Source organism: Sorex fumeus, unplaced genomic scaffold, assembly GCF_029834395.1.
Source record: "Sorex fumeus unplaced genomic scaffold, SorFum_2.1 ptg000008l, whole genome shotgun sequence".
In the NCBI taxonomy this organism is placed as follows: domain Eukaryota; kingdom Metazoa; phylum Chordata; class Mammalia; order Eulipotyphla; family Soricidae; genus Sorex; species Sorex fumeus.
The window spans coordinates 65,772,959-65,845,047 of NW_026606065.1; positions in this window are offsets into that span (position 1 = coordinate 65,772,959).

A 72,089-nucleotide genomic window follows, 5' to 3' on the forward strand; every position below is an offset into this window, starting at 1 on the left:
TGTTTTCAACCTTAATCTTCTCTCCTACCTTTGTAATACTATTAGGAGAAAGTAGTGGTTAGATCACTTTAAGAACTCAAAACAGTCGAGTCCAAATAAAATTATCCATAATATGTAGTAATTGCTACATAAAATTCCCTTTGTTTCTCTTTCTGTTTTATTTATCAACTACCCATGGAGGCACCTGAAAAGGAACAGCTAGCCACTGCATAACAGGAGAGAGGATTTTTAACTGAGGAATGAGGTGTTAGTTTCTCATTCTTGTGTCCCTCTTGATAATATGCCCGAGGGTGACTAAAATTATAATTAGGAATCATCCAGTTACAACAAACTGTATTCTTATACTTACCCTTTAATACTTCTTTTAATTTTATGGAACTATGCTTATATAGAACTTGGAGGAGGAAGACCTGAGATTAATTTGGAAGGTGGCCATTTTATCATGACTATTTTCAATCATAAAAAGTGTGAATCTCTACATCAGAAATGTTTAAAGTGCACTAGTCTTTGATATTAGTAGCAACTTCTGAAGTCTCACTCTATTTCCCACAATGATATTTATTGAGGAATACTATTAAATCATCTATCTACATTATCCTTAATCTGAATACAAATAGTGAGCGAGATTCTGAGTTTGGAGTCTTACACATAGTGTGTTATTAATTAAAATCTATTAAAGCTTAAGAGTAGAAATTAGAATAAAAACAAATATAATAATAATGAATAAAGTTGCTGAATGAAGGATTCATTATTTCACAATATACCCAGAGTTTATCAGTAAGTAGCAAAGAGAAGAAACACTATAAACACTGGGTAGTGCACTTGGTTATATCAAATAAAGCAGAGCTCTACATCCATAAGAAAACCAACTGAGAGAGATATAGGAGAGATTGATAGGCTATGTTGAGCAATAAAAGGACAAAGACATTATTCAATGGAGAAGGAGAAACTGAAAAATGTTGGACCCTAGGGTAAGAAGTATTGGAATAAGTTCACTTTGAATGCAGAAATAAAGCATGCAATGTCTAGTTTGTTCTGTTATGTATTCCACATGAGAGTAAGAAAAGGCTAGTTCTCTACCCAGCTCTCTCTTTCAAAACATGTAGAGAATTAAGAACAACTTACATGTAGCAGTAAGCAAACTATTAAGAACAGCATATAGTACATAAATAGTTGAAAGTACATGGATGGCATGTACTACAAGAGGTTTAAGAGGATACTGATCATTGAGAACTGTAGTAATAAGTAGGATTTGGGGAGGTTTTAAATAGTTCCAGAAAGAATTATGCACACAGGCTTCCATGATTTAGAATTCAATGGGGCCATACTTTCTGATTTAAAGTGAGACAGAATGAAATGAGAAAATGTTTTCTTGAGACTTTAGATATGAAATCATATGTGTGCTTATGAACTCTGTTATATGACCATACATTCTACCATATGGTCAAATAAAAGTGGGAGCTAACATTATACCTTCTAGGTAGTTGAAACACTAAATTGAAGGTATAAGATAAGATGTTATATGCTTTAGTACTTATGTTTAAGGATAAGTTAATTTTTAATATTCTTTTTAAAGCCTATCATCCTCCACTGATACAGTTTTTGAAAAAATTTACTTTATCAACCTATCATTGATTTGCAATTTTATGGAATTTCAAGAGAATATACCTGTTGTTATTTGTGTAATTGTCACCTACACACACATTAGTAAGAGATATCTCCAATATGTGGAATAAAAGAGAAATATAGTATAGGAACAATAAATGGTGAAAGTTATCGAAAGTGATAGTTATCAAAGGTGAAGGTTTTTATCTATAGAACTGAAATTTCATGGGGTGGGGAGTTTGAAAGGTCCTTAGAAATCTGGCAGAAGGAAAAGAACTCCCTTTTGATGATGGAGTGTTGGAATGATGAATTCATGTAAAGTAAATTGTGAGTATCATTAATCCCATTAACTCAATGAAATTGCTAAAAATTAATAAATAAAACTTATCTTTCTCCAACACAAAGGTATTCACTGATATGTGCACAACAATGTACTTGCAGTGCTAATTATAAGAACCAAGATTTGTAAATAACCCAACTGCTGATCAGATTGGTTAAAGAAAATATGGTATAAATATAAAACAAAATATTACTCAAATATTAAATAATCCAATCTTACCACTTTTTACAACATAGATCAAACTGAAGAGGAGTCATGAAATCTAATATGTCAGAAAAACAAATATAAATACAGAATAGGATTAACATATAATATATAAAAAACAACAATAAAACAATGAAAACAAATTTTTGGAGACTGAACACAAAATTGAGGATCAAGGGGAAAGAAGAGAGTTGAAAGTTTCCAGTGGATAGTGCAACTAATGACAGTTGTGGAGGGACATTAGTATTTGGATGGTGATGATGTTATGGTATGTAAATTTGAAGATATGAGCAATTGTGTACCTAAAATGACCAGTCTTATAAATTTGTGCCTTTTCAAATAAATTTTTTAAACTGAAGAAATAAATGTAAACATGTACAATTTGTGAAACTGAAATAGGTATTAGATGTTAGAGATAAAGCAATGAGCAAACAACTGACATTTTATGGAAGGAAACTATATTTGTCTAAGATTATATGTGTAAATGAAAACTGTTATAAAGATAAAGCAAGCTAACAGAATAGAAAACGGTAAAAGTGGAGCTGGAGTGATAGGACAGCAGGTAGGGCATTTGCCTTGCAGGCAGCCTACCCAGATTCAATTCCCAGCATCCCATATGGTCCCCTGAGCACTGCCAAGAGTAATTCCTGAGTAAAAAGCCAGGAGTAACCCTGTGTTAATCAAAAAACAAAAAAAGTGTGACCCAAAAAGCAAAAAAAAAAAATAAAGTAAAAAAAAGAGAAAACAATAAAAGGAGAGGCCTTAGCTAATTTTAACGTGTACAATATGGTATTTTTAACTATATTTTGTTAACAGTAAATCTCTAGAATTATTTCTCATGTTATCTAACTAAAATTTTGCACACATTCATAAAGAAACATCTTAGACAGGGAAGACAATAATTTCTAAAGAAATCTTACTGTACCTTCACTAAATGTGCTTTATTCGATCAATATATTTGACTTTAGGATTTATTCCAGTGCTGGTTGAGGAATAATCTCTGCTCAGTGCTTAGGATGTCCCATAGTGCTGGGAATTCTGAGGCTCTGGAATGCAAAACGTGCTTCATCACTTTGAGCTATATTCCAGCTCATGTGCCTCTATATTGAATTTTACCTTTGTTTGGTGCCTTTGGGGATTTTATTCTGGAGTAATGCAACATAATAATACTGAAGGTGAATGAATGTCGCCTTTCATATTGTACACTATCAAAGTGATTGTGATGCTATATGGGTAAAGGTTATCTATTCACAGGAATACACCAGGTAGGTCAGTTTTTAAAAAGAAAGCGTACAGTTGTTGACAAATGTTGTATTGTCATATATATACATCTGGTACTGGGCTGGAGCAATAGCACAGTGGTAGGGTGTTTGCCTTGCAAACCACTGGCCCGGCCAAGCCGGGTTCAATTCCTCCACCCCTCTCAGAGAGTCCGGCAAGCTACTGAGAGTATTTTGCCTGCTACCCGTGACGTATTCGATATGTCAAACACAGTAACAAGTCTCACAATGGAGATGTTACTGGGCCTGCTCGAGCAAATCGATGATCAACTGGAGGACAGTATAGTGCTACATCTGGAACAATGTAGTTCTTAGAAAGAGTTTGGGTGTGTCCAGAAAGATACCTCATCAAAAAACAAATGTACAAACAAAAAATTCCTTTTGTTATTGATCAAATATTGGTCATAATAGAACTTTCAGTTTAAACTGTTATTTTGTTTGTTTGAGGGTCAGATTCAGAGGTGCGGAGGACTTGCTCCTGGCTCTGCACTCAGGGATTTCTACTGGTAGGTCTTGAAGAACCATAGGCAGTGCCAGGAATCAAACTTGGCTGCATGCAAGGAAAGTGTGCTACTGCTTTACTATCTCTTTGGTCCTATGCCCTTAACCATTTCTGAGCATACAGCTGGGCAGTAAAATGTACATCCATATCACTAAGTACATTCATAGCTAATATATACACATCACCACCATATAGGTCCCAAACTGTTTTTATGTCACCAAACTGAAATGCTTTACTTAAATAGAGCACTCCAGGAAGTCTCAGTTGTAGTATAGCAAGCGGGGCACTTGCCTTGCTCGCAGCAAACCCAGGGTTAATCTCCAGCACCCCATATAGTCCTCCAAGTTTACCAGGAGTGATCTCTTAGTGCAGAGTCAAGAGTCTGCTATAAGTACTACCAATCATGGCCCCCAAAGAAACAAAAACCCAGAAAGCAAAACTGTCCATTTCTCCATTTCTCCTTTGACTCTGTTTCTGTAACTATCACTATACTTTCTATTTCTGTGAATTTGACTATTCTAGATATCGCATATATGTAGAGGAATACAATATGTGTTGCTTGTGATTTGCATATTTCATTTTTGTAATGTCTTCAAGCTTATATGTGATCTAGTATATGTCATAATTTCCTTTGTTATTGCTTAGAACAGAAAGGCATTCATAGAGAAGTGTATATGTTACGCATGGAGTGATAGCACAGCGGTAGGGCGTTCGCCTTACAAGCGGCCAACATGGCCGACCCGAGTTCGATTCCTCCGCCCCTCTCGGAGAGCCCGGCAAGCTACCGAGAGTATTCGATATGCCAGACACAGTAACAACAAAGTCTCCAATGGAGACGTTACTGGGCCCGCTCGAGTAAATCGACGATCAACGGGAGGGCCTTTACCTTTACCTTTACCATAAATCACACTCTGATTAGTATTGTTGCTATGTCTATATCAATTTCTCATTATCATATTTTCTGTTAATTTTGTGCAGTTATTCAGTCTTTCAACAATTTCTGGTACTTTTAAGAAAGCAAATCTTCCCTTCCTTGCTTCGCATGACCCATTTTAAGGGTGTTGGCAAAGGTACTGGCTTCCATTCTGAATATTTTGAGACTGAGAACCTTCAGCAATACTAAAGGTAAAGTATGATCAGTCTTACAAGAGAGATAAAAAATTCTTTTATTTATTTTTTTATTTTTATTTATTTATTTATTTATTGAATCACTGTGGGAAAGGTTACAAAGCTTTCAGGTTTAGGTCTCAGTCATGCAAATATCAAACACATTTCCCTTTACCAATACTTATTTTTTACCAGAGACATAAAAATTTCTATAATAACACATGACACATAGTGTAGGATAATAATGGTTTGTCGTTCCTCCCTGGCTGCAAGTTTATTGGGTTACACCCATCACAGTGCTCCCGAGACACACCTACTCTGTGTTTATCTTTCACCTCTTCTATGTGCTCTGCTTCCCCAAACGGTCAATCACCTTTATTCCCAAATCAAACTATTGATTTGTATTTATAAGTGAAATACTGCTTTTCTCCTTCCCTTGTGTCCTTTTGCATAGTTTACTTCAGAGCAACGGCCTTTTTGTATAGGAAAAAAGTTAATGCTATGCTTTTGTAACTTGGGAGTTAATTGACTCCAAATAATATTCACTCCTGGCCATCTGTTTTCTAGACTTAAGCTTCAGTTGCTAGCACCCCCAAAGCAGGGTACGACGAGGGACTGGATGGACTTAGGCAAGCTATGAGCTACTATGGCATCGAATCAGGACAGGCCAAGCCCCATAATACTTAACTATAAAAGCACGGTGATCGACAAATTCTGTCATGATCCAAAGATTAACAACTGGACTAGGACCTTACCAGGGTTAGGAAAGACTAATCTGGCCTGAGTACTGTAATCTGGGATCTCTAGCAAGATGCCCCCAGGAGTGCCACCCTACAAGCTTAGTGTATCTCTTACTATATCCATACAAAATGACTAATATTGAGAAGTAGAATTAAGATGAATTTTTAAATGGTTATTGGACTAAGGAAATGAGAAGCATACCCTAGGTTGTATTTCACCCTTGAGCAGATCTCCTGGCTGCAGGAGATCAGGAAGGGCTTTTATATATTGTTTGTGCTAGCTGACCTAGGTGTGATTGCTATGTCCCATACTTGAAGGTTGGGCGTGAGATGAAGATGATGAGGTAGAGCACGGAGAGACTAGCATGGAATGGGGAATCTTAGTGAGACTGGAACAGGTACCTGGGGAGAATGGAATAAATGGCAACTGATCACCAACCAAACTGTCAGCCCTGTGCCCTCCAGCATATGCCTGTTGGAGGTGGTTGCAGGTTAGGGTGGGAAGCCACTCATGGCCACTGAACACACGTGGTGGGAGAGAGAGAATGCCACTGCACCAAATCATTTTTATTTTGTGATTACACAACATAGTCCTCACTTCTTTGAGGCAAAGTCTAATATTTACATTTCACTAAAACATATATACAAAGTGTGATTTGTGCCTTATTTATATTAGAATTTATATCATTGGGAGTCATATTCTTGCTATGGGCCTCTGGGATATTTCAAACAGGCCACTGGTGAAAATTGTGTAAACAAGGGGCGCATGGTCACAGCATAAGACTAGTAAAACAACTGGTTTGACAGGGAGAATCATAGGATAGACAGATATACAGTCAGAAGGGGACCATTGTCAGAAAATGTTTAAGGATGATTGCTATAAAATCACTCTCTTTGTATGCTACAAAAATCCCAATTTATGTAACAAAAATAAAAAATATTTTATTTGAAAATAAAATTAAACATATAATATATATGATGTATAAAAATAAAATATGACATATGAAAAAGATACTCTTCTGATTCAAATAGGGTACATTGACAATTAATTGGATAAAATATATCTTTAAATTTCAGTTCTGACCTGTTAATCCAATGGTTCTACTCTACCACCTTCTACTCTACCATCTAAGTTGAATCTATCACTTAATACACAGCAGGTGCTTTGTTCACCCAACAATACCAAAATATTCATTTATTTGAGAGTATTAAATAAAGTTCAAAATATGTTAAAATATCACTTATAAAAGAAGTTAAAAAAGAAAATATTTCCTCTCTGATTAATTTTTAGTCATTTTTCTTTCTGTGTGAAATCAGTGTAACTTCAAGATTCAGTGAGATACATTTACTCACTACTCGATATATGGCAATATATGACACGTTAATTATTTGTCATTTATTTTTTAAAAATTGTCTTATTTTTACACAGAACTTATAAAACAGATAATGGATCTGACCAGAGTTTTCAAGACTTCCTAATGAATATGTGATACTTGAAAAACACTTGGCTACTTAATCATATTGATAATTTTAATTTACAAGATATCAAATTCAGAAAAAATTACACCTTTCTACATTTATAACAAAAAAGAAGTAAATTTAAAAATACTACAGAAATAACATTCCCTTATCAGATTCATTAGAGGCATGATAAATATGAGAAATAACACATGTCCATATTTATAAATGCTCTCTACCATTTAATATAACATTGTATTTTAATTCTATTTTACGTTGTTTATTCAAGTCTGAATACCTCTGGGATCCAGCCACAGCTATTCTGAGACCACTCTCCAAACACTAGGATGAGCCTCACGCTTGAAGGAACCAGCAGAGGAACCCAGGTGTGCGGGATCTGGGGAGGTGATCTCCAAGCCTGTTCGGTTCGGGACTGGGCCTCCTCCACCCAGATCCCCACATCTTCCAGTAGCTAGACAGTTACACCCACCAACTGCCATGTAACCCCATCAATGGCCAAGATCCAATGACTATAAAACCAAGCTCCTGGAAGTGTGTGGCTGCAACCTCTTATTTTCTAATTCTCACTCTCAGAGAGTCAGCAGGCTACCGAGAGTAACCTGTCCACATTTATGCCTGACTGGGAACACCTGTAGAGGTGATTAGAGGTTGCCCCAAAGGCCTCCATCCCTCTCAGAGACCCTGGCAAGCTAACGAGAGTATCTCACTGGCACGACAGAGCCTGGCAAGTTACACATGACATACTCAATATGCCAAAAACAATAAAATGATGGTCCTCATTCCCTTGATCATAAAAGAGCTCCCAATATGTCATCGGGCTATACTAGCACGTGACAGGGATGAATAGAGATGTTACTGGTGCCCACTTGAGCAAATTGAAGAACAATGGAGCGATAGTGACAGTGATTCAAGTCTGAGTTTAAGCATATTCACATTCAGAATCTATTCTCTTGAGCAGTGTTGTCATTGTAATAAAGGTTCTCATTCCAGAGACTCATTGCTATGCATAACTCTTATTAGTCATGACTCAATCACTACCTTTAGAATCCATAAGAGCATTTGAAGCATTTTGAATAAGACTGCATTTTTATGTTAATTTTCTCTCTTCTTTAGGGAAAGGGCATACTCAATGATGCTCAGGGTCTCTGCACTCAACAATCACTCCTTCTGGAATTTGGGGGACCATATGTGGTGCTGGGGATTGAACTAGGGTTTACTGAATGCAAGGCAAGTGCTCTGAGTGCTATGCTATCTTTCTAACCCTTAATTTTCTCTTTGATTAAATTCATAGTGTACATTTTTTGTGCCTTTAAAATGAATTACATCTTGGTATTTAAACCATGTTTAAGAAAACTTAATCTTAAAGTGATACATATTTTGACTACTGAAAAAATCTATTAAATATATGAAAGAACCAATAGTGTATCATCAATAAAAATGTATATAGTTTTAAATGATTCTTTTTTAAATTATTCCTTAAATAAAAAAAACATTATATGTGTTGTCATAACAGTAAAAGATGTTACTATTTCACTGAAAAATATTTTAGGATCAAGTTACCCATGATGTATTCAATATGCCAAACACAGTAACAAAAATGTCTCACAATGGAGACGTTACTGGGCCCGCTCAAGCAAATTGATGAACAATGGGAGGACAGTGACAGTGACAGTGATTGTACTTTAAGGTCATCTTATATGTTAAGCTATTTATAAAGCTGTGGTTTTCCTGTAGAATCATTTCAAAACTTCTGGTTTGTTTATTATTTAATTTAAATCAAATTATTGAAGACATAATTTGCAGCACAGGAACAAGGCATATGTAAACCACAATTTAAGAAAGAAGAGAAAATTCTCATGTTTACTAGTAACTTCACTTTTCAAATTATAATGTATCTATCAGTCTTCATGTAGTGATTATCTACCCATACCTAAGAAATAATATAGAACTGTAGCACTGTAGCACTGTCCTACCATTGTTCATCGATTTGCTCGAGCAGGCTCACTAATGTTTCCATTGTGAGACTTGTTGTTACTATTTTTGATATACCAAACACGTCAAGGGTAGTTTGCCAGGCTTTGCCATGCAGGCGAGATATTCTTGGTAGCTTGCCGGGCTCTCCGAGAGGGGCAGAGGAATCAAACTCGGCTTGGCTGGGTTGACTGCATGCAAGGCAAATGCCCTACCACTGTTCTATCACTCCAGCCCATAATATATAACATCTTTTAAAAATTGAAAAAAAAAGGAAAAGTTGTTTTCGTAGTTTTCCCTTGTTATAATTATTAATTTTTTAATATTTAGATAATACAGCTCATTCTTTAAAACATCATTTTTGGATGCCAGAGGGAGGTATGTAATAGAGGATGCTCCAAGTCAGCCAAGCCTTGCCTGGCTTCAATCTAGGCATGCATGACTCCAAAGCTCCCAGATGTTGTTCTAAAGGTCACAGGTACTGCTCAGGTGACCTTGGAGTTTTCTCTGGAATCAGAGGATCTGAGCAACATCATACACTGGGATTTCAATATTGAATTATAGTTCCACTTGTTCAAATATAACTGGGAAACGGTCTCCAGACCCCTGAAAACCTTTTGGGAGGCCTCTCAAATAATAAATGAAAGACCGTATTTGCTGTATGAGAAGAATGAGTTGAAATTGAAAGAATGTAACAGTGCAGAAAAATTTAAATGTAAATTATTGTATTTCAGTTAGACAAGATGAGACCATGAAGACAATGTTCACAGATTTTTATGACAAACTTAAATTACTGGTAGTTTACTGGTGAGACCCATATTTAGTGGTGCTCATAAAGAATATGTTTGTTAAATAATATATAGAAAGACAATCTTTCCAAGGAAAGCATTCTACATTCAATAATAGATGCATGCTATTTTTAAACTATAAAAGACTTTATTACTGCAGAAATAGTCAATTGAGGCACTAATTGCTGTAAATCTACTTATTTATTTATTTACTTCATTTTTTCTTTCATTTTTGTTCAGATTTATTATAGCATTAGTTCTATGTATATGCCATTGCAACACCATGCTACCATCACAGTGCCAGCTGCCCTCCACCAGTGTCCTAAAGAATAAACACTCAGGGTAAGCTCAGTTCTATAGAACAACAATGCCCTCTCCCCACCCCCGCTGAAGCCTAGGTCTGTAGACCAACTCTCCAGTTCTCTAGCCGTTGACCATTTGTTATTTCTTCTTATGTATCTTTATTCTCTTCCCTCCACCCCTCAGAGACTTTCAATATGTTTTATTTTTTTTCAAATCCAGAAAATTCTTTTTAAACTAATTATTTACGTATTGCCGCATGTCTCACCATTTGCTCTCCTAAAACCTGTCTTCTTTTCTTATCATAAGCAAAAGTTTTATTTTATCCTCAGTCTCTACAGAAACATACCTTACACTGCTTTACTAAGAACATGGTCCAGCTGGAGCTGCTGTTTTCCTTACAGATCATAAAGTCATCAGACTGTAACACTTAATATTGCTTTCGTATAACTGTTGTCCAAATGCTGTCTGGATGACTTTGAAAATGTTAGGTTTTGGTCATTGTCTCAAGCTCCTTTTATTTTTACTGCACTTCTAAGTGATTTGTATTGGCAAACGACATTGTCAAAAAAGACATTCTATTCCTTATTTCTTCCTTTCACACATAAAACATTTTGGCTAATCATTAATTACTGCCTTGATTATCTTCGCTCAATACCAGACAGTCCACTTTCCTAGCATCCCGTCTCACTTCTATTATGCGGAGTCCATAATTCACCACCAAACTGTACCTATATACCTTCATCCACCACCATATAGTTTCTCAAACAATACTCAAATGATTGTTCAATTAGAACAAGTTCTCACCTTCCTCCTCCTACCAAACTTAAACTCAAGGTGAAACCTGTTGAGCAGTGTCATACATGCACAATTCTTTCCATTCCCACTTGGAATTTTTATACTTATTCATGTAAATCACAATCCTGTTAATTCTAAGTTTTAGGCTATCTACTTTTAGTAGTCCAAAGAAAAGTTCAATACAATTGGAATTTAAAAGAACATATAATTCGGAACCCAGCAGCTTCTGGTAGAAATGCGAATGGACTATTCAGTAAGCTATGCTGCTATGCCCCCCAGGAGGGGAAGGGTGTTTGTATCTTCTGCCATCCTCCCCCCCCCCCACACACACACACACAGCATAGTGGCTGCCACCTTAGAGCTTATTGGACAGCCAGGTATGAGCCGACAGTGACAGGGCAACTGCAGCCTCATGGGATGGGGGATGGAACTGGCATGTCCTTCTTGCCCTGCCGAGACCATGAGTTACCCCGTGAGCAAGCGGCTCTCCGGCACGCCATGGACCCAAACCAATCTTGGAACTATTCAGCTTTTGGCAGAAATCTTTCCAGACTTAATTAGTAAAATATCAGAAATCCAAAACATCGTTGGTCTTCATAACCAACAATAGAAAACAAATTATTTCATGATGCCTTTTCAGGAAGTTTGACTGTTGGGGGAAAATTCCAAATAATAATGGTGCATCTTTTGTCGAAAAAATGTCACTGTCACTGTCATGTAATTAAAGTAGAGAGAGAGTTAAGTGGAAATCATCTGCCTCACAGGCACGGGGAGGGGTGGCATGGGGGTACATTGGGGTTCTTGGTGGTGGAAAATATGCACTGGTGAAGGGATGGGTGTTTGATCATTGTATGACCAAGACTTAAACATGAAAACTTTGTAACTGTTATCACGGTGATTCAATAAATAAATTAAAAAAGAAAAAGAACATATAAAAATATCAGGAAGGCAATTTCATTAGTCTGTGTATTTTGTTGTTCATTTATGACCACATCTGGCAATGCTTAGTTAGGACTTACTCCTGAATCTTTACCAGAATAAGTGATAATTTTTGGAGGGTCTCTAGCGACCATATGAGGTGTCAGGTATAAAACTGGAGTCGATCACATGCAAAACAAATGTCCTACCAGCTGTACTACCTCTTTAGCTGCAAAAACCTATATCTTTGAATTTCAAAAAATGCACAGATTTTCATTAAAAACTAAGTGAAAACATCATTTTAGGGTATTTTCGATGTCACTTAGAACCAGTGTATTATTTTAGTTTCCATGAAAAAGGTGTTCTTGTTCATAGGGGAATAAGTCCATGTGAAATCCTGATGACAGAGACAAAGTGAATGGGAAGGGTGAGATGAAGAATATGGCATGAGGAGAGGAATACCAGTATGGAAGTCCCAAAAAGACAACCTAGGTGGTTTCTAATAACCTAGATGACCTACACTCTGTCCATGACATAAATGACTATGGATAATTCTCCATTCCAGACCCCTGTTTTATCATCCCACCTGCTTTAAACTCAAACTGAAATGTTCTCCGTCTCTGTTAAAAAAGTCTTGTAAGGGAGAATTTCTGGCCTTTCTCTGGAACTCAGCTTAAAGAGAACTCTCCCATCATTCAGGAGCTTCCCTGTCTTTTCCCTTCCTTTTTTATCTCTTACACAAAATCTTTTCTGAATTCACCATTTGATTTTCAGTCCCGTGATCTCATGTTTGACTGCTTGGAGACAAGAACCTGAGAGCCAGCACCCTTTTTAGCACCAACTATAAACAAACACTGAAGGACCCTGTCAGTATTTCTCTGTTTTCCTAAGTAGTATTTTTATTTTATTTCATTACTCTGGCAAGCATCATAATATACTTGATGCTAATGTTAGAGATAGTGTTTGAGTTTAATTTTATTTTTGCTCTAAGGATTGCTTATCATTTTTGGCTTCAGTTTAATATGGAAAATTACACAATTTAATATAAAGACGTGTCTGGGACAAGGTCTCCACCTGCCTCAACAGACTAGCCTCCAACTGCATGACCCTTAATTTTAAACCTGAACATATGAAATATGCAAATAAGATTAGAAAACACATGGGTCAGTGCACTGAAAATTTGTTTTTAAGTCTAGGATTTGAGTGAGGAGTGGCAATGGAGGAAATAAAAACAAGTAAAATCAGTTTATTTTTCTATGACATTTGTCCAAGGAAGCAGCAAGATGATGAAAAGGCAACTGACATGGATTTCAAGGAAACTTTATAATATACTTAAATGTTTCTGACTTTGGGATTTATTTTTGGATTGCCATTTGGCATGGTTTGGTTATTATTGCTTGATTTGCTTTCAAAATGAATAGCTTTATAGCACATTACCATAGTTTATTTAATATATTTTACCAGAAAATCCAATAAAAAATCACATTACAATGCAAATTTACAGGAAGAAAAATATATCTACTTCTATCTTTCTAGGTTAGGCACAATAAAAAAAAGGCATAGCTAATATGCAGATATAAGTTACTACCTTCTCCCATGATAGAATTTCTAGAGATTTAGTCGTTACATTTTCTAGTAAAGTAAAACAGATACATTACAAATGGAGACTTGTTTTCCTCTTACAAGGATAATTTTACTTGGGATTCAGGACTTTCCCCCCTATATTTTCTGTTTCTTTAGAATAATCAGTATCTCAAAGAGCGATATTTCAAGACAATAAATTTTGCTTCCCTCTACTACCAAAAACCAACAGATGATGAAGGTTTTGAAGTTTTCTCAAAACTTAATTTTACATTAGAGTAACAAAATGGAAGAAAATGTGGAGTTCTTGGAGATATTTTCTTTCTCCAAAATGTGCGTGCATAGTTTTTCACATTTCCAAATGCTTATTTTATCTTCTTGTCTATCTCTCTACTTACAATAATTATGTTATTTACTATGTTAGTCAAAAATAAATTATATCCACATGTAAATTTTTCTCTTTAATGTTATGTAAACACTATTTTCTTTACACCCATTTATGAAAGTTTAATGTATTTGAAGACTTGAGAAACAAAAATAAAGAAACGTACTCTAATAAATGAAAAGCGGTTACAAGCAACATTATGAGTAACTGGTTTATCATGTGATTATTTAAAAAGACTGTTGTGCACAGGTATAAAAGTAATGATGATGAACAAATCAATTTCTACATAGAAAAACATTTTGAGCATCGAATTTGACAGTTGATATGAACTCAGAAAACAAAAGGCAATATAAATAAGCCATTCTTGGTGCTATTATTGAAATCTCATAAATATTTCAACAAAATAGATTTATGAAGAGAGACTTGGATTGTGGCCAAAAAGGTAAGAAATCATTCTTGGGTCATAGAGATTCTTAGTAGGCTGAGTGCATTGTTCACATACAACAGAACCAGTTTCAGTCTCTGGCATTTGAAAGCATGGGTAGGAGTGATCACTGATCATAGAGTAAATGATAGCACCTTAGGTACTTCAGACGTGACCCCAAAACAAAAAGCAAAGAAAAAAATCAATAAATATAATTTAACAGATCATTTCTATCTGGGGATTCACCCACATTTCAATATAAGAAGTAAACTGTTAGTTCTATAGAAGTCCCAATTCTCTTTTGATCTCTCTCTCTCTCTCTCTCTCTCTCTCCCATGTCCCCAGCCCTCGTATTCCCTAAATAAACCTGTTTTACTTCATATGTACATACAAGAATCTAACAATTTCTGTGTAGTGGATATAAACACAAAATAAACTTATTTTCATTAGATTTTAGTTATATAAATAGACACATAACACACATATACACACATATGCCCACACACACTTCTTATCTATCGAACTGAAAGAGTAATGAAGTCACCTCTACAGCCCATTTTAGAACTGAGCCAATTATGTTCTTGGAATGATGCCCAGAGCTGCCATTGATTTCAGTAGGACTTGCACAGACAAATATCGGCATTAAAATGAACTGATGGACAGGATGTTATTACAAAGAGCAAATCTGTAAAATGTTTCAACTACCAGTAGTAGCCAAAAGGAGGGTGGGGAAGCAGTTAATCAAATGTCAAAGCAACATCATGCTGAGCCAGTTTTGTCCCTAGAACAGTACATGTGGTTCCTTTGTGATTGAGTCAAGTTTCATCATCTCAAGACTAAATATATGACCTTTTCATTTTCAGTGTAGAAGCTTTGACCAAAACGGAAATCATTTTTGTCTGAAAAGAAACAAAAAAAGTAGGTGCATTATATTATATGGGAAAACAAAACAAACATCAGATAAATTATATGTATATATAATATCTGTGATAGATAAAAAGAAAGTGTAACATTTAATTGAATATCTATAGTTGTAGAAAATAGTATTATAACATAGTTATAAAAGATTTACGTAGAACTTTCAAAACATCAGTCTGATTATGATAGTTCCTCTTACGGGACTCTTTTGTGGCATGCCTTTATTTGTACAGAAGAGATAAATTTAAGATGGAACTGAAGATTGTCCATGGCCTCATTCCTGTCTAATTCTATTTCTCATCCCTACCATGCTTATGTTTTTATCTACTCCTTTAACCTTATAGCTTGTCTTTCATCCCTAGAGAGTAGACTCTCTAGTGTCTACTGTCTTTTATAACAGATTTCTCCTTCCTTAACAAGCATTTTCTACCCTTTTTATAACCCTTATACCTCTATGAGCTCGATCATCGTCTCTTAAAATGAAGCAGTTGAATTTTCCCACTATCAAAATCACATATACAATAGTATTCTATATTTTCCATCACCACCCCTACTCTATAAGTTCTAAGTAAAGGTCCTGAATACTATTTTCTTACAATTTCATCTTTAGTGTCTAGCCCTCTGTTTGTACTACCAAGAAAAATAATAATAACTGAAGAGTTTTTAATGAATAAGATATCAAAACAAATTTTAGTAATAATCATAGCTATTACTAATTTAATTAATTTATTGTAAGAAACAGATATCTTTTTAAATAAACTGAAACAAAAGTCATATTTAATCTACATTTTTATAGATAATGGCTATCAATTTCCTTCCCTATTATGATTCATAAATGCTAGATATTTATGAAATATGACAGTCCAATGTTTTATTTCTTATATATCTCTACTAATAAAATGTGAAACTCAACAAAACAAGTATCAAATTGTCTATATGAAAATTGACTTGCAGTAATTCTTTACTTTTTTTGTAGAAGTAGAAGACACACACGAAAAAGTTTGTTTCTATAAATGTGGAATAAGGCAAAACAAGCTTTAGGGTTCAAAATACTGATTATCAGATTCAAAGAATTAAAAATCAGCATTGGTAAGGGCATTGAGAATGATTCATTAAAATAAACAAAACAAAAATAAATTCTGCAAGGACGAATTTAAAAATATTCTTGATCCTTATGATTAGCTGAGGAGACTGCTGTGCCAGCACAGCGGGGTTGCTTTTAGTGAATCCTAGTCCTGGAAAGCCTCAGGAAGATACTGTAAAACTTGTTAATAGTTTAGTTTTAATAAAAGCTTTTAAACAATCTTCTGTCTGAATGCTCTGTCTAAAAAATACCAATGATTAAAAAGCATAAAGCTATTTATTATTAACATCAGGAGGTCTTTATGTCATGAGGACCTGAGCCTTCAAGTATAATTAATAGAACAGAATTAATGCTCATCATTAAACAAAAATTAAGAAATCATAATAGGAGAATAAGAAAAAGCAACAAAACAACAAAACAAAGACTTGATAACAATCACCCTATAAAACAGTGGCAGGGAAATTGATCTCTTTCCGGAACTGAATTTACTCAACGGTAAGACTTTACAGAAACATCAGCGAATTAGACATGTTACCTGATATATTTCAGAGAAACTATAAAAGCATTAATAGAGCAATACATACGGACATAGTTATGTTTTCAAAATCACTTGTTTCAAAATGAACCAATGAACGGACCGTCTTATCTTCTGATATCGTAGATGTCTCAGGACCTGGTATGGCAAGTACTAACAAGGAACTATGAAATAAATTCAATAATATATAAACTTACCTGTATAAAAAACTACTGAATTTTATAACTCATTATTTTTAACATTTAATTTTTATGTCATTAAGGCTGTGGCAAATCTACTTTCAAAGCCAAGGTATCAAATGTTTTAAGTTAGGGTTAAGACCAATTTCAAAACATATTGCAGTTTATATATGCTTTTTCTGTTTTTTTTTCCTCTTTGGGGTCCACACCCACCTATGCTCTGGCTTACTCAGCCTGTGCTCAGGGATCACACCAGAAGGGGGTCTAGCAGGTGCTGGGGATCAAACCCCGGTTAGCTTCATGCAAGGCAAGTGCCTTACATGCCGTACTATCTCTTAAACTCTCAAAGTTCATATATTTAATAAAATTATAAAAATAGTACTGAAGCATAAGTAGTGAAACAGCCTGCTTCATATTATTATTAACATCAAATACTTTGCAAAGGAAAAATTACTTGGCTTTTCTATAAAGGTACTGTTTCCTTTAGTATCAGCTGTATTTGAGCAAAGTTAGTCAATAAAAAATACAGATAAAGTTCTTATATTTTCATATAATACTTTCTCCCATCTAAATAGCTTTACTTTTCTATCAAACTTCATTTATCTTTCTGTTTGAATTATCTGATAAAATATCTTATACTTGTGCATACCATGCATGTATTCGGAATACAAGTTGTAATTTAATAAGAAATACATTTTTCTGTCCAGCCAGAAAATATGTTCACATTTCCCTTATTTTTGAAATATCTTTTCTACTTTTTTGTAGAGTTGGGTTGGTGTGGTCTGGAACACTGGTAGAACCCTCCTCCTCTCCTCTTCCCATCAACGAAACTCTATATAAGTATATATACGTATATATATATATGTGTGTGTGTGTGTGTGTGTGTGTGTGTGTGTGAGTGTATAATGTATAAGTCTATCTCAATGGAGCCAACTTATATTAGGTTAAAGCTGATCTAATTAAACATAATTATGGAAACCTATCTACTTTTTTCTCATAAGTAATTTGCTAATTCAAATATTAGAGAAATATTAGGTGACAAAAATGAGAATTATTTATCCACAGATGGGTGAAACAATCAAATAATAGAGCAGCGGAATTTTCTTTTATATTTGACAATTTTTTTTAGAACCAGAGATTTAACCCAGTCTCTCACATATTCTAGGCTTATGCTCTACTACATAGTATTACTACATGCTGGCTTCTTTCATTTTTAGGAAATATTTCCTTTTTTTTCATGCATACACAAGAAAACTGTTGCCCTCACAACCACTGGTTTCCATGTTATGACTACAATAAAAGCTAATTTAAAGAGAAGGCTGACAAGGGTGTGTGGAATAGTCAAATAAATATATTAACTAAGATGTAGTTTTAGTATATAAACTATATAAAATATTTTTACAATTTTTTTCTTGAATTCAAGAAAAATAAATTCAAAATAAAATCATAATATATTGGTCCAGAGGGATAATATAACAGATAAGTTGCTTGTTTTGCATGCGACAGACCTGGGTTTAAACATTGGGAAGTGCACATGGTCTGCAAGAGTTGCAGGATTGATCCCTGAGCATTGCTAGCAGTGGTCTAGAAAAAAAAAGAGAGAGAAAAGAAGGAGAATAACGATTTCTTATTTACAGAATAGCAAAATTATTTTTTCTGTTAATTTGTTACAAAGATATAAAGTTATACAAAGATTAAAAAGATGACAAGATATAAATCACAAAGATATCAATTATTCTACATTATGCTTAAAGCCATCCAATAGACTCTTGCTGGGTTAATGGATTCTCTCATAACCAAGTTATGAGAGTTATTATTCTTCAGTAACTTGACCTTACAACACTGGGGGAGAGAAGGGACAGAATGGGAAGAGGAACACTAAGACAATGGTAAGGGAAGTCTTCACTCCAGAGGTTGAGGGACTGTTGAAGGGGTAAAGTGGTATGCATGAAACCATCAGTAATAATGTTATAAAACACTTTTCCTAGAAGGAAAAAAAAATAAAACAAAACTTTCCTGCATAGAAACAGGCTGGGTGGTTGGAGGGAAACAGGACATTGGTACTGGGATATAGATGCTGGTGAAGGGACTGATGCTGGAACATTTTATGCCTGAAACTCAATCGCAAATAACTTTGTAGACCACAGTGCCTCAATAAAAGTAATTTAAAAGAAAAAGTAAAATAAGACTTTCTCATATGCAGTATCAGTGCAAATAGTATATCATATGCCTTTCCATTCACCCTAAAATCATATCTTCCTTCAATTATTCTCAATTTAGCAACTTATTTGTTTTTTATTACAACTTTTATACTCATCTGAAAGCAGCTTTTATAAAATCTGTCTTTACTTGTTTAGTCTCAATCAACCTTTAGGAGATTAGAAATTCTATTATAACAGGGACCCTGTTGTCATGCTCCCCATGAAATTTTTAATAAACAGAACAGTTTGGTTCCCAGTATGTTATTAATACACACATGTTGAATAAAGGAGTGAATGAATAATGAAATAAATGGCTTCCCAAACATCAGTGATTTTATAATTTTCTTTCACATTACTCTTGAGTAACATGCAAAAAACTAGATAAGTAGATGTACTTTTTTTATTACAATGATTTTTAAAAAGCACTACCTTTGTCAGAAGTCAATGGGATTTAACAAGCCAATCTAAAAAAAAATTGCATGGATATTTTTCTCCATTGAGACAATTTAATTTTCCACTTTGGAAATTAAGTTAGAGTTCTCTGACAGGGAACATCTTTAAATACCTACATCTGAGGGGCAAGAAGGAATGTGATCAATTTTTGCAGAGTCTTTCTGAATGACCTCATGTGCCAGTCTAAAATTTGTGTCTTAACAATTCCTTGATAAATAGTTTGACAATTTCAAAACCATAGATTTTTACCTTGTTTACATGACTTTAAATTATGGTGATATCCATTAGCTTTTAAAAATACAAATACTGAAAGACATTTTCTGACACTCTTTGCACAATTACAGCCACCCAATTCAAAATACATAAAACTGATACTAGTAGTGCTTCATTATGTTCTTCTTTTCTTTTTTCTTTTAAATTTCTTTTTATTTCTTTTTATATTTAATCTTTCTCTTTTTAATTTTTTAAATTTAATAGCAGTGAGATACAAATACGGTAGGTTTCAGTCATACAGTCTTCCAACACCGATTCTTCCATCAGTCTACATTTTCCACAACCAATGTCCTCAGTTTTCTTGCCTCCACCCCTTTCTCAGCCTATCTCTGTTGCAGGCACTTTCCTTCTTTCTCTTTCTCTCTCTCTCCCTCACTCTCTCTTTCTCTCTCTTCTCTTCTCTCTCATAATTTTCTTTTAAAATAAAAATATCCTAAATTTTATACTTTTTATGCTAGAATTTAGGTTGATTATATACTTTTTCATCTTACTAATAAATGAATTTAGTATTTTTCATTTAGTATAATTTAATCTGATTCTAAAAATTTGAGATGTTGATTTTAAAAACTTTCGCCTCCCTATCATTGGACCACTGCTTAATGAGCCACTTAAACTGTCCAGACTGTATAAAGCATGCCTTTTCCATATTCTATAATCTTGACATCTGCGGAGAAGGTTGTAGATCCTGTTTAGAGATACCAATATTAGCTAATCCTTAGAGATTGTTAATAAGAAACTAACACAGGAGAATGGTGTTTAAATGCAAATAAGCCAAATCCAGAATCCACACTACCATTTAAGTCCATTAGCAGTTCTTACAATTTGATTACTAGTCACTTCTCCTACACCTTATCAAGTTAAAATCATGTATCAGTGCACATTTGATCAAACTTGCATTCCCTTGTATAACATTATTTTGGGTAATTATCTTTTCTACTTTAAGCAAAGTTAAAATAGACTACCTGTTACACATAGCAAACATACATTGATCATTATGCATTGAGAAGGTTCTCCAAACATTACTAACTGGTCTGTTCCTACCTTAACAGAGTTGTAATTTCCACTGCTACTTTCATTTGCTTTATTTTATTTTTGGACAGAAGATAACTGTTAGGTGACTCTGCATTTTTATTCAGATTTTAATTGATACTACAGTGATGTATAACATTATATAATTTCAGGCATATAGAATTATAGTTGGAGAAATATAGGTACAAGCCTATGATCTCCACCAAAAATACAGTTTCCATCCACGTACATAATTCCCAAATTTAACTTTTCCTCTGATAGTTACTCATAATTTGAAATTTGTATTGATTTCCTTGCTTTACTTACTTTCATAATTGAGTTGAACAACACAGTGTTTTGCTTAATTGTATGACTTATTCCACTCATAAAAGCATTTTCCAGGTTTATAATACCAAAAACTAACAAGACTTACTCATTCTCACAGGCGTGAGATGATATGATCTCACACTGTGATTTTGATTTGCATTCCCCTAATAATAAATTACGATAAAAATTTTTCATGTTCCTGTTGGCTATCTAAGAATTCTTCAGACTAAGTATCTGTTCTGATCTTCTTCCCACTTTTTAATTGGGTTTTTATTTCCCCTGCTGTTGGGTTGTATAAGTTTTTAAAATTTGGATATTAACCCCACATAATATCAAGTGTATATATGCAAATATGTTCTTCAATTTTACATTGCCTTTTAAATTTTAATGGTACTTTCTTTCATTGTGATGAAATGTTTTACTGTGATGAAATGTTTTAGTGTGATGTTCTTAAAAAAACAATTTAGACAGTTAATAAGAGAAAAAAAACTATTTCAGTTTTTCAGGATGGACTTGAGGAAGAAGTTAAAAAATTCTGCAACATCCTCCTCTTTAAGATCTCAGGATTTTATAATTTTGACAAAATAAGTTATGTTCAGTAGAAGAAAAATTTACATTTGTGGTAAGTTATCAAGAGACAAGGTATTTATCTTTTGGTTATCTCTTGGTAATCTTGATACTCTGATTTATCAAATACTGTATTTAACCTTTTGGGGTCCTGAAGCAATTTAATGTTCACAATATATATTTGAAAAAAAATAGCAGGTTCTAGAACTTAGTTTCTGAAAAAAATTATTTAATGTAAAAATCTGGAATCATAATTTTTTGGAGGGGTAAACTGTCTTTGCTCAAAGTGATGTTTTCTCTGTTTGAAATAATGAGAAAAATGTTTAAAATCCATGTATACCATAAGATATATACTACAAACCTACTCCTATTTATTTATATTTTATTGTCCTTGACCTTGAACTCTAATCCGAAAAGATCACAAAATGTAAAAAAATCTACAATGTTTTATTTTATATAAACAATGGCTTCAGTACAAGACTTTAACATATTTTAATTAAGTTTTGTGTATTATGTAAAACAGTGGTCTGGAGTTTTGGTTTTTTTGGGGTTCTTTTCTTTTGTATGTGGGTATTTTGGGGGGGGGCACACCTGATAGCATTCAAAGTCTACTCCCATTGTTTGCTTAGGAACATGAAGTTGTAGGGACTAACTCGAAACTACACATGAACCCAGACCTTTGAGCTATCTCCCCAGAACCATTTCTTCTTATTCTTTTGTTTTGCTTATTTTGGGGACACACCGCATTAGTGCTCAGGGCTTACTCCTGGCTGTGTATTCGGGGATCATTGTTGGCTAACTCAGGGAATGATGGATCAGACCGCTATTATACATCTGCAAGGCAAACACCATACGCTGTTGTACTATCATCCAGGTCCTATCTTTTATCTTCTCTTTTTCCTTTTCCTTTTGCATTTTAAATTTAAGTTCTTGACTCGCTCAGCTGTGATCAGGGCTTACTCTTAGTTCTCCTCTTAGGGATCACTCCTGGAGATGCTCAGAGATCCATATGTGGTGCTGAGGGTCAAGCCTGGGACAACCATGTGCAAGACCAATGCCTTATCCACTCTAGTATATTTCAGGCCCATGACACTGAGTGGAAGAGATCTCTCTATCTCCTCTGTAAGTTCTTGTTCCTTTGTCCACTTTCCTTCATCTTGGCACAGAAGTACTCAGCAGCCCTCCATGCAATGATTTGCTTTGTACATATGTTCTTTCCCAACACCATTACAAAATAGTAAATGAATGTCTTTGGAAGAGTTTGAACGATTCAGCTAATACCTAGATTTCTTTCTTTGTTATTCACTTTTGAGGCAATCAAAGTGGCCATTTCAACTTCCTATTTAGTGAAACCATCAATGTAACTTATGTAGAGGAATTTTTCCCTTGTGAACTAGAATGCCTAGATCACAAATTCTCAAATCCACAATTACTGGAAACACAATGCCAGTAGGTTGACTAGTATACTGAAGTATAAAAGAGAGACACAAATCTAGTTTCTGTCTTTGATTCTTAGACCTGTGAACACTGGGTAGGAATGAATAGGACCATATTTTTGATCATTAATTGAGAGCATATACCCAATGCATATACCCAGGAGAATTACCCAAGTTCTCAAGACAATTGCTGAACAAGAGTATATTATATCTGAGTATTTTCAAAATACTCTTCCACTATTCATGATGACAGGAAATATGTTAAGACAAGTGAATTCAAAGCACAAGACCCAATTACTGTATATTTAATTATTGGAATAACAAAATAAGTAATTAGAAAATTAGTTATTTGACTAACAAATTTCTTTGACAAATCTGATATACTAAGGCATTTTATAAGAACATGAATGCGGTTCTGCAGAAAACACTGAAAATAAAAATTAAAGTCAATATCCAGTGTAAGTTTCTTCATGATACCAGAGAATTTTCTCTTCTGTAATGTGTAGATTCCAGTGCAACGTACCATAAGCAACAGATTAATCATTGAAGAATGCTGTGATTCAGATTAGATTTATTACACACCAGTGGCTATTGAGATAATAAATTAGGAGTGTTCATTCAAATTGCTGATTCCATGAATAATATCTTTGGCACCATGGCTATTTGATTTACAATAACAGAGAACTGCTTATCAGTAGCAAAGTGGTTATGCTATTCACAAATCTATGAATAAACTAGAAATCTGCTTTATCTTTGGTGAATATTCACATAGAGCACCAAAATCTTTCTATTCTTGCTCACTTGCAAAGGCCTTCCTACATAAGCTTACTCCAGACCTTATTGGACCAATTTTAAATAACTGTTTGTTAAATATCTCTCATGATTCAGTGGAAGCATTATTTATTATTTGTAAATCAGTGTATATTCATAACTTTTAATATTTCTCAAAATCACATGGATCAATATCTTGACCTCTAGAATTTTTCATTACCACTCTCATTCAAGTTACCTGAGTGAGCTTAATTTTTATATTCATATATTTTTATTTCAGACATTCCTTACAGAGAACTTTAAAACAGATTCACTTATTCTATTCTATTTTTTAAAAGAAATTTTCTATAAATTAAAATGACCAATTTAAAATGATCAGAAATAAAGCAGAAGAAATAGACATAGGTAGCAGAGCCAAATAACTCACACAAGTTTTATATGCTTTCAGATTATATGTAAACTTCTTATTTTACAGATCACTTTACATAATAATAGGGTACTATTGTGTTCACCACTGAATTTTTCTTTAAATCTGATAATTCCCACAGTTTATTATGATTCCATTTTATTAGTGGCCCAGGTACTATGATTATCCCTCCTAGAACTCTGCAAAAAAAGCAGTTTCCATTACAAATAATTGCTTATTTTCTTAATGAGGAGAGTGTCCTCTGAATTATCTTGTGAAGACAGTCTAGGATTGGATGACAGACTTGAAATAATAAATTCATCATATTATTTCAATTTTCCCTAAATATTTGAAGTCTTTAATTTATAGGAAAGTTTAAGAATTCAATTATAGAATCCACGTTTGGGGCATACTTTTATTTCTATTAAAAGGTTGGTGGTGGGATAGGGCGGGTAGGGGCACTGGGACAATGTTGGATGGACACCGACACTGGTGGAGAGTGAGTGGTATGAATAATTTATGAATGAAATACTGCTATTATCAAACATCATAAATCACAGTGCTTAAAGCACTGTAAATGATTTTTTAAAAGAAGAGTTACAAGATCAAAAACACAAAGCAAACCCAAAAATTAAAAAAAACAAAGGAAAATATAAGGTAAAATTTAATTAAAAATTGATCTTAATAGACATTGTCCACAACTATATATAATATTTGAGGATATAAGGTTAGAATCTATAAACTGATAATCCTAATTTCTGAATAGGCAAATTTGTTTTCTTTTAGTACCCTGACAAGACCTTAGATAGACCTCAAAAGAGCTTCAATGTGTGTTAATATGTAAATGATTTCAAGTACTTCATCTTCAGTCACACACTCCAATGACCTGTCACGTGAATTCAAATCAAAGTACAGAGCTTAAAAATGTCTTTTCAGAGATATCACTCAATGTGGTTAAGTGTTCAAAGTAAAAGAATGATCATTGTAACCCTCTTCCAACCAAAGGAAAATGACATAATACATCAATGCTATTCACCAGTGGAGGTCAGTAAACCCAGACTGATTTCATCTAAACTTGGAAATGGATTTTTTTTTCCATTTTGACACTTTAAGTAATATCCTGGATGACAGAAAATCTTTCTATGTTGGCCTAGTAGTGTTCTCTAATACTCTCAGACTATCTTTCTCTTCCTTACCACAGCCATGTTTTGGTATAGTGTCCAACTACCTTGTCAGCTGATTTGTTTGTTTTTCCATCCAAGATAAGAGAGTGCTGACACTCTTCCCTAAACCTTCTACCTTTAAAGGCAATTTCAAATGTGATCAACTCAGTGATTTTAAAGTCCATAATAAAAATATGGAACTAGAATCCTGCAAAGGTGGAATGATACATTAAACCTATTTACATAAATCATTCTCTTTTTACAGAAATCATTCTAATATTTGCTAATGACAAAATTGAATAAAATAATTTCTTAGCTCAATTAGCAGGATAAGAAAATAATTATAGGCATTTATTATTACATGGCAATAATGCAAATAGTATGCTTTATACTAAACACTAATGACATACTTGATTAAAAGGTACTCTCTCTTTCTTTTTGTTTTTATGATGACCAGAGAGATAGTACAGTGAGGTTGCCACCTGTCTTACATATGGCCGACCTGGGTTCAGTCCCCATATATTCCCTGGAGCACCACCAGGAGTGATTCCTGAGTGTAGAACCAGGAGTAAGCACTCAGCATGCGTGGTATAGCTTAAAAAAACAAAAAAACAAAACAAAACAAAACAAAAAAAAACCAAAAAAACACACAAAGAAATTTTACTCTTAAAGAATGTCATTGAAATTTATTTGGCTATTAGTAAACAATGAAATTTCTGTTTTTACCTATAGGGCATAGTTTCTGTCACTAACTGTACTGTTTTTCTATCATTCTACTACCGTGAAAATGTTTCTCCTTCATGCTGTCTTCATTTATTGTTGCATATACACAGTTACTCTCATTAGGAATTAGGACAAGGTATGAGAAAGAGGCAGATGAGGTGGGAGAACATTCAAATTTGATTCAACATTGATTTAGAACTGGTTTTGAACTTTCTCCCTACTTAATTACATATAGTATATAAAAGTTATGCTAAAAATAACTGCTTGTTTACTGAGTATGCCAGACTACTAACAGTGCTCATTTTCAAAACCAAAATTAAATAGTGAATCTCTGGGGTGGCCAAATATGAGACTTATTTATCTAGTCCAGCAGAGTTTCCGGCACAGTTCTGGTTCATGGTAGAACTGAAAAGAGTGAAAGATAACCCCTACTGGGAAAGATTCCTGATCAAGGAAGTCATGATTCCAGGAATCACTTTATAGGAAAAAGGATATTAAAAAGATAGATCAAATCAAGAGAGCAAGAAAAGAGTTTGTACATATATCAAGCAAACAAAGTTTACTGGAAATTCATGCAATCTCTACCTTTAAATATATCTCTGATACACTAATTCTTAGTTGGGGGTTCCCTACATTCCTACCCTATAATTTGGTAGGGATGCAGTTATTCAAATGTAATTCAAAAGCTGAATTTATCTCATCTGTAAGGTTTTAAACCAGGAGTCGCAAAACAAATAATGGAAGTTTCAAAGCAGTAGGGTTTATTTCAGAAGAAATAAAAATAGAATCAATTCTACTCTTTCTTATTTTAAAATTAATTTCTTAGATCCAGAGTCAGAGCCAGAAGGAGAAAGGGGTTCCAGATTGGGGGCCGGGAGAGAAGGAGAGAGAGAGAGAAAGAGACAGGAATGAACAGGGATGAGAATGGAATAAACGGCATCTAATCAGTCAACCGGCTTGGCCCTCCCTTTCTCCACTGTCTGCCACGTGGCCCAGGCTGCCCCAGCTGAGAGAGTGGCCCGGGCCTCCCAGAACTTGGGTGGCCAGGGGAAGAGCCTTTGGGGCCACCCCCTGGTGACCCTCCGAGATTTTATACAATTTTCATCTCTGCTGGAATTATCAATATGAACTTAAAAAACAGTATTTAAGTGCTGATCATCAGCAGTTGCAAACTCCAGAACACAATTACCTCCATGCCTACTGCTGGTCTTCACAGGCTCAGAATGAGCCCCTCACAAATGAGAATGAGTCTGCTGAAAAGTCCAAGTATGTCAGTCTTGTGACTGACACCTCCAGTCAGGAGTTGCCCTCCCTTCTTCCAGCTGCCTGGCAGTCATACCCAGGAACCTTCTCTGGGTGCCACATAAGCTGGTTAATGACCCTGATCCAGAGACTCACAAATAAATATCAGAAGAGAGCAACGTGCTGCAGAAACTCCTCTGGACCCCCAAATCAATGTCTATTTAAAAATGTAACTCCAGCTCTAACACCCTATTTAAAATTTTAAAATTCCTGGAGTGCATAGCCACGTTTGCCGCTATTCATTATCTCATATTTGATGCCACTAATATACAAAGAGTAGCACACAACAGTTGAGGGTGTATAAAGTAGAAGGCAACCAATCTTTTTTTTAAACTATTTTTTTTATTATTATTAGTGAAACACCATGAGGTACAGTTGTAGATTTACAATTTTTTGTGCTTGGGTTTCGATTATACAATGATCAAATACCCATCCCTCCACCAGTGCCCATTTTCCACCACCATGGATAATATCCCTCCCACCCCCATCCCGCCCATCCCACCCTGCCTCTGTGGCAGGGCCATCCCCTGTGTTCTCTCTCTCCTTTTGGGTGTTGTGGTCTGCAAAAGAGGCTTTGAGTGGCAAACATGTTCAGTCCATAGTCTACTTTCAACATGCATCTCCCCTCCTGGGAGGATGCTCCAAACACCCTTTATTTGGTGCTCCCTTCTCTATCTGAGCTGGAAAGCAATCAATCTTGATCAAATATTTATTAGCATACAGGCTCAAGCAGTAACAACATGTTAGTGATCTCTTATATGGTGGCTGAACGGCTGTAAGGTGAGATACAACAATTTTTATATACTCTCCTGTAAGGATAGCTTTTTGATCATTTTTAGTGGTTTATTTATAACAAGCAATACAAAACAAAGTATTAGCATCTGTCTTTGGGACAGGCTTGGATGGTGGTGGGAAAATCCCAAATAATGGAGGTGGGAATGTGTAATGGTGGTGGGATTGGTGTTGAAATATTGAATGTAATAAATTGCTGTGAACTTTACAAAAAATAATAAAATAAAATTAATTTCCTAATGAATTTCAGAAACATTTATATTTCTGACATTAAATAAATGAAAGAGGGATGGAGAGATTGTGCAGGAGATAAGACATGTGGCTGACATGGATTTGATCACCAGCACCTAATATAGTCCCCTTAGCTCTGCCAGTGATCACTCCTGATCTCAGAGTTAAGAATAGTGCCTGAGAACTACTGGATGTGACCCTAAACCCCAAAATAAGTTAAATAATAAAACATATAAAAGAAGCGGAGGGAATTTGATACTGGTTGTAAGTGTGGAGTTGAAACATTGTGAAATTCTACTATAAACAATTTTGTGAATCACCAGTATATTTATTTATACACAAAATAGAAATCAGTATTTTGCTTTGTATTTGTTTTTATTTTATATATAAATAAAAACTTAAATAAATATTTTATATGTTTTATATATACATGTATATTTTAAGACATAGTATACACAAATTTGTGGAGATTTTCTTTATTAAAATTAAATCTCCACTATAAGTAGATTTAATAACTAGAAAATCTATACAAAATATAAACATATAAATAATGAATAAAAACATTACTTGAAAAACATAATATTTTCAGGAGTCTGGTACTTTTATTTTAAGCTATTCCAATCAGTTTTGTGTGTTGAACCTATTTTTCATTTGATTGATATGATCGATTTTTATGAACAATGTTATCTCTGAGAAGTTATATATGATGTTTGGCACTGAGATTTAAAAAGTAATCATGGATTGTATATTATTTCTAAGAAGGTGATAGCATCATACTGTTATTTATTTTGGATTTCTCCCAAGGACTTTTCTTAGTTTTTCTGTGTATTTCCAATTAAAAACAAGACAGAATAAACAAATAAAAGCTCAAACTCTCCCTTAATTAAAGTGTGTTTAATTTGTTTTAACTGTATCAAAATCACTTTGAAAGGTAATCTTGTTTATGTGAAACAAATTTAACTATAACATCAAGTGTTAAGTATAGTAAATTTCTGCATTTATGTACTTTTGAAGTTTGGTAGATTAGAAGGTCAAACAGACTCAGTAATACATCTGCTCTAAGATCTGCTAGTGCCAGCTCTTTCAAAACCCATAGCATAGCCTTAAATTGGAACAAAATCCTTTAGTGAAAAGATGCCCTTCAAAAAACTCTCCTGCCATTGCTGTATGTTTCATTCAAAAGTAAAATGTGCAGTTCATTTCTTAAGGTGATATTTATTTATCTTTCTTTAAACATGATTTGCTGATCAGAACGTATATCCCTCATAAAAATTTATGGGCATACATGGAAAACTAACTCTGAGATGTTGCTGCACTTTTGCGCATGAGCAGACTGCTGGCAGCTAATCTCCCTGATTATGCAAAGATGGAATTATAGCAAGAATTACTGACAGTCTGGTAGGTTTGGATTCCCCACTTCAAAAGTGGTGAATTGTTTCCTTTTATGTTCTGTGACAAATGACCTACCTAGCTGCTTGGCCATGCAGAGAAGCTTGAAACAAGCAGAGAAGCTGACAGAATTGCTGATACTGGCAAAAGCTGATTGCAAAAAGTAAACTTCTACGAAAAGGGATTTTTTTGGTATCATTAGGTAAATATTTTTGAGTTATAAATGATCCATGAGCTAATACTTAAATTTACTATCAAATATAAATAAATTCAAAGAGCATTTGGATATTATTTGCAATAGTGGTTTAGAAATAATATGGCCAGCAGGTATGTATATGTTACAATGATACAAGTACACCCATTTATACATATACAAACTATAATATGAGAAAAGGAATTGAAAATAATTCTGTCAACTTTTTTCTTTCTTGATATTTAATTCAGGAATATAGTATGATTAAGGTGCCTCAATAATTTCTCCAAACTTATACAATGAATTACATATGAGATAAGTTAGTTATAAATTTCTTGATACCAGTTACTGTTTTTTTCTAGAAATATATCAGTCAAAATATTGAATATTGAATATATTCAATATTTACATTCATTGAATACTCTATAAAATTAAAATAATTGAAAAAATCTTTATGAGACAAAGTTATCTAACAATGGTAAGATATTTAACACAATTGCTTCATCAACAAAGATACCAAGTTCAAATAAGGTGAATCACAGAAAATTAAAATTCCAAATAGTTACTGCATACTTAAAACAAGCGGGATATCTATAAGCATTAAGAAAAATGAAGGATTGAAGCTAGAACAATAGTAGAGTGGGGAGGGCATTTGCCATCAATGCAGACAACCAGAGTTCCGTCTTCAGCATTCCATATGATCCCCCAGCACCACTAGGAGTAATTTCAGAGAGCAGAGCCAGCAGTAACTCCTGAGCACCACTGGGTGTGACCCAAACAGAGGAAAGGAGGGAGGGAAGTAGGGAGAGAGGGAGGGAGGGAGGGAGGGAGGGAGGAAGGGAGGGAGGGAATAAGGGAGGGAGGGAAGGAGGAAGGATGGAAGGGGGGAAGGAAGGAAGGAAGGAAGGAAGGAAGGAAGGAAGGAAGGAAGGAAGGAAGGAAGGAAGGAAGGAAAGAAGGAAGGAAGGAAAGAAGGGAGGGAGGGAGAAAGGGAGGAGGGAAGGAAGAAAGGAAGGAAGGAAGGAAGGGAGGGAGGGAGGGAGGGAGGGAGGGAGGAAGGAAGGAAGGAAGGAAGGAAGGAAGGAAGGAAGGAAGGAAGGAGGAAGGAAGGAAGGAAGGAGGGAAGGAAGATCAAGTATTTATTTTTTGTGACTAAATCTTAGCTTAATAAATATTAGTCTAGTCTCAGTATCTCCTAACTATAGTGGATAGGGTGGTTCTCTCTGAAAGAGGTTTCCAAGCTTTTGTTTTTGTTTGTTTAGTTACAGGCCACAACCTATGTTACTCAGGACTTATTCATGGCTTTGCACTCAAGGTCACTTCTGGTGGGATAGGGGACCGGGTTGCTGGTGATTAAACATAGGCCAGTTGATTTTATATGCAATAAGAACTGTAGTACTGTAGCACTGTCCTCCCATTGTTCATCGATTTGCTCGAGTGGGTACCAGTAATGACTCCATTGTGAAACTTGCTGTTACTGTTTTTGAACTATCGATTGCGCCACGGGGAGCTTGCCAGTCTTGTTCCTAAGATCAGCACTTGGAGAGAACTAGGACAAACACTAGTGCCTCTACTATACAAATGATAACATGCCAAAGCGAAATGAATAAGTTATTAGGGTCCTTGTTACATAGAAATAAGATGTGAATTTAGATTTTCTAAGTCATTATGTTGCACTGACATGTAACAGATATTTTATTTCTCTTTCCTTCATTTTCAGTGTTGCTGTCAACTCAAACTGTTCAATTCTATTCATGTCAATTCTAAGTTTAATTATGTAGCATTTTATAGGATAATTAAATATCAGGATATTTTTAATTACACATTACATATATACACATAATATATTCATACACACTGGTATATAAATATACACTTATACAAATTATGCATATATGTATATAAATATACAATTATACAATAATGGTCGATTACCCGGAGAGCCTGGCAAGCAACCGAGAGTATTCGATATGCCAGACACAGTAACAAGATTTATATATATAAACATAAAATATATATCATTTTTCGTCACTTGTCATCCCATTGTTCATTGATTTTCTCTAGTAGGCACCAGTAATGACTCCATTTGACCCTGTCACATGCTAATGTGGCCCATTCGCATCTGCCCACTTTAGAAACACGAACTGTTTGTTCAGGGTCTTGATGAAGAAGTCTGACCATCTTGTAGGTGGGTTGCCAGGTGTTCTTTTGACATCCTGTGAAATCCAGTCAGTAACAGCTCTAGTTCAGCAGTCATCTCCAAATCGCATTACGTGTCCAGCCCATCTGATTTTATAAAAAATAGTAAAAAAATATATCACGATCATCATCATCCTGTTGTTCGTCAATTGCCTTGAGCAGGCACAGTAATGTCTCCTTCGCCCTAGCCCTGAAATTTTAAAAAGTGCCATATTCAAGGCTTTTTCAGGGTTAGGAGAATGAGACCCATCATTGTTACTGGTATTTGGCATATTGGGTACACCACGGGGAGTTTGCCAGACTCTGCCGTGTGGGCAGGTTACATTTTATATATATAAAGAAATGTAAATATATATGTACCTTGAGCATAATTAGCAAGCACAAGTGATCACTGAAATAGAACTTTTAAAAATTATACTTGAATTTTAACAAAACTAAAATATCCAATTATTTTACTACTAATTATCATATTTTACCTCAAAAAATCTTTTATTTATACATTTGTTTAGAAAATAGTCTATTGTGTTATAATACTTTAAGATGTCTGCTTCACTAAACTGTGTATGGCTCTGTGAAGTAGCTGAATATTAACATTTACCGAGTACGTCAATCACTTAGGTAACATTGATAAAAGTAAAGTAAAGGCCCTCCCGTTGATCATCGATTTGCTCGAGCGGACCCAGTAACGTCTCCATTGGAGACTTTGTTGTTACTGTGTCTGGCATATCGAATACGTCACGGGGAGCTTGCCAGGCTCTGCCATGCGGGCAAGATACTCTCGGTAGCTTGCCGGGCTCTCCGAGAGGGGCGGAGGAATCGAACTCGGGTCGGCCATGTTGGCTGCGTGCAAGGCGGACGCCCTACCCGCTGTGCTATAAACTTCATATAAGGTGATATCTCTTGTTAAAGTTCTTCAGATACTTTCCAACAATTCATTCTTCTCCAATTGTCACTTGAGTCTTACTGAAATTAAATGCAGTAAGTCAAAATTGTTTATTAGACCCCTCTCTGTTCTAATTCCTTAGCTTTCAAATTAATAAGAACTCAAATTTTTCAAATTAATAAGAACTCAAACCCTGAAAGGAATTTTATGAAAGTAACTGGGCCGAGTGATAGTACAGTGGGCAGGCCACTTGCCTGCATGTGTTCTAACCTGACTAAAGCCCCGATACCCTATAGGTCCTCCGTGCCTCACTAGGAGTGATTCCTGAACATAGAGCCAGAAATAAACCCTGAGCACTGCTGATGTGCCCCCCCGCAACAAACATACAACAAACAACAAGCCAACATATCAAATCATCTTTTATTCTTGCATGTGCATGATTTTATCCTCTCTGTCCTCTGCCAGCAGCTTTGGTGAATTTAACATTATAGTCAATTTTTCTTCTATATCTCCTTACATTAAAGCAAAACAAATTGTGCTAAGAAAATAGGATTGATGGTCACCTCTGCACTTCTATGAATAGCTGAAAAAATTCCTGTAATTATACAGAACTTTAAAGCCAAAGCTTGCTGCTATCTTTGCCATATCACATTGTGTTATGTCTTAGTAAATGACCCTGCGTTTTACCTCAGAAAACTAAAAATATCAAATTCTCACTTCTCCCTCCACCAACTTATGTATATTTCTAGCATCATTTCCTCTTTCTCAGCAGTGTAAACAAACATTTTCTTTCCTGCTTAAGGCTGTTTCTTATCTTTCTCTAAAATTTTTGACTCATTTTCCCTGAGACTTGCTTTCTGAATTATATCCTTGTTCACATGCTTTTAAACTTTCCCCCATGCTTCTCTTTGATACACAAATAAATTCTCAGTCATATAAAACACATCAGAAAAAAACATAAAATTAAACCCACCCTTTCCAGTATGCAAGGCAGAGGTATGAGTCATCATCTGTAGTAAATGAACCCTAATGAGCATTTTTAGTTCACAATGATTGCCATAACCTAGTTCATGCCAAGAGATTCACATACATGTACATGTACCAAGGTTCCCTGGGTTTTCATTTTCATGCTTGAGAAAATAACCAAATTGTTAACTATTGGTTATTCAGTTGTTAGGAGGTTTACCTCTGGGCCTGGGAAGATTGCTTAGGGGCCAGTATTACATATTCCTATGTTCAGGGTCCCAAGATTAATTCCTAGCTTTCTAAGGCTCCTCATTCATTCTTAGGTATAGACCTAGAGGCTCCCCAGCACTGATGGATTTGAGCAGCATTGCATCATCTCCTGAAAACACTGAAACATCAGCCCTTCCTTAGCAGAGTACTACAGGGAGTGACCCTGGGGCACCCTCAATACCTTTTGGGAAACCCACCATGGAAAAAATTAATCATCTACATCTGACTCTCTATTTCTCTGGGAGAAGGGTAGGGATCAACTCAGCTCTCATACAAAGCTTGAAATCCTGCCCTTTGAGCTCTTTGTCTACAGTCTCTTGATTATCTCTCTTGCAAAGCAAAATTTACATGTGCCTTTACTACTAGATGTCCTAAAATTTGAGGATTTTCTCCCCGGTCCTCTTAGATACAGCTACAACTTTCACTGCAACAAGTTCTATATGTAAGTCTGCACATACCGTTAGATTCTATCTTAATTTTCTTTTCTTTTTTTTTCCCATCAATATCACATTTTTCACATAACACAGCGGGTAGGGTGTTTGCCTTGCACACAGCCGACCCAGGTTCGATTCCTCCACCCCTCTCAGAGAGCCTGGGAAGCAACCGAGAGTATCCAGCCCAAATGGCAGATCCTGGCAAGCTCCCCATGGCATATCCAATATGCCAAAAACAGTAACAACAAGTCTCACAATGGAGACTTTAATGGTGCCCGCTCGAGCGAATTGATGAACAGGAGGAAAGTGCTATATACAGTTCTGTAATTTCACATTTACTCTCAGATTATAAAGGTAGAAGCCAAAAAAAATAGTCTCCAAATTAATGCTGCAGTAAGAGTAAAGTTTTGCTTTTATTTAGGCTTTAGTGCAGAAATGGCAAGGTAGTTCTATCATCTTCAGTGTTTCTCCACCTTAAACTCAATGCATTGACTGTGATGTAAAATATTTGCCGCAAATGGAAAGAGGAAAATCACAAAGAAATATATATCAAATACTTAAAGGATAAGGAAAAGATCATTCATTATTTCCCCAAGGTATTCCATAAGGAAGAATTTTGTCACTTAGGTCTCACAAAGCTGCATAGGACACAGGCTTGGTAGGCATATCCTATCCTCAGTTAAAAATGTTATTTTAGGTAGGAAGAAGAGAGGCTAGATGGGAAGTGGGTAATGTACACCAGTCTGCATGAGTTGTGTAAAATAATGTGGTCTTACCCTGGTATATGACCAGGCAGTCACGTATGCTTTTCTATGCTTTTCTTTTCTTCTGCAGGCAGCCAATTACCTGTATCATATGGGTTGAGACTGTTATAAAAATGCAAATAACCCTGGACAGAGAGGTTTCCCTACCCAATAACAAAACAATTCACAATGTGTCATAACAAACTGAAAGCGTAATGAAATGTTCAAATTAAATTTCAAAATTATATCATTTGTGCACATGATTCAGAAAATTTCATAACTACCAATCGAATTAGACAGTATTGTTTCTGTTCATATAGATAGGCAAACAAGGAATTGGGAGAAAAGTGCCATAAGGAAAGAAAATATGGGATGAACAACTCTCCATAAGCTCTACCATATAGGGAAATACTCTGAACAACACAAGTTATGAGATATAATCAAATAAATTAATAAAATGTAACATAATGAAAATAATCATGTTATAATAAACAATTTGTTGTGATATTAGCATAGTAAAAATTATTATTGCATTAAAAATTAGAATAGTGTCTCTAGAAGTGGCCTCTTGCAGTACAGGATAAAAACTACGTGCAATAATATAACTCTTAGAAAAATATTACCGAAGTTGAAAAGCAGTTAAAGAATATGTGTGTAGATACATGTTATGACTCAGAGTTATAATGCAATAATGCAAATCATCATAATGTAAAATTAAAATCTATCTGTACAAATCATATTAGATAAAATAAAGGTTTTTACTAAATTTTAGTGTCAAGGAAGTTAATAATAACAAAGTTTGGTATACATTAGTGTTACTAAAATAAGACCAAAAGAAAAAAAGAAAGACTCTATGAGACTTCAAGACTAATAGGTATGTTAAATTTTAACTTTTATATGTTCATGTGTTCTTTTTGCTTTGTACGTTTAAAAAGTAATGAAAATATCTTTAGGGTGAAGGAAAGAGCTCAGAATACTTGAGTCTATACTTTCTATACACAGGCATAGGTAAAATCCTAGCAATTCACAGTCTTTCAAGCACAGTTGGGAGTGATCCCAAGCACTAACTCAACATTAATTTGCCAGTCCAAATAGGTGTGACCCTATAATCAAATATAAATAAGAGGACCAAGAAAATATTTGAAAATATTTTGTAAGTTTAATAAAAAGTCTGCCTGCCTCCCCAGTCTCCAGTGACTCCGGGATCACATCCATAAGCCACACCCTACCAGCAACAGATAATCTCCTCATTGGCCACCCTCCAGAACTCAGGATGCTCCTCCCAGATGGGAGTATAAAAGAAGGCACCCAGAACCATGACACTGGAATCCAAGCCAGGCTGTGGGGTGGTTCAGAGCCCTTCCCACCCCAAGGAACCCAGCCCTGGTAGCCGACCTTCATTACCCAACCGCCGCCACACTCCAGGTCCCTTTCCAGATCACATTATAAGACACTTCCTACCCATTTTTCACAATTACCACACCATATCTGATGGAGTTCAGACAGTAGGCAACAAATCATAGGGAAAAATACATAAATATATGCCTCTCGGAGAGCCCGGCAAGCTACTGAGAGAATCCTGCCCGCGCGGGCAGAGCCTGGCAAGCTCCCCATGGTTTATTCGATATGCCAAATATAGTAACAACAACAGGTCTCATTCCCCTGATCCTGAAAGAGCCTCCAATCTTTGGGAAAGGACGAGTAAGAAGAGGCTGCTAAAATCTCAGAGCTGGGAGAAATAGAGATGTTACTGGCACTTGCTCTGGTAATTCAACGATCAACAGGAAGACAGTGATACAGTGACAGAATAAAAAATGTTAATAAAAATAAAATTCATAAAATTTGAAAATGTGCTAATAATTAAAAGTAATATAGAGTCCCTGTTTCATTTGTAGAAAATCAGTTCTACTGTATTGTAAAATTAATTGCATTTGTAATGGAAGAAATTAGAAACTGAGTAAATTATGACATCTGTGACATTCAATTTCATTTGAGGATAAAGAATGAGAACCATTGACAATAGACAATTTAAACAAATGGTGAAAAATCAAGGAAAAAAAATTAAAATAATGCAAATGAATAACGAAATGTCAAACAACTGAGTTGTTTATTAATTTCTCTAAAATTAATATTTATCTATGCAAACTAAGAGAAAATGATAAACTAAACATGCCATTTAATATTATTGATGCTAACAAGTCTAGAAAGCAAAAATATTCTGAAGAAAGCTTTATACTTAATATAAAATACTTATAAAGATTACCAATAAAAATATTCTAAAACCCCATCAAAAATGGAGAGAGGAAATGAACAGACTTCTTTGAGAAAGACAAACCAATGACCATCAGGGCATGAAAAGCTGCTCATCATCACTTATTTGGGAAATCCAAATCAAGACAATGAAATTCCATTTCACACTAGAAAGAATGGCATATATCAAAAATAATGGGAACAATCTGTGTTGGCAGGGATGTGGTGAAAAAGAAACTCAGATCCACTGATGGTGAGAATTTTGTCTGGTTCAACAGCTTTGGAAAACATTGTGGCGTGTTCTCAGTAAACTTAAATTTGAGCTGCCATAGAATCCAGCAATTCCACATTTGGGCATCTACCCTCAGAACAGAAAAACATTCATTCAAACGGATATATGCAAACCATTATTAGATGAAGCAGTCAGTACAATAGCTAAGATTTGGAATCAACCTAGATATCCAGAGCAGTGGACCATGAAGATGTGGTGTATATACACAGCAGAATATTACGCAGTTGTAAGCAATGATGAAATCACACAATTTGCTGCAGCATGGGTGGTACTGAAAGATATCATGTTAAATGAAGGAGAGTAGAAGAAGGAGGATAAACACAGGATGGTGTCACTTATATATGGTATTTAGAGTAACTGGATGTGAAAATGTAATCAGTTAATGTGTTTGCGTGTGTGTGTGTGTGTGTGTGGGGGGGGGGGGGGGATTGTACCTAGATTATCCCTGATCTCAAAGAATAGGGAAGAAAGCCATTTAGTGGAAGAGTGGGGAAGAACAGACAGATAGGAAGCAACAGGGTCAAGGGGCAAGGTACACTGGTGGTATTAAGGGGTGATAGAGTTAAATGTTCAGACTAGAGTCAACAGTACTGAAATCATCACATCCACATTTTAAAAACCACACTTAAAAAAGTGCCTGGAAGGATCATAAACTTGGGTGTAGGTGGGGTAGGAGAGGGGATCTGGAAACACTGTGATGGCAGTTGACACTGGTGGTGGGAACAGGGATGTATGTCTAAAACCCAACAATGAATAACTATGTAAATCATGGTGTGTTAATAAAATATAACTAGGAAAAATAAAATAAAATAAAATAGAAAGCATTATACTTAGACCACTGCAAATAAAACACAGCTTTTTGCACCAATAGAGAAGTTGCAAACACCACTTAGAAGAACCATTCACTTTCTCATCACTTTTTGTTAGAAAACAATTACAGCTAGCATTACAATATCTTAAAAACAACAACAACAATGGGGGAGATGCTTCTATTTTGGCCTTATCCTCCCTTCATTTTTTAAGAAAATACCTTTGTCTACATGTTTTGCCAAGACTGGAGTAAATTATGTGCAAGTACTTTTGGAGCTACAATCACCAGTAGCAGGAAATCTGAAAAATTGAGATGCATAAATCATTGTCAAGTAGAAAACTATCTAATTTTGTTAGTAAAGAGAAAGCACAAAAGAGGAAGAATGGATTAGCGTTAAAAAAAGTGCTAAGGCATTTATCTAAGTGATGTAAACATCATTCCTTTCATAGAAAAGCTTCAACACCCTAGAGATAAGTAAAATCATATAACCACACAAGACTTTAGATTAATGAGGAAGGAGAGCTGAGGTGTTAATGAGCTTTTCTGTCACTTCCTCTTGCCTCAGACACATGCCCAAGTCCATGCCATCTTGAGAACCTTAAAGGACATGTTTTTGATATTTCATAATTCTATTCAAATAAGAGCTTGTGAATAAAAATAGCCTTAATTTATTGGGCAATGACTAAATGCTAAATGTTTGACATAAACTGTCTGAAAATACTTCCAACAGTTTAACAAAATGGGTTTAATCACCACTTCTCTAAAAGGGGTGGAAACTAAAGATAAACAAATTTAACCAAAGTTTCTAAGATAGCACATCTTGTAAGTGTGAATTTTGAACCTAAATTTCTCTGACGACAAAACCCAAATGTTCTTCACTGTAGGTATCTGTTTCGTTAAGTTTTACTAAATGTGAAAGTATTTTTGTAGAGTAATATTTGTCTAATAACTTAACAATTTTACCAGAGAAAATGTCCACTTTTAAGTGTAATAATTAAAAAACACTGGTGTGAAACTGACCTATTCATAAACATTCCAAAATTTTAATTAATGAATTAGAGGAAGAGGTATTAATGTAGAAAGACTAATAATAAAATAGTATTGATAAAAAATGCAAAACAACTTTTAAGGTCTCAAATGATGAGTATTAATTTTTCAATGTTTTGTAAAAAAGCCATGAAAATTAACGGAATGGAATTTGCATAATGAAATATATCTTCCAAAGAATGCCACCCAGTAGGTAAAGGAAATGTACCTAAGTAAAAGGAGATATTTTTAACCTTAAGTTTCTACTTCTACTGCCACTGAGGGGCCAATCAGGAAAGATAGAGTGTTCTAATGTTTTTAAGCTAAAAAATTCCCAATGATTTTATGCTAACGAAGAAAAATATACTTTAAATGTAAAATAAAACCTAGTAAAAATCTAAGTCCCAGGGATTACCTGTGATCTTTCCATTTATTTGTTCTTCTAATAAAATAATATCCTTTTGCAAAAGATAAGATATTGAACAGGTTAAAATTATAGGATTTGTGGTTAAGAAGAACATGACTGCAAACACTGGTTTTATTAAATAAATATCTGGTTTCTCAGACATTAATGTAAAATGAACTAGTTTTAAATATATTATCTTGAGTGGGCACCAGTAACGTCTCCAATGTGAGACTTGTTGTTAGTTGTTTTTTTTTTTTAACATATTGAATACTCACAGGTAACTTGCCAGGTTTTGCCGTACGGGCGAGATATTCTCGGTAGCTTGCCATGCTCTCGGAGAGGGTCAGAGGAATTGAACCCGAGTCAGCTGCGTGCAAGGCAAATGCCCTACCTGCTGTGCAATTGCTCCAGCCCATATATATGTATATAATGTAAAATTAAAATTAGCATTTACTTTTGTTGGAATAAATTTTTTAAGTGCTTTTACATTTGAACTTTAACAGGCAAATAAAGGATAGTAGCATATGGAAACCAAATGTCACTCCTTATATTGATGAAACTTATTTTTTACAATTGTGACTTTTGTTTATGAGCAAGCTGATGAACTCTCTCACAAGAGTCACAGGACTAGAGATACATCCATTGGGCATGCCTGAGTATATAAAGTATGCAATAATGGTAAAGTAGATTAGAAGGAACTAGCACCTCACCCCAAAGAAAGGAATATTCAACTCACCATCCCTAAGATAATCAAAGAAGTCATTTCACTCTTCCCAATGAAAGAGAATAAAAGAGAAGGCGAGATAAAGAAAGTAAAAGAAATATATGCTCCTCCACAAGAAAGGAAATGTTAGGAGTTGGAAAGAAATGTCTTTGTTCAATGTTTGAAAGAAAAGAATTAAAAAAATTAAAAAGAATTAGAAGATAGCAAAATTTCAGCAAATTTTAAGGATATTATTTTGTAAAAGATCAATGCCCTTTATTGTATTTATTGTGGGAACTACCTCAAACTGGGGGTCACCAAGACTTCACTCATTTCCAGAGAATTAATAAAGTCTGAGCATTATTGCTTCTTAGGCATGTGTATTATCTGAGAAATCCCTGACTTATTTTCTATTCTATTCTATTCTATTCTATTCTATTCTTCTATTCTATTCTATTCTATTCTATTCTATTCTATTCTATTCTATTCTTTATTCTGTTTTTCTTTTTAATATGAAGCATTGTACTAAAAATACCGAGTATAATGAAGCTAAAAAAAACTTTTAGTAAATGTTTTTTGGAGGTGGGCTACTCTCATTAGCTTGCCCAGCTTTCAGAGAGATAGTAACTAGGTGTTAAGGCATTTGTCTTAAAGGGGCCAACCTCTAATCTCAAACACCACATGGTTTCCCTACCAAGTCTGGGATTGAACTGCCACATAGAGATGGAAGTGACTATTGAGCACTATAGGGTAGCACTGTAGCACTGTCCTCTCGATTTGCTCAAGTGAGCACCAGTAATGTCTCCATTATGAGACTTGTTACTGTTTTTGGCATATCGGATAAGCCACAGTGAGCTTGCCAGGCTCTGCAGTGCGGGTGGGATACTCTCATTAGGTTGCCGGGCTCTCCGAGAGGGACGGAGGAATTTAATCCAGGTCAGCCGCGTGCAAGGCAAACGCCCTACCTGCTGTGCTATCACACCAGCCACTGTAGGATATGGCCCTAAAACAAAATAAAGCAAAATAAAAAACATAAAAGAAGACAAAGAGATGCAGCAGATGTGAAACCACATCTGCTGCATCTCTTTGTCTTGCATGTCATAGACCCTATTTGATCTTCAGCACAACATGGTCCCCTTGACACCACTAGACACATTCCTGGAGGCCCCTGAGCATTATTGGGGTGACACAGGTAATCCCAGGAACTTCAAAGACAGAAACCCTGTATCCTCAGTTTTTGACATTCCCCTCTGGCCTGGATGACCAAGAACCAGTGGGAGGGCCTCCCATGCCTCCTGAGCATTTCTTGGAAGACCCCCTCCAAATCAAACAAAAACATTAAAATACAAATCTGCTGAATATACAGAACTGTGTTCTTTAAAATCAGGATGTAGTTCCATCTCAGAGCACCTGTCTTACACATATGAAGTCGCTAGTTTAATTCCCCCATATTTTTCTTCACTGTTTGGGACACATTTGGCTATACTCCTAACTCTTTGTTCAGGAATCACTCATTTCAATGCTCAAGAACAACATGTGGTATAGAGATTGAACCCTTGTCAGCCATGGAAAGACCGATGCCTTATCTTCTATACTTCCACAATGGCCAAAATATTGGAAATTTTTCTTTTCTTTTTTTTTGGGGGGGGGCAAGCCTGGATGGCTTACTTCTGACTCTGTTCCCTGGAGTCACTCTTGGCAATAACTGGGGTGGGGGCATATGTAGTTCTAGGTCTGGAACAGGGGTTGGCTGCATGCAAGACTAACACCTTAAACCTGTACAGCATTTCTAGGCTGGCCCCAAATTCTTTCAAATCTTTAGAGATGGGGAGATAGAAATATCAGAAAGGGATGAAATGCATTCCTGACGTGCATATAGAAGCTTTGCATTCAGTTCAGCACCACGTGGTCCCTGGACTTTACTGAGATGACCCTGGTTGTTCATAGCACAGCTGGACTGAAGCTGCAGGTACAGCATTGCCCAGAATGAGTTTTTGAAGCATTGCTTGATAGACCGCACCTATCCCCTCACACTGCCAAAAGATTTTAGAAATACTTTCTTCATTATGTTTCTAGATATCTGTCCTCACTTCAGTAAAGGAATTTCTATAACTAAACACAACATGAGATTTGCACTGCAAAGTCCAAGAGGCTGATGAGAAAATAATGAAACAAACTATTGTATCAGTAATTCACAGACTGTCAGTGAGAGTTGTAATTATTTCCAGAGTGCATTTTAAATATATATAAAAAGCTTTTAAAATGACATCATATATTTTGACTTAAAATAGTGCTCTTGGGGAAACATTTAAAAATAACAAAATATGAAAAACATCATATCAACCATAGTTTTCATCTCAGGAATACTTAGAATATTCAAATATACAAAAAGAACATCTTATCTTAAAATGTAACAACAGATTAAGATATTCTAGTTTAGCTTTTAATATAGAAATGAAAATTACTCTGATGAAGAACTTTTCTATTACTTGGAGAGGTAATTTATTTTGGTTTGGGGGCCACATCTGTGGCCACATCAATGCTCAGGGATTACTCCTGTTCTCAGGGACCCTTCCTGGCAATGCTTAGAGGACCATATGAGTTGCCAGAGACAGAACTGAGGTGGCCATATGTCATGCTAACTTCCTACTTGTGCTATCTCGGGCCACAGTAGAAGTGAGAGTACAAAAGCAGATCATGAAATGATATAATCATTGAATAATGTATTTTATATAAAATAATTTATGTTTAGCAATAGCAAGGAATACTTTCTGGAGATGTTTTGGTGCATGACATAGAAATGTTGCCAACTTCATAACACCATGTGCAGACAAAGGCCAAAGCAACTAAAATTAAAAAGTAGACAACATAATTGTAGATTATGATGCTATAAAGATAGACTGTGTGGGATTTCCATTTCCAGCAAGATGACACAGTTCATGCCCCCTAAGAGTTTCCTTAAATAAAATCATCAGATGCTGGATAGGACATAAGCTTTCAGAAGTTAACCTAACATAAACAAAGAAATCTATAGCACATTTGGCACTCAGCACTTCCACACACAAAGCTAAAGCCAAAATAAAAAGATCATATGAGGGAAAAAGACCTACATTGTATATGCATTCCTGGTCCTTGGTATCTTTGAGTTTACTATTTCTGGAAATGTGGAAGAAAAATATTCTAGAGGAAAGTCTGAGACCTCACAAAGATTCCAGAAACAAAATTAAAACACAGAATTTATGTCAATAGCCCCCAAAAGATGAAATTTAGCAAAAAAAATATAGAAAAATGCCTGTTTCTACCTTGGAACTTACAGATAGATATCTATAATGTTAAATATAGAATATTCCCTACATAAATGATTATTCTAAACTCCCTGTCACATAAAGTTTGCCTCATATTTTCTGAAACAAAAATCAAAATCAGAAATAGCAAACACTGAGAAAGTTTTGATTTCACTGCAATACATACAAAATTGTATTAGTTGTATAAAAGGTAAAGGTAAAGGCCCTCCCGTTGATCGTCGATTTGCTCGAGCGGGCCCAGTAACGTCTCCATTGGAGACTTTGTTGTTACTGTGTCTGGCATATCGAATACTCTTGGTAGCTTGCCAGGCTCTCCGAGAGGGGCGGAGGAATCGAACTCGGGTCGGCCATGTTGGCTGCGTGCAAGGCAAACGCCCTACCGCTGTGCTATCGCTCCAGCCCTTTAATAATATAAATTAGTTGTATAGAGTCTGAAAACCCTCCAATTCACTTAACACTGTCTCAGGGTGGTAGTGAGAATAACTGAACATAAATACACACAATATCACACAAATTTCCTCTGGAAACACTCAAAACCTAAATAAATTACAAATAAAAAATATATATTTTTAAAGAAGCAGAATCACATTTTGAAATACTTGAAATGTGATTAAACAGTTTTTCTGGGATTAAACAATTTTTCATGTGAGTGAGTTATCTGGGATTGAACAATTTTCAAGCATGAAGGGCTTGTACTTTATCATGAAGGGTTTGTGCTTTGTTGCTGAGCCATATCCAAAGCTCAAGGTTTGGAACAGGCATGCCTGGTAGGCACAACGTGCAGGTTTGATCTAGTACTAAGCAACCTTCCTGGGTCCACTTGGGGTAGCCCTGGTGGTATTAGCAATGATCAGGAACCCTCCCTCCTCACGATAAAGAAAAAAAAAACCTCACAAAAAATTAGACTAATGACAAGTTTTTAAAGTAAGTAATGGAATTAGAGAATAACCCTAATTCTCTAATGCAGTTAGAGAATAGTAATCTCTAAAGAAATCTAAGTATATATAATAAAGACTTAAAAAGTTATGTAGCTTTTAAAATTTTACAGAAAATTTCTCCTAAATAAAAGTAATACATTGGGGCTGGAGAGACACTAAGAGGTTGGAGGGGCCCTGGGCAGCAATTTGGGTGGTTCTAAATGCCCTAATGACCTGAGTAGCACTGTATCCTTGGGTCTGTACATTGAACGGACAGCTTGGTAGACCTAGTGGCTTCCGGGTCTTCCAATCACTCCTAGGGTGGCCCCCATTCCACAAAATGGGGTAAAATTAAGTCTATGAAGCTAGTTAACTGATGGAGGTAGACAAACACATTCTGATTCACGCCTATGTGGTATCTAGAGAAAAAACAAACAAACATATTAGCCAAATATAGTAATCATAAACTTTTGGACTAGAAGACCCATTAGTGATTAACAGAAGAGAAGAGGTATGGTAGGAAGAAGGCGGATGTTAATTAGGACAACAGAATGTTGACTTTTAGTAGTGCCAAGGTGAAACCTCTAAATAAAAGAAGGTGGCTTGAACTGATGCTGTAAGTGCTAGTCTTTAGGGTGACTGTACACCGTTCACAGTGAAAGGTAAATTACTTGTGGTAATCCTGTGATTTGACATTTGTTACCCATGTACCCTTATCTTCTGCCACAGGAACTCTTGTGTGATTAGGGGACATGCCTGAATATGCCAGTTTCAGAGACATTATCCTGGCTTTATCAGTAGTCTGAAGTGTTCTTCCTTTAAAGAGGTAGATGAGAAGGGTCATCCCCTGAAATATTTCATTCAGTGAATACTTTCAGTCAATCCTCTTATGACTATCATATTTAAAGTAATGATTTTTCCTAACAGCTGTATTTGTACTGTGTGTATTTGTGTGTGTGTGGGGGGCGTGTGTGTAGGGAGAACGATTTGGACGGGTTCAGTGGTGCTCAGAGGTTATTTATGATTCTGTACTCAGAGGTGACCTCTGAAAGCAGTTTGGAGACAATAAGCAGTACCAGAAATTGAACAGTGGTTAGTTGTATGTGAGAAAAGCACTGTCTTTTCTGCATTATTTCTCTGGGTCCCTAGACTGTAATTCTTATTCCTTCTCCTATATAATATATATATGTATACATGTATATATATGTATATATACATATATACATATTTATTTTTAGTATCCCAGAGTTCCAATCAAAGTTTTGTTCTTTTTAGCCTTTTTCAACCTTCTATCCTATTCCTATTTTGGAAAATGACTTTTGATAGTTTTATGATAATTTTCGGGGGAGTACATACCAGAAATTCTCAGGACTTATTCCTGACCCTGTGCTAAAGGATCATTTCTGATGGTGCTCAGAGAAGCTTATGTGGTGCTAGGGATTGAACCTGAGTCAGATGCATTTAAGGTAAGGGCCCTACTTCTGTACTCTCTCTCTCTCTCTGGCCCACAATAAAATATTTAACTCTAATTTCATTAACATTTTTCTATCTCAGCATGGTTGTGCATGTCTTAATTTCTGCATAAATATGTTGTCCATTGCCACCTGTTTTCTAACTTCGTAAGGGGGGAGGGTGGAAAACATGTTTAAATACTTGCAGCCTGGAGAAGGAGCGTGAATCATACTGAAAGATATGCCATATGCCAAGGACTTTATTTAGTGTTCTCTGAAAAGTATTCATTAAAGATAAATCCTCTGCAGAGCTAGAACGTTTTTCATTATGTTCATCATCCAAAGTCTTTGCTATGCATAATATAATCAGTATGATGTGGCATTGATGGACTCATATTTGCATTTTGTCATACTGAAAATAAATTCTACTGCATTTGCTTCTCACAAAGGGCAATTTGTATCATCAAAAGAATGTAAGATAAAAGCTGTATATATCTTCATATTATTTTGAATTATGAACAAAGTTCTGTTTGTGAGACAATAGTAAGAACAATATGACTTTTCCTCGACTTTTTTTATATAGTCAGATATGTAGTGGCAGTAAAATTAGAGATGATTCAAGTTTTCTTTCATTTATCCAAACCTCGAATTCCAGGCATCTGGAAACTTACATTATGTTCTCTAGAAAACAAAAAGAATATAAAAGTATTGTACTTTATCTTTAAGAGTTATTTTGCCAGGGTGGGGGTTTGGAGGTAGGCAGGCATCTTTTGTGCAGTACTCAGGGGCCACTCTTAGTACTAAGTCCAGCTCTGAGGGCCTCACAGTTCAGTATTTAGCCAGGCCAGGCAGTATTGCTTGGTTTAGTAGTGTCATGGGCCATGTGGGTCACAAAGGGTGGTGCTCATCATTCCGAGTTTCTTATATAGTGGGAGAAAGAAAAATTTAAAAGTCATAGACCGAAATATCTGAAACATATTAATGTGCTTAATGTGCAAATCACACATTAAAAACTTGCAAAGGATAAAATAATCATAAAGAAAAAGCCCATTTAAGGCAAAAAAATCAATATCAGTCAAATGCCATGGTTAGAAATATTAAACAACTCCACTGAGCTAAACTTTTTCTTTTTTCTCTTCATTTCTTTTTCTTGCTATTTGTTCTGGCTAGAACTTTTAGGAATTTGGTGAGTCAAGTGGTGAGAATGTGCCACCTTGTTTGGTTCCTTAAAATGTAGAAATTTATCCATGCTTCTACATTGTCCAGCAATTAATCATTCAAAATTGTCTTTCATGATTCTTTGCATTTTTGTGGTTTCAGTTGTGATGTTTTTTATTTATAATTTTTTATCCACCCATCTGTTGTTAGACATTGAGTTGCTGTGAGATTATGAATAGTGTGAAAAGTGTTGTCTTGAACATAGGTATGCACATAACTTTTCAAACTGGTATTTTTGTGATTCTTTTTGTCTCTAAAATTATTTCATCAATATAAGAAAATTTTAATTAGCTGGATATTTTAAACAGAATGTTCTTATCTTGTGTATGCTTACTATCCAAGAAAATAGAAAATTTTTCAGTTTTAGATCTTCTAAATAAAATTTAAATACAAAATATAGGTATATAAGGGCAAGAGAGACAGTACAGTGGAGAGGGCACTTGTCTTAAACATGGCTGACCTAGTTTAGATCTCCAGTGGAGTAATACCTAAATGCAGAGTCAGGAATAAACCCTGGGCACAGCTGGATGTGACCCCCAAATCAAAAATAAATAAATACATAAATAAAATTCTCTCTGTTACTAAAACAGTCTTATACCCCAAAGTAACTAAAAAAAAGTTAGGTCTATATTAAAATATTTTCCTGTAGTACAGGGCAATGGGCATTGGAGCAGGAAAAACTTGAACTCGCAAAGAGGTCCTGAAGTGAAACCTCGCAAGAGGGTGTAACTGGGCAAAGTTAGCAAAACAGGGGAACTGCATCTGTGACCAGCGTTGAGCCTCACTCCATTCCCTATTCAGTGTATGCTTTAAGCAAGTCATTCTAACCCCAACATATAGCCTTGAAAGGGATTGGATGGGGGGCAAAGCAGAAAGGAAAAATTGATAGGGCAATATATTAAGCTCTAATGTGATTGGACCTCCTGTAACCTCCCCTCTATAAAAATGTGTATATTTGGCAATAAAGTGAACTTGGTCAACTGTTCCCAGAGGAGTTTCTCCATCTACTAGTCCTTCTTTGCCCCACTGCTAGGCTCCTGCCTGGACTCGGTGCAAAGCGTGTCTGGGTATATTGGGGATAACTGTTCCCTAACATTTTCCTATTATTCATATTACTGTTTAACTTATAACAATAAATATCACTTAAAGTTGCAAGAATATCGAAGAAAATTATAAGCATATTAAATATAGTAATAATTGCAATAATGACAGTTTACTCAGAAGGCATTCTAATTATGACAACAATTTTGTGAAATTAGGAGAGGATCTATATTTATAAAAAATATAAAGTAGAAATTTAAGATCAATTTATGAATAAAATTTAAATTTTGAAATTTTAAGCTCAAAATATCAAAAGCAATTTTTTACCTTTCCCTTTATAGATGACTTTTCTTCCATATTTTTTTATTTAAAGGTAACATCACACATCCACCTACAGGAGTAAAAATCCCATAGATATTCTTGATTTCTTTCACATCCCACATTTAATTACTCACCATGTTGAGCATATTTTGCTTTTTAAACATCTTTGCTTGCTAACTTCCTTAACACTGTCATTATGGTCTAAGACATATTATCATTTGACTGGACAGATGTATTCTTAATTGATTCTTTAATTTTGTTGCTTTTGAGTCCTTCATTTTTAGTGCTACAACAACTGGTTTACTAAAATATCTTGCAAAGTTGTTTTCTGTTCAAAACTGTTATGATTTAAGATTTGTAGAGAGGAACTTCGCAAGGTCTTTTAAATCATTGACTTGGTTTCAACATATATTCCTCCTACACTTTCCATTTTAACTTCCTTTCTTGCCTTGTACTCTCCTACCAAGATGTAAGTTTCTATTATTCAGGAACTTTGTTTAACCTATCTGTGGATTCATGAACTAGAGTTTGTGTTCAATTATAAATTTTACTTAAATGCTTACATCTGATAGAAGGTTGTTTTGTTGAGGTAACAGGGTTTATAAGAGTATAAATGTTTACACAATTTTTGAGTACAATATTGCCATGCCCCCCCCCCACACACACACAATGTGTCACTATTTTTGATCACAGACCAATGGACCTTTTCAACCCTCTATCTACTATTGATAACTTCAATTTTGTGGTGACTTTGCCCTCTTTGAAAATTATATCTTCCCTTGTCTTCTTTCCTTACATATCATATATAACAGATCATCAGACTCACTGTGGTCATCTCTCTTACTTATTTTGCTTAAGTAGATTATGTTCATCTGAAGCAAGGGGTTTTGCCCCTTTATCTTCCTTCACATTTTTAAACCCCATGATGTAAATGTTATCTTTCCTTAGGCTGCCCTATAATTTGTTTTATGTTATCTTTAACTTTTAAAATTCCATCTTTTTCCAATTTAATAGTTCCTCTTGAGAGCAGTGAACCTGTTACTTCTATTAAGTGTTGGAATATTTAAATGCAATTGATTTTTTATATTGATTTCATATAATACGACTATTTCTAATTATAACAATTGACTTTAGATAATGATTTGAATTTTGATGTACATGATAAACATAACACTTACAAATATGACAGTTTTCTTCTTAGTTTTATTCTCTTTCTGATATCTCAGTGGGCTGAGCATGTAGTTTGTATATAGGAGGCCCAGCTTTGATTCCTGGCACCTCTTGGTCCCCTGAGCACCTCTGATGAAGGTACTGCAAGGACAAATATGGGCATGACACCCCCCCAAAAAAAGAACAGAAAAAGAGCTGTGAATAGCTCCTGGCATTGCACGGTATGACCCAACACACACACACACACACACACACACACACAATAATGCTAAATTTCACCAGATCTCTATTAGACTATTTTTTATATCAAAATAAAAGCATCATCTGGATGTTCACTAGTAGCCAGGCAGATGGTACAAAGGTAGTGGCCATGCTGTATGTGAGCTAGGCCACAGTTCAATCCCTGAATCTGTCTAGCCCCTAAACCACTGGGCATGGTCCTGGGGGTCTAGAGTGACACAAGGTTTAAGCACCATTATATCTCGGGCTCAAATATTAAGCCATAACTCATATTCAGTACCACTGGAATGAGTCTATGGGTCTGAAAATGCTTGTGAGAATCTCCACTAGGTCCAGACATAAAATATTTTTCCTTTAATCTGTAAAGTAATACGACTCTACTTTTAATTTGTAACTAAATTGCATCCTGATATTAAGCCCTACTATGTTATACTGAAATTAAAAAAGCATTATAAAATGATAGAAATAATTATCTACAGTTTTTTATGTTTTATTAATGAATTAATTTGCCCTATCTAAGAGTCTTCTCTCTTTTTTGTCAGGTACTCAAAATTGAGATCAAATTAATATTGATATTATTCAAGTTTTATAAAATTATATGAATGTTCCATTTTTGTTACTTTTGTAGACAGTGTATATAAAACTTAAGACATCTAAATATTGGTAGATTTTTTAATATTTAATACTTTGCATATTTTTGATAAATCCATTTGGTATTGTTGTTTACATGTTTGAAGGCTTTTAAAAATAATATTCATTGATCATATTTTAAATGTATCAAGTTAGCATAAAATGAGGCCACCATAACCATGCCACCGGACTCTGTGCCAGGCTATTTTCACTTGGGGTGCCCAAGAGGGGGGTGATTGAGAGCCCTCCTTGCCCCAACGGGCCCAGCCGCACCAGCCGACCTCCACTACCCAATCACCACCAAGCTCCAAGCCGCTTTCCACATGCTCAGGCAGAACCTCACATATAAGTGAACATAATAGAACATAATGTTCTGGAACACGCAGCTGCTTTTGTGGCCAAGCAACACATCGTAAGATAGTCCTTACCCACTTGATCACTCGATCACTTGACATCCCATTACTCATTGATCTGCTCAAGCTGGCACCAGTAACATCTCCATTCATCCCTGTCGCGTGCTAATGTAGCCCAATGGCATCTGCTCATTCTAGAAACATGAAGAGCCTCAAACTGATCGTTAACAGTCTTGATGAAGAAGTCTGACCATCTCATAGGTGGGCATTCACATGATCTTTTGACATCCCGTGAAATCCACTCAGTAATGGCTCTAGTCCAGAGGTCATCTCCAAATCTCATTGTGTCCAGCCCATCTAATTTTTGATGCCTTGGCAAACGAGACAGTGTCCTTGATTCTTGACCGTCAATGGAGGTCGGAACTCCAGATTCTTTCTTTCATTTGAGTGAAGCATGTTACTCCAAGCATAGCTCTTACAATTCCTCTTTGGGAGATGCAGATAGCGTTCTCATCCAGTTTACGTAGGGCCCCGTCTCTGAGGTGTATGTTAATGCAGGAAGAAGAGTGGAATCAAAAAGATGTGCCTGGTGCCGGAGGTTCTTTGTCCTCTTAGCTATTTCTTCAACATTCTTGAAGGCGTTCCAAGCCGCTCTTTTCCTCCTGTGCACTCAGGTGCCGTGTCATTCATCGTTTACTTCTCCACCTAGGTACACATAACTGTTGCATTTGGAGATGTTCATCCTGTTGAGAGTGAATGGAACATCAGGAACGAAACCATTTCTCATAAACATTGTCTTTATTAGATTCGGGTGTAGTCCGACATTTCCACACTCATGGTTGAAGCTGGCCAGCATTTGTGCTGCTTGGCTGGTGTTTGGTGTTATAAGAATGATGTCATCAGTAAAGTGGAGGTGGTGTAGTTGCTGACCGTCTATCTTCACTCCCATTCCTTCTCATTTCATTGCTCGCATGACATTCTCGAGGGTAGCACTGAAGAATTTTGGTGAAATGGTATCTCCCTGCCGAACCCCTCTCTTGACATCAATGATCACCTCCCTGTAGAATGGTGAGATTCTGGTAGTGAATCTGCAATACAGCTCACAGGGGATCCTGATATATTGACTTAGAATGCCCTGATTGGGCAGGGCCTTGATGACCGCTTCAGTCTCAACAGAATCAAAGACCTTCTTTAAATCAATGAATCTTAGACAGAGTGGCATCTTGAACTCCAGGGAAACCTCAATGAGCTTGGTCATCCTGGATATATTCGATGGTGCTGAATCCTTTGTGGAACACAGCTTGCTCAGATGGTTGTCCTTAATCTAGTTTTCTGCCAATCCTGTTCAGGATGACTCGAGTGAACAGCTTGTAGATGACAGAAAAGAGGCAGATCAGGCGATAGTTGGCAATGTTGTGGATGTCTCCCTTCTTGTACAGTAGTATAGTCCTGCTGGTTTTCCATTGGGACGGAAACTTGCAGTCAGACAGGTAGTGTGTGAAGAGCCAAACCAGTGTATTGATGAGTAGTGATGGCAAGTTCTGTTCGGGTCTGACCTTGCCTGGGCCAGGTGCTGTTCGCTTCTTTACCGAAAAAATGGCATGTCAGATTTTGGAAGGGGGAACTTTGGGAATGACATATCCATCCTGTGAAATTTGGTATGTGAGCAGGTGGACGTGGCTATTGAAGAGATCCGAGTAGAAGTCATATGGATAATCTTCTCCATTGCCCTTATGGAAGATGTGATAGATCTATCAGGATGTCGGAGGGCAGTCATCTTGGTCTTGTAGTTGGCGGAGGACAGGAGGGCATTGAGAATGCTTTCCCCAGCTTCTGCCGTATCTGCCAGCACTGCTGCTCTTCTCTCTTTGAGGTCTTCCTTGTTCGCTTCTCTGCACTGCTTTGCAAGCTCAGACATTCGCTTACAGTTGCCTGAGGTTTTAGCCAAGCCACATAGGTCAATGAGCTCAAGAGTTTTCGAAGACAGTCATCTTTTTGTGGCTATCTCTCTCTCAGTGTTCCTTGCACAATCATAGAGGTACTGAACTAGATGATCATATTCCTCATCAATGTTGTCAATGACGGCATCCTCCCATGTTGCTGCAATAGTGCCAAAGAGCTCCCAGTTTGTGGTCGTTTTGGGAGTTTTCTTAAACTTTGCAGCCCTTTCTCCCCACTCTGTGAAGTAGAATTTTGCACGAAGAAATGGTGGTCAGATCCTGCTTGGAATTTTGGGACAACAGTGACATTGGTCAGGCAAAACCGTTGATTGAATATGATGTGGTCAATTTCGTTGTGGAACTGTCCCCCCTGGAGACTGCCATGTCCAACATTTAGATTCAGCCTACTGGAATTGTAAGTTACCATGAATGGTCTTGGTCGACATGATGAACTCAGGTAGACTCTCACCCTGTTTATTTTATTCTAGGCCATGGGTCCTGATGTGGAGTTCTTTCGCTGATCTTCTCGGTTCTATTTTGGCCTTAAAATCACTGACAATGATCTTGTAGAAGTTGTGGTCTTCTTTATAGAACTTCTCCAGGTCCATGTAGAACTTCTCAATTTCTCCTTCATCATAATTGGATGTTGGTGCAGAGACAACGAATATAGAAATTGCCGGCAGTGAGCCACATCTATTCAAGTGTAATTTTCCGATTCGGGTTGTTAGGCATTTGAATGAATTAATGTTTATGGCCAAGTTCTTATTTTCAAGGACACCGACACTACCAACACCTCGGAATGGGATGTCAATTCCGAGGAACAGTTCTTCCCCAGTGTTGAAAACGGCATGATATTATTAACATGTTCTCATCTCAGTCAGACCAATGATGTCATACTTGATCTTTCGCTCTTGCTCCATGCATCCAATGCCAGCATATGTGCACTGAAAGTACAGACAGTCATTTTTGTCCTTCTCGTTTTGACAGCCTAGGTTGGCCCTGAGATTTTATGAGCCTCTTCTTCCTCATCTTTCTTAACGCTGCCATATTGGTGGCTCTTTCAGGGTCAGGAGAATGGTTACCCTTGTATTTACTGGTTTTTGCATATGAATACACCATGGATAGCTTGCCAGGCTCTGCCTTGTGGGTGGAACACTCTCAGTAACTTGCCAGGCTCTTTGACAGAGATAGAGGCCTTTAGGGCAAACTCTAATCACCCTTTCAGGTGTTCTGATGCTCCAAACCATATTTCAACGCATTCAAATATGCTATGGTAATCTTGTATTAAGTGTTTTATGATGTATTGTGCAGCCACAACATGGCCACATGGTCCAGAAATTGTCCTGGAGAGCGTCCGGGGCAGGGTAGTGACGGTAGTGGAGGAAATGGAGGTCTGTCGGGCTGCTGGGAGCAGGCAGAGGATCTCTGCTCACGGGTCTGTGGAGCCTGGAATCCAAGGTCACAGAGTTCCACTTCCTTAGATCTCTGGGACTTCACTCATGTGTGAGTCCTGGCCTGAGTGTTTGGAAAGTGTCCAGGAGGGCGTCCATGGCAGGGTAGTGGAGTTAGTGGAGGTAATGGAGATTTTTCAGGCTGCTGAGAGCAGGCAGTCCCTACCCATTCTCTGTAATTACCACACCATATTTGATAGGGTTCAGACAGTAGGCAACAAATTATAAAGGGATATATATATATATATACACACACACATATTTTCAGATATATATACCAAAGCTCACATCACCCAAACTTTAACAACATGTTAGTGATATCCTATAGAATGTCTTAATAGATCCTGCCAAAATAGAACAATATATTCACTCTGTTTCTTATATAAACACTTTTTTGGAAGCATGTTTAGCAGTTCTTCATAACAGGGAGCACAAAGTGTGTTCTGTCTGTTGTGTTTTGGGACAGGCATTGGGGCTTGGGATGGAAACTTTCCAAATTTGGTCGTGGCAAGACGTAATGTTGGTAGGATTGGTGTCTGAATATTAAATGCAATCAATTTTTGTGAACTAACTTATAAAATAAATAAATAAATAAATAAATAAATTCTCAAGATAACATGATCTTAAGATACTAAAAGAGAGTCAGGCACTTTATAAGACCTAGGGATACATGGCGCAAATTTTATGCTACAGTACTTCGTACCTAAGTACAGGAATTTAATGTTTACATTAGGTTGGCTTTTAAGAAAGACTGGAGAAATAGAACAGGGATTAAGGAGCTTGCCTTGTATGTGATAAGCTATCAAAGAGCTTGATCTTCAGGTGTCATATGGTCCACTAAGCATCAATTGAGAGAAGTGATCCCCGGACACAGCAAGGAGTCACGTATGAGCACTGTTAAGGATGGGTCAAACCTCTAACACTCCCCCAAATTAAAAAAATTAATAGTATGTATGACCTCTAAAGCACAAATGAAAAAAAGTCAAAACTATACAAGTGAAACTACATCAAACTAAAAAGTTGTTTTCCCACAGCACAAGAAAAAATCAGTAAACAAACAGGACAAAGCCATGGAATGGGAAAAGTATTTACAAACAATGTATCTGATAAGGAGTTACTACTGATAAAACTTATACAGCGCTAGTAGTATTAAAAGCTGGGACAGTCACTATGGAAACAGTTTAGTAGACCCTCAAAAATACATAACTAGAGCTACCATATGAACTGAGTCAGTAATTGCAATTCTAAAAATATGATGGAAATAAAAAATGGATATAAAACCAGTAATTTAAAAAATCTTGAAAGCATAGATGTATTTTATATATATACACCCGTCTTAAATGGATGACATAAATATATATTTTATTAAATATTATTATCATAATATTTTAATATTTCAAAAATATCCCTAATACATATGCTAATTAAAATAATTCACATGAAGAAAAAGAAGAAAATATAGTGATTGTAAAAGAGATCATATTTGTGGTTACATAAAGCAAAGGATTGGAGAAATGGGAATGAGAGTAACCTTTCTAAAATTTACAAACTTAGTTATCAGAAAACTAACCATATAAACAAAATATACAAGTTGTTATATCTATATAATGAAATGAGTTTGCTTTTTTCACTTTATTTTATAAAATAAAATATGATGAAATTTAATTGAACCTAGTGTTGTAAATATTTTACAATATAAATGATTAAAACCATCTTATAACATTTTTATATTTATAAAGTGATGTTTACAATTATTTCCAAACAAGTGAAAAAAAACAAGTAATGTGTAATTAGCCAGGTGGATTTAGTTAAATTTAATTTTGTTTTCTTCAAAATATCATTATTTCTACTTGAATTAATTTTAAGTTATTTTAAGGTGCTTCTTTAAAAATGTGTTTGCATTAAATGTTGAGTTTATTACCACATGTTCACTATAGCCTCTTGTGCCTCTCTAATGTTTTTTATTTTTAACCAACTTATTTATATTTCATACTTATCTGTATTTTTGATATTATCTTCTCATTTTTGTTTAAAATATTGTTATATGCAAACCTCTTTCAATGTATCAGTATTACTTATTAGTTACACCATTCTGAAGAACTTTTTAAATGATATTCAATGTGAACAAGTTATTTCATGAGAAAATATGTATATATATTTAAAGGCATTGTGCTCTACATATATATATGTATTTAATTTTGGTGTATCAATTGACAGCTTCAAGCTTAACCATAACAATTTCTGTGTTCAAAGGACTTAGAAAAAAAAGAAAACTAAATTCAAGAACATTTTATTATATCTAGTAGTTTAAGTATATAGATTCCCTCCCATCTTCTATTGCATCTATAATGACACAGTTAATAATAACTGACATTTGTTATAAAAGAATTAAAAATAGTTCTTTGCACTAAATCATGATTATTATGTAGCTGTCATTCTTATTACATAATCAACAATATGAATGTAAATAGTATATGGAGCCATATCATGTGGTTGCTTCACAAGTGCTGATGTATTTTTATGACACACACATAAAATAAATCCCAGGGATTTAGTACTACTGAAAAATATAAAGGCAGCAAAAATAGTTGACTCAATCATTTTGTTCACTTTTCTTTATAAGTACCCATAGTTTACATTAACTACCATAGGAGAAAATGAAGAACTCATATTGAGACTACATAGGAATAGTGGTGAAGGGTAATGGAACTTTGGAGATGGTAAAATATAGTAAATGCACATTAAAAACTTAAACACAAATACTATTATAAACATGTTACATAAACTATAATTTAAATATCTCCCCAAATTGGGCAATATTTGACATTTAATTGAAAAATAAAATATCCCAAAGCAAACCACTAAACTGTGGATATATTTATATAATCCCTTTAAAAATGTACTTTATTGATGCATACCAATTGAACTTCAGTAGTATACATAACTCTTTCACTATCATGTAATTTATATTTGATATGATAGCAACTGCGTTCAGTTCTTTAATATATTCCACATCTCACTGAAACTGAAAACTTTTAATAATGCTTATTTTCTTTTATTATTTAAAGATATGTCTCATTTCCAATGGCACATAAGGCAAAAATTAGATAATTAACTTTAATGGAACTCATTATATGGAAACAAAAGTAGAGCATGTAGATAAAACTAGTTGGAATTTATATGCCTCCTTTGTAATTAAAAGAAAACAAGTGAAAATGCCATAGTCACCCTAAGTTGAAATGTGTGTGCTATATTAGAGAAAGATGACATTTTCATGCAGTCAGTTTAAGCATGCGTGACTACACTGATTGATTAATATAATCAAAAACTAATGCAGTGGAAAAAAATCATACTAATCAGTCTTAACAGGACAAAAACTATGTAAATATACTGATAGAATTTTAAATTTAAAATACCTATAGAAAGTTTAGATACTGTTCAGTCATTTGAAATGAAAAAATCAATTAATAATGTCATATAAAAGAAACAGATGTGTTTCTGTTACCATCATCATAGATGACTCACTGAGTTAATAGCAGGAACATGGCTACAATCAATATGGCTTTATTTGATTAGATGACAAAAACCCAAACAATTAGGTTAAATATTAACCTATAAATTGGACCTTATCATATGCTATGAGAATAATACTATATGCAAGTTGTAACCACATTTTGCTCCCTGACAGAAATATATATAAATATATATATAATTATTATTATTAAAGAGATCAACACGAGTTGCACCATATCTCTCATCAGGAATAAAGTGAAACTTGTAATTGACTACAGAATTCTATATTATCACACCATTGTTTACATAAAAGCTCACAGGGTCATCTTCTTCTCCAAGTTTCACTCACTATGCAAAAGTAGAGAATTCTTATGAAAACTTCAATGAGTCAAAACTGGTATAAAGGAAGACACAAATACCATTAACTTATGGAAACAATTTTTAGCATTATCAGACTTCCAAAAGACGCTGCAAAATCACTAACATTTTAGAAAGCATTAAACATGACAAACAAACAATCTATACAAAATGGAAAAGATTATTTTGCAGAAACATGAAAAACTTAAGCAGAATGAGAGGCAGTTATGATAGTGTTATGCTGTCCTTAGAGATTCGGTGGTGGGAGGCATAGGAGAAAACGAAAGAAGCTGACCTTAATATCTCCTTTACCAGAGCAGGAAGGTCACTAAATACTACACCTTCTATATCTGTTGCCTTAATTCCAAATGCCATTTTCTGTTATAGCTAAAGTAAAAACTTTGATATATAACAGTACACTTGACTGCTTAACCTCATGCAGTTTTCTTTAGTGCAATTCTGAGTAGCTATGAAAAACATTCTGTAAGCATCCTAATTTTATTGTGTATTTTCAGAATCAAAATCCCGCTTTCCAGTGATCTTGCAGTGCTGTCAGTCATAGCAGAAATGTCATGCAAGGTCTTAACATTCTGTTCCTGGATAAATTCATGTTCTTTAAAAATGTTCTTAGGCCTGTCTAATAGATCATAACACATATTGGTGGTTTGTGACTGAGAGGCTGAGTATAGTCCCTCTATCATTCTCCCTGTTCTGACTTAGGTTGCATGTTCCCTCTAAAATAGTTGCTATGATAATATTAAAAGGGCTGGAGAGATAGCACAGCAGGTAGGGCGTTTGCCTTGCACTCTGCCGCTCTGCCGACCCAGGTTCGATTCTTCCGCCCCTCACAGAGAGCCCGGCAAGTTACCGAGACTATCTCACCCGCATGGCAAAGCCTGGCAAGCTACCCGTGACATACTGATATGCCAAACACAGTAACAACAAGTCTCACAATGGAGATGTTACTGGGCCCGCTGGAGCAAATCGATGAACAACGGGAGGACAGTGATAGTGAATAATATTGAACACCATTTTTTCCCTGCTTTTGTTATTAAAGAGTTTTGCACTTAGAAATATAATCTTTCATTAAAGTAAAGTGGGCTAAACCCATGTCTAAATAGACCTATAAACACTGGAGGTGGATAGTGAGGGTGGGATATCAAAATAATTAAATTTTGGATAGAAGGTTGCTTTGAACTTGTCATCACTAGTTGAAACCAGTGCACAGTCACCCAAGCACCACCAGCAACAGCCCCAAACACCAATCCAGGAATACCCCTAAACTTCACCAGCTATGACCCAAAATAGAAGTCACATTTGGATTTTTGGAGCTGTACCATCCCATTAGTAGAGCTATCTCTCAAACTCTTTTCAATCTTTTGAGATTTTCCAGAACATGTGGAATATAGGCAACAAGCAAAGATATATAAGATAAAGACCTTAAGAAGTCTACAGTAATAAAGGTATTATAATGGCAACCACTCCTCCAATTATCAGTGTAAATGTGTTATATAGAACTTTTTATAGAGTTATGGGGAAAATAATCTATTAGGGCTCACGAATACTTTTCTATGAGAAGATATAAATACTTTACTCCAGGTATTTATGAATATAAGAATGAAGGAAACACTTTGTGATGATGAAGCAGCAAATATCTTTTATAAATTATGCGGCACTTAGGAGAGCCAATCTGACATTTTCGACATCTGTCCAGTGGAGGCCAGTCACAGAAAATGAGACAAACAGACACACAGGGGACAAACACAAAGGGACTGTCCAAGCTTTAGGTTTTCCAGGCACCCCTGAATGAGCTCACAGGCTGGCCATCTATTCAGTATAGTATCACTCTCCTATCCCAGCTCCCAATCTTGAAGTCATTGTTGAAGCCAAAAGATACATTTAGGACAATTAGAAAACACATCAAATTTCAATAAGAATACAAAGAGCAAAGGCCAGAATATTTTTGGAATAAATATGACCATGTGTTTAATCTCCAGGCAGCTAGGGAAGCCCCAGTGGCTCTCCCTCTCACCACCCGCGTTAGTGGACTCAGGCTGTTCCCTCTCCTGGGGCGGTCCATGCTATTAGCGGGTGAAGGAGGAAATGAGTTTGATGATCATTTGCCGTATATTCCATTCTCCCCAAGCGCCTGTCCCATCTCACTAAACTCCCCATTCTAGTCTCACACTGTCCCTCATTCCCATCTCCTCCTGTCTCTCCAGCTCATCTCTCCGTGCTCCCTCTCACAGCTGTGTCTCTAATCTCTCCATGCACCTACTCCGGCATTCTTCCCCTACATTCTTCTTTCTCTGTTCCCCTTGTTAGTCTCTCTGTGCTCCATCTTGTTGCCCTGGTCTCTCTCTAATCTTTCTCCAACTTCCCATATTGGGGATAGTCATCACACACATTGTTGGCAGCAAAATCAACATAAGAAAGTCTTTCCTTTGCTCATGGGCAAAATACCACTTAAGGTGTTTTTCTCTTTTCCTTAGTCCAATAGCTAAATTAACATTTTAATTCTACTTAATATTAGTTATTTTGTATGGACACAGAGTTACATTGAGCTTGTAGTGTGGGTCTCCTGGGGACATCTTTCCACAGACTCAGACTACAGTGCTCAGGCCAGATTAATCATTCCTAACCCTAGCAGGGTCTGAATCTAGTTATTGCTTTTTGGATTATGACAGCATTTTCCATGAACAAGCTCTTAACTTATGGTTAAGCATTATGGCACTTTGACAAGGCCCATTTCGATACCAGGGTAGCACATAGCTCACAGCTTGCCCTCGGTTTATCCAGTCCCTCATCAGGACCCTGATTTTGGAGTGCTAGGGAGTAAGGGAAACTGAGGCTTAGGTTGAGAGAACAGATGCCCGGAGGTAATATTATCTGGAATCAATTAATTCCCATGTTACAAAAGCACAGCTTTAACTGTCTTCTTGTGCCCATACAAGAAGGACATGGCTCTGAATTAACTATGCAATGGACTTAAGGAGAAGAGAAAAACAATATTTACAAGTCAACAGAGCACAAAGAAAGAAGTTACAAGTAAACACCGAGAAATGGGAGCACTGAGATGGGAGTAACTCAATAAACAAGTTCCCTGTGCAAGTCAGAAAGGGCAAAACAATATTATCCTACAAGCATGTTCAAGTTAAAGTAAGAATTCCAACATGAATAAACAAATATATTTAAATATATCTCAAACTGTGAGCACTGCTAACCAATCAGCAAGCATTCTTAAAGTATAAAGCCACGGCAATTTTCTATGCTATTTTCTGCCTATGTATGGTGCCCTCTATATTAAAAGAGTCTAAATTGTTTTATTCTATTCTTTCCTGGCTGCATTTTCTCTTGCAGCATTGCATTCTAAATGACTTAAACTGTTTTGCAAAGGGATCAATCCCAACTTTGTGGTTTTTGTTAGGGGCACAATTTCCCACAATAAAACATGATGAGCACAGTAAGAGGAATGGCCTAAAGGGAAGACAAACGGGCCTAAGAACTATCAGAACTGATTATGATAAATTGAAATAAACAACAATAATGTTTCACTGATTAATTTTTAAAAACATGTATTTAAAAGTTCAATGGTGATGAATACTATACTACTCAGAGTAACTGTAAGAGAAACACAAAGGAAGAAAAATGTAGTCATGAACAAATTCATGGAGTAAGATTTAACGGGTTCAAATCATAGTGGGACAGTCAACTTGGATAAACACAGTAAATTTTAACTTAACTTTCAGAAAAACCTGTGTGTAAACTTTGCATCGCTAGTAGCCATTACTAACTGTAACACAAAATACTATTTTTCAAGTGTTTAAATTTTTAAATAATTTAAAAAATAAAATCTAGAATTCAAAAAACAGTTCATGGTGTAATTATATGTATTGCATGATTATAGACCTATATGTAACTCTCATCAAAATCTGAAGTAATTTTATAAATATTAAGTAGACTTGAATATTGAAACCTCAACAAAGTAGGAGTTTTGCTGAATTGTTATGTTACATACGTGTATTATTAAAATTCTGAGTATGTCAGGCAACATAGAATGCAAAGTTTGGGCATATCTGAATTTTCTTCATTTATAAAGCCATAAAGGTGTGTTTCTTGCAACATCCATCTGAAGGATAATCTAAATTATTTGTGTGTAAAATTTCAGAATAAACACAGGCATTCAATTTTTGTAATTGTTATTATTAGAATAAAGGAGGTACAAACATCCATTATTTCATTTAATATTTTAAAATAATTGACAAAGAATTATAGGTTTAAGTCTTTTTTCCTTCTGTGTTGTGATTCACTTCAAACATAGAGGGTTGATATAAAATTGTCAGTAAAAATTAATATAAGCTTAGAGAAATTGCATATTTTAAAATAAATAATTCTCTTGTTTGTGGAAATGTTTCTATACTACCATACACATTTTTTTCTTACAGTCCTCTTTATCCAAGGAAAATATTTTACCTAAATATTCTCATTGCAATTTTTTCGGTTTGTTTTGGTACCGCAGCTGGCCGTGCTCAGGTTATAGTGAGGGATCACTTCTGATTGGGTTCGGGGATCTATGAAGTGTCAGGGATCAAGCCTGGGTTGTTCGCATGCAGGCAAGTGCCTTCTGTGCTGTTCTACTTTATATTTTTTAAATATAACATATTGTGTTTTATATTCTTCTTAGAACATGCTATTTGAAAATGAAATTTTCTCTTTTTAAAAATTATATACAGATTTGAAGTTGCCCCCCACGAGCGACTCTCCGGTGTGGCCATGGTCTCAGAGACAAACCTAATTCAGAAGCCATCAGCTTTTGGCAGAAATGTGAATGGACTATGAGTTAAGCTACGGTTCAGTGCCCCCCCACCCCACCTGGGAAGGAAAGGGTGTCTGTCATCTCTTCCACCTTTTCCCCCCCTGCGGCATGGCGGCCACCGCTTCAGAGCTTATTGGACATCAAGCTATGAGCCGGTGGTGACAGGGCAACTGCGGCCTCATGGGATGAGGGGTGGAACCAGCATTTCATTGCCCTGCTGAGACCACGAGTTGCTCCCTATGAGCGGCTCTCTGGCACAGCCATGGTCCAAGAGGCACACAAACCAATTTCGGAACTATGTGTCTTTTGGCAGAAATCCCTCCAGACTTAGCAAAATATGAGAAATCCAAAATCGCGCATGGCTGTGCGACATCATATGGTCTTCATAGCCAGCAATAGAAAACATTATTTCATGATGCCTATTCAGCAGGTTTGATTGTTGGGGGGAAGTTCCAAAAAATAATAGTACATCTTCTGTCGAAATAATGAATATAATCAAAGTAGAGAGAGAGTTAAGTGGAAATCATCTGCCTCACAAAATCATTATATTACTAAACAAAATTTATGGACTGACAATAAAGTTCATGCCTCACTGAGGTACTATATAATTTTTAATATAAATTTTGAAGCATATTGTTTTCAAAGTTAAATGAGTTTGTAAAGAAAAAGCTCAGCTTCAGTGCTTAGAAAACCTTAAAGTGAAGTAATATGGACTTTAATCTTTATTAATCAAATTGTGCGAGCATATTAGTTCGTTCATGCTGCTTTAACAAAGTCTCATGGACTGAAAGTGTCTGTAGTTTGACAACAAAGTGTATTATTCTCTCAGTTTCAAAGCCTGAAAATGTAGGATTTACTGCTAATAAAGTCAGTTTCCATTGAGAATGCTTCCAGGCAGATGGCCAGCTTATGCATCCTCTCTTGGCAGAGAGTGAAGGCTCTGGGGTCTTTTAGACCTTTTCAAATCCCACATTGAGAGCACATCGGCTGTCAGATTTTATATTCAGAACTCTAAGATTTAGGAGAGGAATAAAGATTGTATGTAAGTAACCAAAGAGTTAAAAATGTACCATTAAACATACCTTCGTATTTAATCTATAAGCAGCTAAACAAATAATGAGAAAATTGTTCTTATAAATTCATAAATTTATATTTTTTATCATTTTATTTATACCAGAGTAATTTCTAGGACATTTCCCTTTTATATAAAGTGACATAGCTGCCTTAGGGCTTTTAATTTGATCTGATTAATATACATATTTTCAAAAAGTATGTTTTTAAGAATAATGTTGCTGGTGGTTACTTAAAAATCCAAAGAAATAAGAAGACAAATTCCATGCTCTGAGATTTTGTTCTTTCTAAGCTGACATTAACATAATCTGTCACATTAAAGGACATTTTCAAGTGAGGTTGAAACAGTCAAGCAATCCTTTTACTAAAGATCTCCCATGCATAATCCTCTCTAGAACAGGTAACAGACGTAAATTTGCAGTTGTGTGCAGAGGCCTTATTCTGCATGATCTATAGGTTTAAATGACAATTTCCATCTAAATTTTCAATATTTTTTACAAAAGAACCAGTCTGTCTTCTTCATTGGCTGGTATAATGTTATAATGTGTGTTTGTGTGTATGTGTGTGTTTGTGTGTGTGTTCATGGAAACTTAACTTTCCCGAAGACTAAATGACTATTTCTATTTATTTATAGCTGAATAATTTAAATATTTAAAAGTAAAACTAAAATCTACAAAGGAAAATAAATAACCTCATACAACATTGCATATCAAAAGTATTAGAATTTATGGATTTTCTCCAAATATTCTTCACAGATTCTGTAAGTACATCCTTATCAATGAACATTTATTATAAGGTATTTTACATCAGAAAACCTCTTTACACAGTGATTTTGAGATGGGCTATTATTTCAAACTAGAATACAATCTCTGAAAAGAAAGGTCGTTTAGGATACATTTTATCAAATTGTGATTCCAAAGGAGCTAAGAACTAATGTGATCTAATTAAAGAAATAAAATTATTGGAGCATATTTAAAAAGGCTCTTCTGTGGAAGTATTAATGTAAAGCAAAGAATCAGCATATTTCTTACATTTATTTTGTAAGAAGGATTAGAGATATAAAGTAGCTGGCTCATTTGAAAGTCATTCAGATTCTTAGAAAATGCATGAATCACACAATTTAATTTATGAAGTCTGAAATGCTGCTACTCTTACACTTTATAGTAGTGATCCTGTTCAAGAAAAAATAAAATTGCTTAGTTTTTTTATTTAATATTTGAAAGGGAATAAAAATTCTAGTGACATCATTTACTAATCTATTTTTCTAATTAAATTATTTCCCATTTTTTTTCTCTTTTAGGTAATCTGTGTTACCTAAAATGGCTCAGGAGTAGGTGTACATACTAATTAGAAATTAAATGCAAAGATAAGTGAACTCAAATGAGCAATCATCTTAAACTTCTTTGTATTCCAGCACTTCTATTGGGGAGAGATTAAGTATGATCAAAGTGGCCTTTTTTAAAAGACAACATTAAAAGCTAGAGGACATTTTATTCTATCATGTGTAATTAGAAATTTTATTTTATTTTTTAGAGTATTTACTTATTTATTGATTTATATTGAATTTGGGAGCTATATCCACATACACTAAAGGCTTCCAGTGTTTCAGTGCTCTTGGGTGTGTTTGAAGGACCATAGATGGTGTCACCAATGCAAGCTAGGTGGCTGCATGCAAGGCAAGCTCTTGACCTGCAGTTTTATTTCTCTAGCCCCATTTTAGAGTATTTTACTTATTTTTTATTTTATTTTATTTTATTTATTAGTGAAATACCTTGAGATACAGTTGTAGAATTACAAATATTTGTGCTTGGGTTTTAATTATACAATAATCGAGTGCTCATCCCGCCACCAGTGCCCATTTTCCACCACCACTGATCCCAGTAACCCTCCCATTCCTCTTCCCCCTAATAATTAGAAATTTTAAAGTCATACAGAAATCTTTTTGACAAAAAGTAATCACATTGGGACCTTGGGTAGGGCACATGTTTTACATGCAGCTGACCCCATTTGGTTCCCCAAGCTCTGCCAAGAGTGAAACTGGTGGGTAGAATCAGGAGTAGGCTCTGAGCACTGCCAAGTATGGCACTCCCCCCCACACAAAAAGAAACAGCAAAAGAAAGATTACACATTTCATTGAAGTAACTTACTTGGTCTTACTTCCCTTCTCTAATTCATCATATGTCTATTTGGTTTGTCCCACTCTCCAAACACATGGATTTCTTAGAGTCTTTTTCAGACTTTGAATATAATATAGGAGTCAGTGTTATCAGATTTTTTTGACAATACTGATCTAAAATACTCAGAGTATATATACAGGTTTGGATAAAAATCCAGGAGGTCAGGCAGTGCCAAATCAAATGTAAATGCTCTTATGTGGTTTTCAATTTATATTTAAATCATGTTAAATTATTTTAGACAAAAAGTAGGATGGTGTCAAGATAATTGCAGAAAGAATCAGAACATTATTTGCCAGATTCTGGTTCACAGAATTATAAATTTAATTGTGGGATGTACCCACTTTATGACCTTACCCAAACCATCTTGTCTCTAAGCTAAAAAGGGGTAGTTAGAAGAAGCAAACACCAACTTTATTTGATTGCTGTGAAAATTGAATTGGACATGCTTTGTTAACCACTTCCATGCCATATCCTAAAATGAATGTATTATAATGGGAAGATAGATATTTTGCATAATATAAATTTCACAAACGTGAATCGATAAAATTATGGCAATATATTAGATTTTAATTGTCAAATAATATGCTGAATGTGAAACTAATATCTCTTAACTTTTTTAGTATTCGATTGCCTCGAGCAGGCCCCAGTAACGTCTCTTTCATCCTAACCCTGAGATTATATTCAAGGCTCTTTAGGAGAAGGAGACCCATCATTGTTACTGGTATTTGGCATATTTGGTACGCCACGGGGAGTTTGCCAGACTCTGCCCTGTGGGCAGGCTACATTCAATAGCCTGCAAGTTTGTCCAAAATTTTTTTTAGTATATATTTGGTAAAATAACCCCAAATCTATTTTCTTTTACAGAATTATGGAACAAAGTGCTTTTCATATGCAATAAAAATATATGTAGATAAACTTAAATGTAATTAATGCACGACAAGTTCTATTTCTGTAGTACTTATTGGCCTGAATTTAATCAATATCAATATCAATATTAAAATAAACCCAGCAAAAATTTTTTGTGTAGAAAAAGAATAAAGACATATATTAACGATTTTTATCAACCAGCCACTAGTCAGTCACTTAATGTCTTTGTTGTTTCTAATCAAAGAAAATAATTTGGGGAAAAATATAAAATATCACTACACTTTAAATGCAATTATCATTTACAAACCACTTAAAACATTCTTTTTCCAAATCTCAAATATTAAGATACCACCTCTCTACTATGTTCCACATGCTGAAAAAGTCTTTGAGGTATTATTTTATTTACCTTTCGTGTATGCAGGATCTGAAACGTCTAATACTCTAAGAACTGCTGGGAAAAACTAACGAGGCAGAGTCAAGTTTTGTTATCATCTACCAGTCAGTGATCATAAAACTTATTTTTCAATTTTATTGTCTTCACGGCAGAGCCTGGCAAGCCCCCCAAGTGGCAGTGTATTCGATATGCCAAAAATAGTAACAAGTCTCACAGTGGAGACATTACTGGTGCCCTCTCTAGCAAATCAATGAACAATGGGAAGACAGAGCTACAGTGCTATTGCACTTAATGCATGCATTAGTATATCACTGTAAGATGACTGTCCTCCCGTTGTTCATCGATTTGCTCGAGCGAGCCCAGTAATGTCTCCATTGGAGACTTTTGTTGTTACTGTGTTTGGCATATCAAATACATCATGGGTAGCTTGCCAGGCTCTGCCGTGCAGGCGAGATACTCTAGGTAGCTTGCCGGGCTCTCCAAGAGGGGCGGAGGAATCGAACTAGGGTCAGCCATGTTGGCTGTGTGCAAAGCAAACGCCCTATGAGAATATTTTTTCCCAAAAATCCAATTTGTGCAGTTGCCTATACCTCAAGACCCTGGAGCAAAAGCTTTGCATGTGGGAGTCCTAAGTTAGATCCTTCATACCACAAGGTTCCCCAAGCACTGCAGGGACTGCTATACTCCACACACATCAGACTCTAACATCCCAGCACCAAGGTGTGGCTCAAAGGTTAAAAAGCAAAGAATAAAATACTATTTAGTTAGTAAAATGACTGAACTGAACTTATGGGTTTCCTGAACTTCCCATGGGTAAAGGAAGTGAAAAATCTCCTAGGAGATTAGTGAAATCTCTCTACCATAGAATGAGAAACTGGAATTACTTTCATATAACTTGCTGTATTGATGTCTCATATTAATGGATATTCCCTCTTTAGAATTTGTAAATGAGGTTAATGTTATTAGGTAATAATTTAAAATTTAACTGTGCTCTCATTCAGGGTCTCTTATCTACAGACATTTTTCCCTTCTACTGTCCTCTGTATACTTTCTATATGACCAGTATACAGAGAATTTTATGCCATAATAGTCACTGTCACTGTTCTCCCCTTGTTCATCATTTTGCTCAAGCGGGCCCAGTAACATTGTGAGACTTATTGTTACTGTGTTTGGCATATCAAATACGTCATGGGTAGCTTCCCAGGCTTTGCCGTGCAGGCAAGATATTCTCGGTAGCTTGCCAGGTTCTCCAAGAGGGGTGGAGGAATCAAACCCAGGTCGGCCAGGTCGGCCGTGTGCAAGGAAAATGCCCTACCCGCTGTGCTATCAATCCAGCTTGTCATAAATAGTATTATGACAAAAAATATAACATAAAAATTACTCTATGCTTTACTAAGGAAAGAAAACCAATTGTAAAACTTCCTTTTTTTGTTATCTGCATACAACATTTACTTCAACAAACTTATCTCTTATTTCTCAGCTTTGTAGATTTAATATTTCATAACATCATAGTCTGTTTTTGAACCATTTTTGTACCTTTAAAATCACATTTAAAATATCATTCATCATTATTCTAAAGTTACTCATCAAATTAAAATATCCTTTCTTAAAAGCATTTCTATAGTTTACACTAAGCTCTAAGTCCCAAGAGAAATAGTAGTCTGGATTGCTTCTCTTGCCATATTGGGTGGCATGGCATTGCAGAAACCACATAGCACATTATTCTAGAGTTTCATATATCCAAAAGTTTACAGAGGAGATGTTCTTGGTTTTTGACCAATCAGAGTGTATCAGAGAGGATTTTTTTTTATATCACAATCACAATCACAAATCATCCTGTTATTCGTCGATTGCCTCGAGCAGGCCCCAGTAACGTCTCCTTCATCCTGGCCCTGAGGTTATATTCAAGGCTCTTTAGGAGAATGAGACCCATCATTGTTACTGGTATTTGGCATATTGGGTATGCCACGGGGAGTTTGCCAGACTCTGCCGTGTGGGCAGGCTACATTCGGTAGCCTGCCAGTTTGTCAAAGTAGGAATGAGATGTCATAATAAGATGTCATCGGTTCCGGGAGCTGGTTTTTATAGTCTCTGAGTCTTGGCCGCTGATGGGATTACACAGCGACAGGGGGCCAGTTGGTGGGTGTGACCCCCGCCTACTGGAATTTGGAGGATCTGGGTGGAGGATGCTCGACTCCAATCCGAGTAGGCTTGGAGATCTCGGTTCCGAACCCACGTGGCTTTGTCCCTCTGCCAGTACCTTCAGGTGTGCGGAGAGTGGTCTCAGCATGGTGGTGGCTGGTCCTTTTTTTATACCGGAGGCAAAAGTCTTTGTCATAGAGAAGCTTGTCTGAAGAAAGGTCATGATAACTCACTCAGAAGAGAAATAGCAGTAACAATTGGGGATTATCTCTTTAGGTATTTGTGAGATGCCACATCACCCTTTGCTATTAGATGCCTGGGTATGAGTCAGGGATGTGGCCTCTGAGAAGAGAGGAATCTGAATTCTCCCCTATTGGCTTAGAGACCAGGAAGGCAATAATATTGAGTAGGAATGGGTGAGTGAATACTTGAGCTTTGCAGCTTTGCAATCTTGGACTATTGACATATATGCTTCAATGAGCATTTGCAGAGAAAATATTTTCCCGTGGGCTTACACACATGGATTTAGATCATGTACAGTGAATAGACCTGCCACAAATTTTAGGAATAAGGGCAAAAAGCAGAAAAAACAACCAAAATTACATTTTTCTTGTCCTAGTTGTAACAGGGATCCAAATCATATATTAAGCTCTACTATAATTTTAATTGTGTTTACTTTAATCAGTCTATGTGTTTGTCTGATAAATTGTGAACCTCTTGAAAGCATAGGCAGCATCAATCATTTGTGTGTTTCATTGTCTTATTCTATTTTTTAGTAATTAGTTGATGTATAATCAAATAATGCATAGCATAGTTTATGTTATAACAGTGGGTAGAAATGTCAAAATTTTAAAACTTAGATGATATATTCCTATATTTTAAAGTTGTATTTCCAGACTTTTTATCTTTTCTGCTGATGTTTGCTCTTTACAGTATTTTCATTACCATGATTTACTAAATTTAATTCATATTTAGCAGGAAAAAAAGAGCACATAGTAGAATATTTATCAGAGTGAAAAACCGATAAGCACTTTTATTTTAGCAATAGGTTTTCATTGCATGGTATTCATGAATTACATGTTCCAAAATACCTTAGTTAGATTTACAAGCCATTTACTTCTGTTCTATGAGATGTTATAAGAAAGCTATTGTTTTGAATACATAGTTTAAAACAACTTCCTCACTTGGTTTCCAATAATATAATAAAACAAAATACTGGGAAGATTCTGATTCACCTTCCTGAGAATGCCTTAGACAAATTGCTGATGTAAGTTAAAAAGACTAAAAATATTTTCATGTATAAAGGAGATTAAGAAATATAGAAAATATATTTATTATAAATATATTTTTAGAATTATG